Below are 59,039 nucleotides of genomic sequence, written 5' to 3'. Positions count from 1 at the left end.
CGGAGGGCAGACAGTTGGGATTGGACGGTTCGGTGGCCCAGGTTCGCTGGTTGGGAAAGGGGGGCATGAGGTGGTCAGAACTGTTGTCCAGGGTCCAGTTCTTTGTTCAGCTGGACCGGTCCCCAGATATATTGGTGGTCCATTTAGGTGGGAATGATTTGGGTGTGCGCAGGTCTCGGGATTTGATCAGGGACATTAAACTGGACCTGTTGCGTTTGTGGTCCTCTTTCCCGGATTTGGTCCTGGTGTGGTCCGAGATGGTTGCCAGGCAGAAGTGGAGGCAGGCTCGGTCGGTGGTAGCAATTAACAAGGCGAGGATTAAGGTGAATAAGGCGGTGAGTAAGTTCGTGGCCAGGAATGGTGGTTTGGTGGCGCGACACCGGGATTTGGAGGAAGGGGGTGCGGATTTTGTGGCCTCGGATGGTATTCATCTTAATGGGATGGGTATGGATTTGTGGCTTCTTGAGTTGAAGGAGACAGTGGAGAGGGCATTGAGGCTGTGGAGGAACGGGGACAAGTAAGGCGTCACTTGTCCCCGTTGTGGCGGGGTCAGGAGAGGAATCTGGGGAGGCACCAGTGGATGGGCATGGTATGTTGGATGGTGTGGAGGTGGGCTGGGAGCGGTTCCCAGCCAGAAGGTGGAATTCGGGTTGGTGGGCTTCACAAAATGGTGCTCCTGTGCAGGTGAGCTACGGCTAGGAGCAAGTGAAGATCCCATCACCTGTGGTCTGGTAACGGTGCCCCTCAGGTTCTTCTCCTGCGCTAATAGACATCCTAATGTTAGGACAGGTTATATTGTTATGTATGACGTTCATACATCGGTTTACAATGTTGTAATTGATTATTTATGTTATTTAATAAATGGGCTGCTGTGGCCTTTGTTTAACCAACACATGTCTTATGTCATTTATGGGAGGGAATAAGCTAAAATTAAGTTAAAGGTGTTAAATGATAGATGATCTGGTGGGGGTCTTAGCAGCTATAATATCCCCTAGTCAAGAAAGCCCTGGAGGGGACAGAATGGGAACGGAGGGGCCCCATGACAGGGGTATTATGCGGGAAGGTAAGGGTTAAATGTGAGGAGTTTAGAGGAGGGAGTTAGGGAAGCGCGGGCTTTTAGTGAGGGAGTAGGGAGGAGTTAAGGAGGGTATATAGGTGAGGGCATTGATACGGGGGTCACAATCTGCGTGGCTGAAGAAGTGTCCCGCCCGCCCGCCCTTAATTTTGTCACAGTGGCGGGGTCAGGAGAGGAATCTGGGGAGGCACCAGTGGATGGGCATGGTATGTTGGATGGTGTGGAGGTGGGCTGGGAGCGGTTCCCAGCCAGAAGGTGGAATTCGGGTTGGTGGGCTTCACAAAATGGTGCTCCTGTGCAGGTGAGCTACGGCTAGGAGCAAGTGAAGATCCCATCACCTGTGGTCTGGTAACGGTGCCCCTCAGGTTCTTCTCCTGCGCTAATAGACATCCTAATGTTAGGACAGGTTATATTGTTATGTATGACGTTCATACATCGGTTTACAATGTTGTAATTGATTATTTATGTTATTTAATAAATGGGCTGCTGTGGCCTTTGTTTAACCAACACATGTCTTATGTCATTTATGGGAGGGAATAAGCTAAAATTAAGTTAAAGGTGTTAAATGATAGATGATCTGGTGGGGGTCTTAGCAGCTATAATATCCCCTAGTCATGTGTGTTCTCTGCAGCCTGTTGTGCTGTGTGCTGTGCAGCCTGTTGTGCTGTGTGTGCTCTGCAGCCTGTTGTGCTGTGTGTGCTGTGCAGCCTGTTGTGCTGTGTGCGCTCTGCAGCCTGTTGTGCTGTGTGTGCTCTGCAGCCTGTTGTGCTGTGTGCGCTCTGCAGCCTGTTGTGCTGTGTGTTCTCTGCAGCCTGTTGTGCTGTGTGCGCTCTGCAGCCTGTTGTGCTGTGTGTTCTCTGCAGCCTGTTGTGCTGTGTGCGCTGTGCAGCCTGTTGTGCTGTGACAATCCTCCACCTCCCCTGTGGCCAGACCTCAGCAATAACCTCAGTAAATGATGCACAACAGATCCAGGTCTCCTCCATGAATCTCTCCGTCATAGTTGCCCCTGCCTCTCTTCTAGCCTTGCCTTTCACAGGTGCAGTCCGGCCCTGCCTTAGAGCCATTGAATATGAGAGAGGCCGAGACCAGGACCTCTAGGAGCTGCTACACTACACTGACTGAAACAGAAAGTAAATCAATAAGTAGCAGAGACTAACTTTACCCATTAAAGGGCTACTCCCGTAAAAATCTATCCCCGGGGACTGTTGGGACCACCTGCAATCTCCTGCCCGGTGCCCGGATCTCCACATGTAAGAAGCAGCCACCGCCACACTTGCATACCTCCGACTCTTCCATAGAGGTACTGTTTTGTGTTGTGGCCAACATTGCTCTGTGCACAGAATACAATGCTGTCTATGAGGAAGGCAATGTCTGGGCAGTTCTAGCACCAACTGATTAAATCGGCACAGGCGGCTCTCAGAATGTCCTGCTAGAGATTCCACAGTTTGAGCTTTACCTTAGTGGAAGAAAATCAATAAATAATTTTGTAACCCAAAAGTGCCTATGACATTTATGCATGTATTATCTTCATAGTGTAATTTATGATAACATATGCATTAAAGTCAATGTAGTTTTATATATTTACTTTGCATCATGGTATCATCACCATTCACAGACTGACTATAAGCTTTGAACTTAGACCTATGACTCTACTAAGATCTCCTCCCATATCTCATAAATTCTGGAATCCGCTACAGCTTCTGTAAACATCCACAATCCGGCATATGAGTTTTACAGATTCACCTCAACATGTAAGTACTGACAATTTTATACGATATAGGTCAAGTACGTATTCACATAAATGTTCTTCTTTAATTGTTTTCTTGCTCTGTGATATTATCTTGCCATACGACATGACAGCATAGTCTCCTAAAAGTTTCCACTATATAGTATGAGGACAATATAGAACTAACCAAGCACCGTGGCTGATGGCTGGATAAAAAGGTCTGTGAGGGTCCAGATAGGTGATAGGGGTCTCTTGTGGTTCTACCCATATAGAATAGGAATACCAATGACACAAGCAAATAGCCCTATCTATAGGGAGTGGGAGAGGAAAAAAACTGACACCCTTAAAGGGGTATTCTGGCCAAAAACATCTTATCTTCTATCGAAAGGATAGGGGATAAGATGTCTGATCGTGGGGGGGGGGGCCCGCCGCTGGGACCCCCCGCGATCTCCCTGCAGCAGCCCGCATACTATGCGTAACTGCGTCTGAAGTTTCGGAAAACTCCAGGCTTCCGAGACGAGGACGTGACGTCACGCCACGCCCCCTCCATTCATGTCTATGGGAGGGGGCGTAAAAGCCGCAAGGCCTCCCATAGACATGAATGGAGGGGGCGTGGTGTGACGTCACGTCCCCGTCTTGGAAGCCCGGAGGTTTCTGAAACTTCAGACGCAACTAAGCATAGAATGCGGGCTGCTGCAGGGAGATTGCGGGGGGTCCCAGCAACGGGCCTCCCGCGATCAGACATCTTATCCCCTATCCTTTCGATAGAAGATGAGATGTTTTTGGCCGGAGTACCCCTTTAAGTACTCCCAGGGCATAAGTAAATAGACCATATAATGTCTGCTATAACAGCAAAACTATGCAAATACCAATATGAAAGGAAAAAACTCCTGGAAGAAGGACTTGTGTTCGAAAAGGTCGTAGGGGTGGACGTCTCCTGGATGCGCTATTTTACATTGTATTTGTGGGCATCTCTGCTGTTTGCACCTTGTTACTTCATGCACTTTCTAATAGGTTGTTTATTACCTAATATCTACTTGCATTTTTGTATAGTATTGCTTAGATCCACATGCACCGGCGCATATATATCATATATCGTGTGCAACCTGTGTATACCCACCTCATGATATAGCAGCATAGTATGTGGCGTTTGCCAGTGTAGCAGTTAGTATGCACTTTATTCAGGAGAGGTCCTCTGTTTCAGCTGCCATTCCTCTTTGTTTACATGTGTTTTTTTTTTTATCATGTCACCTTATTTTAACAAATAAAGTTGTCATTAATTGTCACAGTAGTCTGTTACAGTTTTTTTCTTTCATATTGGTATTTCCATATAGAATATTGAATAAGTGTCTTATCGTGGTGGGCGGGACCCCCGGGATCACCAGAACGGGCCCTGGTGATCTGAAATTATGGATACTAGATTTATAGGGACAGGATGTTGATCCAGGGATTAATTTTGTCATATTTAGAGTTGAGAAGGAATTTTCCAACTGGTATGGGGCAATTGGCATCAGCCTCAGGGTTAACTGCCTTTCTCTGGATCAGCTTAGTAGGAACAGAAGAGAGATACAAGTTGGACTTGATGGAATTTGGTCTTTTTTCAACCTTTATAAATGTAGCTGAGAACCCTGTGTCAGTTCTTACTGCTGACGCACAATGTATCAAAATATATAACACAAAAAAGTATTTTTTTTATTAAGTTCTATTACAAAATTGTATAACTTTATTAAATGAAATGTATTACACTTTTTTTGTCTTCAAAATAACGCTTTAAAAGTCCAATTAAAACGTAACATCTTCCCAAATGGTAAAAACTACAGCTAACCCGACATAGAACATGCCCTACATAGCTAAGATAGAAAACAAAAAAAGAAGAAGTAGTCAGAGACAGCACAACCAGGTACAATCAAACAGGAGGCAGGGTGAAGGCAGGAAGTAACATAGTCCCAATCGCAGACCGTCAATGTAGATCCAAACCTACAGGATACGGGGATGCAAAGCTATTTTTTCTTAAAGTGTCATTTTAGGTGACTTTTTTAGGTTAAGCTGTGGCACAGTGAGTCCACACCCATGAGGTGTTACAGATTGGATGGTGTATATGTACTAGAAGATTAACAAAATAATAGATAGTATTTATTACAAGTAACACAGTTATAAAATTACAAAATATTGTCCAAATTCACCGGGCCCTTGTGGTTGAACAAAAATAAAATACAATGTGCTGTACACCTCTGGTTGTAAATGATATCTTACAAATAGTAGCTACTCACTAAAATATCGGCATTAGGAACAATAATAAAGTTGTGCAATTGTATCCACAGAGCTACTCGCAATAAACAAGCTCTTCCTGAGGGTCACAGATCTCCACCAGTCAGCCTGTAAATGAATCTCATATGTATCTCATATCTATCTCATAAATATATCATATATATTTTTATATATACATATATATATATATATATATATATATATATATATATATATACACAGTACAGACCAAAAGTTTGGACAAACCTTCTCATTTAAAGAGTTTTCTATATTTTCATGACTATGAAAATTGTAGATTCACACTGAAGGCATCAAAACTATGAAGTAACACAAGTGGAATTATAGACATAACAAGAAAGTGTGAAACAACTGAAAATCTGTCATATTCTAGGTTCTTCAAAGTAGCCACCTTTTGCTTTGATTACTGCTTTGCACACTCTTGGCATTCTCTTGATGAGCTTCAAGAGGTAGTCACCTGAAATGGTCTTCCAACAGTCTTGAAAGAGTTCCCAGAGATGCTTAGCACTTGTTGGCCCTTTTTGCCTTCACTCTGCGGTCCAGCTCACCCCAAACCATCTCGATTGGGTTTAGGTCCGGTGACTGTGGAGGCCAGGTCATCTGGCGCAGCACCCCATCACTCTCCTTCTTGGTCATATAGCCCTTACACAGCCTGGAGGTGTTTGGGGTCATTGTCCTGTTGAAAAATAAATGATGGTCCAACTAAACGCAAACCAGATGGAATAGCATGCCGCTGCAAGATGCTGTGGTAGCCATGATGGTTCAGTATGCCTTCAATTTTTTATAAATCCCCAACAGTGTCACCAGCAAAGCACCCCCACACCATCACACCTCCTCCGCTATGCTTCACGGTGGGAACCAGGCATGTAGAGTCCATCCGTTCACCTTTTCTGCGTTGCACAAAGACACAGTGGTTGGAACCAAAGATCTCAAATTTGGACTCATCAGACCAAAGCACAGATTTCCACTGGTCTAATGTCCTTTTGTGGTGTCCCAGTACCGTATCATATCCGGTACCTTCTATTGTGGGTCCCCTAACCAGAGTCCCTAGGACGTTGGGGTCCCAATTGTCTAGTTCACCCCTAGTCACCTCTTATCCAGATAGTAACTATCCAGTAACCATTTGGGATTTATGTCTATAGGATTGTATAAATGTAAATAAATAGTTAATTACCTTGCCATAGCGTAGCAGGACCTGCGGGTCATGTGATCAGGAGAACTCTATGGTATTTCTGCTTGAGGACCTTTGGAGGTCCCTGTGACGTAGTCAATCCCATCACACTGTGTAACATTGAGTGACAGGTGTTCGGACCAATCAGATTAGCCCCGCCCCCTGCCCATATAAGGGAGCGCCGGCCATCCAGTAAGGATCTCTCTTGTTCTTGTGCAGCCAAGCTGTAAGCATTCCTCTTGTTCCTGGGCAAGCAAACAAGAAGTATCTGCGCTGCTGAGATCTGTGAGTCTAGGCCTGAACCTTGCGGCGGTGGCCGATAACTTCTAATTACTGAGTGCATCAATCCCCACGCACTCTGCAAGATCACCGGACCTTATCTATCCCCTAAATCCGGATGGATCTGCAATAATTACCCTAAATTCAGAGACTTTAGTCTATTTCAATGAATCAGAACGACAGCTCACCTCCTCCTCCCTGCACCTGTGCGCGGGCCTGATCAGCAGCGTCCCTGACCAGATGTATGCACAAAGTAAGAAAAACGGTCCAGCACAGGTTTGCAGGTAAAAAACAGCTTCTTCTTTATTTGGGTCAGTTCGGACAAGACACATAAGCCGACGCATTTCGGACCTACACTCGGTCCTTAGTCATGGTATGCCATGACTAAGGACCGAGTGTAGGTCCGAAACGCGTCGGCTTATGTGTCTTGTCCGAACTGACCCAAATAAAGAAGAAGCTGTTTTTTACCTGCAAACCTGTGCTGGACCGTTTTTCTTACTTAGTCTATTTCAAGGTCCGCAACAATTGTCAGTCATTGAGATCTATAGAGACTGTTGGCCTGAGACTGTCATTGTTCTTTGGATGTACTGCAAGCACTTAAGTAAAGTTTGTTCAAGTACCTTGTGGACCTTCAGTCATTTTATTACATGCACCTATCGTTTCTGGGAAGGGCGGCGATAGGCCCGGAGAATTACCTCAGCATACCAGCCCTGGTGTCACAAACTCTAGGGTTAACATTAACCCCTTACCTACCACAACATTCCAACTACCCTACACCCCCCAGGGCTATGACAAAGCCTTTTTGGCATTGCACGAACAGGATACGGGTGTGCGCCTAATACAGTCGCCATTAGTGAAAGTGTACTCCCCCCCTGAAAAGAACTTTATTCATGTGTTGTAAACCGTGTTGCTGTGTACAGGAACGGTGCTTGCGCTGCACCACACAAGGGGGCCAAGAGAAAAGTAAGGGGGGAGGTGAAAATTCTGTTACAACTAAGATGTGTAAACAGCGCAATGAGTTCATGCTGCGATCCGTTGGTTCGGTCGGCACAGGCGGAGCCGAACTGCTGACGGAAAAGCGCGCAAAGAAAGCCCGCGCTGCGCCACGCCCCGCCCCTGGGCGTGGCCACCAAGTCGCTGTGTCGCAGCCAAAAGGAAACTCAGAGATACAGGAGTCATTTCTGGAGGGACCGGAAGTCGGGGCTGCACCGACAGTGTCCTTCCTGCCCAGCGCCATTTTGAAGAAGCCCACTATAAAAGACAACCTCTTCAGTCTGCACGGAGAGCCGGAGAGTACAGACATGGCGGAGAGCAGCGTACCACGTGGTGAAGTTGGCAAAATGGCGCCGTAGACACGGAAAGCTGTGGCAGTCGCAGCCCAACTTTTTCAAGAGCTTGCTGACTGTCTGCAGCGGTTGTCATTAGACGAAGAGGGGGCCTGCAATCTTCCCCCACTGCCTGATGATGACGACGATTGGCCAGAAACACCTCCAGCGGAAAGCGCAGGGACACCTGGAGGTGCATTACAGGTGAGATTATCTCCTCACCACAGGACCTGGGGCTCGTGGGCCGAGATTCCGTCGGAGGAGTCTGCTGTTAGTACCCCGCCAGAGGTGGCCTATTCTTCCTCCTCCAGCCCTGAGGTCATTCCTCGATCAAGCTTGCCAAGTGCACGACCGTGCTCACCAAAATTACCGCAATGGGTGTTCGGAGATGAGCCGGAGCTGATCGAATACATGCACAGAGTACTTCAACCTTTACCTGGGAAGCCACTCCCACCAATCCCAACTGCAGAAAGGGAAAGGGCCCGTCAAGAAGCCGAGCTGGCTGAATTGATGGAGAAGCTAAAGGCCCGATAAAAAGAACTCTATGCTCCCAAGCACATACATTTGCCTTATGAAGAAAGAGTGCGGTATCAAAAGAATACCAAAGAAATGGAGGCATTGTACATCCGTAAATGGGATCACCCCCGAGAAGGGGAGGAGCCATTAGAAAGAAGAAGAGCAATTGTGGCCAAGTTCGACAAGGTCAGAGGTTTTGGGACACTCCTTGAGTGCCACCACTGGGCAGACCATCCTCATAAACCAGCGAGCAGGGCAAAGGCCATATCTCCATAAGAAGTTCTACACCTTGGAGGTGGGTGAAATTGTGGAGTATACCCCTGTCCAGAGCCTTCATGGAGAATGGGCTGCCGCGGTCACCAGACCAACAGCCCCAACACAGCTTCCGTTCAAATATTTCCCGTCAACGGATTGGGAGTCCGATCCCTTCAACTTGAGGCTGAAAAGGTCTGCTCCTAAAGCCTCCACCAGCGTACCCAAGGAGGAGGAGCTTAAAGAGTCAAGTTCATCATCTTCTATGTACAGCAAAGAGCCAAGTTTTTCCTTTTCTACAGATCGTCAAGAGTCAAGTCCTGCTCAAGTTCAAGCAAGTAAGCCTAAATTGCGGGCACCAAAGACCGTACCTAGGCCCTCTCTGAGCAATGAGAGTTTGCCTCCTGCACAGATTCCAACGTATGTACCAAGGCCCTCTTCTGACATGGAGAGTTTGCCTGCTTCCAGGGTACCAACGAAAGAGTCATGGGTCCATCCTGGTTTGGAGATGGTACTCAAGCCCTATTTCCCCACTGCGATCCTGGCTAGTAAGCCTATAACCCCTTCTCAAGCTGCCTTTCACCACTCCATCCTCACCAATGTGGTGTGGCAAAGCTATGTCAATACTAATCCTGCCCCTGATGTTGGCAGATATAGAGGAACCAAGAGAGGCACTACAACAGTGAAGAAGAACATCTTCTAAAGAGACTCTAAAGTAATGTCATATTGTTTTCCTGTCTAACCATTTTGTTTTACAGCAACCAAGTTCAAGAATGGTGCCTAGCAGGACTGTGCTAAGTTGTTCCAGTTCAAAGTTCAGCAACGTAACCATTAAGCTTGTGCCTGACTATTAAGTCAAGAGACTCCTAGCCTGTAGGAGAATCATCAAGGACTGTACCCGGCTGATTTGTGGTAAGGCCGTGTTTACCTTTCCCTTCCCATGAACTCTTAGTGTAGGTGGACTGCTAATCCTTACACGTCAATTTGTATATTTGCCTTTGGACTCTTAGTGTAGGTGGACTGCTGATCCTTACACGTCTGCTTTATGTATATACCAGCAGCTTCATAAGAACTCTTATGCTAAATGTTGCACTTATCGGGTGAATGCACCTGAAACATGTTGAAGTGTTGATAAATGCATAGTAAATATGTATATGGTTCTGTACACAGGAAGGTGTTCTCGTTTCTGTGTACATAAAAAATAGGTAAGGTTTGTACATAGGAAAATAGTCTAATGTCTATATACACAAAAAGTAAGTTAGAGCTGTACACAGAAACTATCGACGTACTGCACGCATACACTCAACACTAAAAATACAAATAATTCTTGTACATACAAATATATAAAATGCTAAAGGTGTTTAGTAGGTAACTCAACAGGTGACACCCCGGCTTCTCCGTGGTTAGTATTATTGCTGTCGCCCATCGCTAGCACCTGTCTCAACAAAAATAGTAGGGAGGATTCCCCTTAAAATAGTACTTGCACACATAGTACCCTAGATTACTAACTTAAATGTACTAACTCAAGTTTCTCTAGTACATACACCAAGATAAATATATCTCACTTAAGAAGACAATTAGGAATTGTAGCATATTGATACCCAATTCCTGCCACTGTTAGGTACACTTCTTCTTCTCCTACATTGAGTGTGTGAGATGCTCTGCCTGGCCAGTAGGTGCTCTTGCTAATACAGAATTAAACACGTAATTCTAAGAATAACCTAGTTAGGTTGTTTTGAAAGTGCTCTAGGGATAAGTAGCGTGTAGCCAATAGACCCTAGCAGCCACCCTTACTGTGACCTAGCTTCCGGCTAGCCAGTATAACCTTATGTGTACTAACAGGAAACTTATTGTTGGCAAAGAAATAAAATGTGTGAGATAATAAAAGTGTCTAAGTCAGCTTGAAACTAAATGTAAATAGAGCTGTACTAATGTCTAGGTAGTCTCATGTACAGAGAGTTATATTAATGTTCAATTTAGCCTCCAAGAATGTGTAGAGAGCTAATAAAAGTGTCTTAGGAGCTAGCAACTATATGTCAGATAGCTGCCTAATTGTCTAGTAAGCTTTAAAATGTATAATAAGTTTAATAAAGTTGTCTAGGAAGCAAGAGACTAAAGGATAGATAGCTTCTTCAAATGTCTAGATAGCAATCTTGTCTTGATAGCCCCAATGCCAAGATAGATTCTAATTGTCTAGTCCAGATAATAGTAAAAGTATCAAAAGAATGTAAATGTGTTCAATATTTACTTAGGATGTATAGCAAATTTATAGATCATCCTGTTCTAGTCCTAGTCCCTCTGTCTTAGGGGACAGACGTTGAGGTCCACTTATCTTCAGTAAGGGGGTTTGTGGTGTTCCAGTACCGTATCCTATTCGGTACCTTCTATTGGGGGTCCCCATAGCCAGAGTCCCTAGGACGTCGGGTCCCAATTGTCTAGTTCACCCCTAGTCACATCTTATCCAGATAGTAACTATCCAGTAACCATTTGGGATTTATGTCTATAGGATTGTATAAATGTAAATATATAGTTAATTATCTGGCCATAGCATAGCAGGACCTGCGGGTCACGTGGTTAGATGTACTTTATGGTATTTCTGCTTGAGGACCTTTGGAGGTCCCTGTGACGTAGTCACTCCCATCACACTGTGTAACAGTGAGTGACAGGTGTTCGGACCAATCAGATTAGCCCCGCCCCCCTGCCCATATAAGAGAGCGGCGGCCATCTTCTCTGTCTCTTGTTCCTGCGCAGCCAAACAGTAAGGATCTCTCTTGTTCCTGTGCAGCCAAACAGTAAGGATTTCTCTTGTTCCTGTGCAGCCAAGCTGTAAGCAGCTCTCTTGTCCCTGTGCAGCTAAGCTGTAAGCATCCCTATTGTTCCTGGGAAAGCAAAGAAGAAGCATCTGCGCTGCTGAGATCTGTGAGTCTAGGCCTGAACCTTGCGGCGACGGCCGATAACTTCTAATTTATGAGTGCATCAATCCCCACGCACTCTGCAAGATCACCAGACCTTATCTATCCCCTAAATCCGGACGGATCTGCAATAATTACCCTAAATTCAGAGACTTTAGTCTATTTCAAGGTCCGCAACAATTGTCAGTCATTGAGATCTATAGAGACTGTTTGCCTGAGACTGCCATTGTTCTTTGGATGTACTGCAAGCACTTAAGTAAAGTTTGTTCAAGTTCAAGTACCTTGTGGACCTTCAGACATTTTATTACATGCACCTATTTTTCTGGGGGGCGATAGGCCGGAGAATTACCTCAGCATACCAGCCCTCAGCCTGGCGTCACAAACTCTAGGGTTAACATTAACCCCTTACCTACCACAACATCCCAACTACCATACACCCCCCAGGGCTACCACACATTCCTTGTGTTTTTTAGTCCAAACAAGTCTCTTCTGCTTGTTGCCTGTCCTTAGCAGTGGTTTCCTAGCAGATATTCTACCATGAAGGCCCGATTCTCACAGTCTCCTCTTAACAGTTGTTCTAGAGATGTGTCTGCTGCTAGAACTCTGTGTGGCATTGACCTGGTCTCTAATCTGAGCTGCTGTTAACCTGCGATTTCTGAGGCTGGTGACTCGGATGAACTTATCCTCCGCAGCAGAGGTGACTCTTGGTCTTCCTTTCCTGGGGTGGTCCGCATGTGAGCCAGTTTCTTTGTAGCTCTTGATGGTTTTTGCGATTGCACTTGGGGACACTTTCCACCTAGAATACGACAGATTTTCAGTTGTTTCACACTTTTTTGTTATGTCTATAATTCCACATGTGTTGATTCATAGTTTTGATGCCTTCAGTGTGAATCTGCAATTTTCATAGTCATGAAAATAAAGAAAACTCTTTGAATGAGAATGTGTGTCCAAACTTTTTCTCTGTACTGCATATATATATATATATATATATATATATATATATATATATATACTGTATATATCTCACACAAAGTTTTTTTTAAAGTTATCACCACTTAGGTCAGGTTTCCACACAGGTTTTTTTTTAAATCTGCCACTGCAGTTTTCCAGTCTAAGGGTACGTTCACAAGCGCAAACTTTTTAGCGGGTTCTCCCCTGCATATTAGAAAGTGGGCGGGCTCTTCTCGGCTGTCCGCAGCAGATTTTCCGTGGCGGAATTTACGCTGCGGAAAATCCGCCACAGTCCCTACTGACTTCAATGGGGCTTGCGGCGGATTTTCCGCAGTGTACATTCCGCCATGGAAAATCTGCTGCGGAAAGCCGAGAAGAGCCCGCCCACTTTCAAATATGCAGCGGAAAAGCCGCAAAAAAATCAGTTTATGTGAACGTACCCTTAGGGTCTATTCACACGGAATTCCCCCTGAAATGAAAGCCCATACACTTCTATGGGTTTCCGCACTCCAGTTGACACTTCAAAAATCCTGCTATTCCGCAAGAGGGTTTTTCGGAGTGCCGAAACCCATAGAAGTGTATTGGGCTTTCATTTCAGGCGGAATTCTCCACCGGCGGAAATTTCACTGTGTAAATAGACCCTAAGTCAGAAGTAAATCCAGCAGGAAGGAGCAGTGTAAGTCCTTCCTTTATATTTCCCATTCCTTTTGAATACGCTCCTGGCTTTGGCTCCAAAATTGCAGTGAAAAAATCTATGTGGAAACCCAGCCTTAAAAAAACACATGTTAAATTTGAAAAATGGCATTTGGGCATGAAGGTAAAAACAAGTGGGGTCCTTAAGGGGTTAAGTTGAAAATCTTATGAATACTCTATAAATACAAATACTCTATAAACATGTCCCTTTTTACAGCAGAATAGAAATGACCCCCTTCAACCTAATATTTAATAGTTTTGTTTTGCATTAAACTGTAGAATTTAACTCATTTCTGGAACTTTATATTATACATTTATAGGTATGTAAAAAATAGCATTATTGCTCCTCGACTCTATCTCTGTGGCTACGCCCTGCATTTATATGAGCACGTTTACCAAAGTCCAAAGATTCCCACTCAGTCCGTCTTGGATGTTTATTAAAAGAGACAAAGACATTTTCAAGAAATGAAAGAAAAGATGTGCAAGTAATTGTCGGGGAATTCAGTCCTCAATCCCCGTAGGACTGTAGAAAGCTGCACATGAATGTTTTACCAACATCGATGAACTAAAACACGTAAGTGACTTCTAAACTTCTGCAGTAATTTGTGTTATCAAAAGTTATTAGACTTGTACAAGAATAATGAATCCAGACTTTTAGGCTAAGTTCAGATTACGGAATTTCCACCTGCAATTTCGCTTTGAAATTGCAGGCGGAAATTCCGCTTGCTAAAATATATAGTGTAGTGAATGGGTTTCCGTTCACAAATTCACACTGCGGAATTTGTGAAGCGGAATTTGTGAACGGAAAATCTGCTTGGAAATTTCCGCCTGAAGAAAGGCGGTGCTCTTTCTTCAGGCGGAAATCCGCGCGGAACACATTGCAGTCTATTGGAGACTGCAGTGTTCGCGCGGTCCTAGTGCCGACTGATTCAGCCGGTGTTGGCCGCACTCAGAATCTCCGGGCGGAAATTTTCTGCCTGGAGATTCCGTAGTCTGAACCTAGCCTTAAAGTTTACCTTAAAGGAAATCAGTCATCAGTGTCACCTGCACTAACCGGTCGGTATAGACAGTGCAGGTGACACTGATGACAGCCACACTTACCTATCCCGTTCTCCCGTTCTCAAAAATAATGTGTTTTAATCTTGCCATTTCTTTCTTTAGAGTTTTTATCATTACCAGTCATGTGACTTTTTCCTAATGTAATTTTTTTACTTAAAGGGGTACTCCTATCCAGGGGACAAGATGTCTGATCACAGGGGTCCTGCCACTGGGGACCCCAGCAATCTCCCTGCTGCACCCGGCGTTTGTTTAGAGCGTCGTGTGCAGCGCCGGAGGCTCGTGACCTCACGCTCATGCCCACTCGTGGCTCATGGCCACGCCCCCGCAATGCAAGTCTATGGGAGGGGCGTGATTGCAGTCACAAGCCCTCCTGTAGACTTGCATTGAGGGGGTCGTGGCTGGGATGTCCCAAGCGGGGGCGACTGTGACGTCACAAGCCTCCGCCCCACATCGCCAGTTATCCGGCATGGAGCAAAGTTTGCTCTGTGCACCGGATGTCTGGGGTGCTGTAGTCGAGATTGCGGAGGTCCCCAGCGGCGGGACCCCCACGATCAGACATCTTATCCTCCATCCTCTGGATAGGGAATAAGATGTTTAGTGGTGGAGTACCCCTTTAAGTGTTTTTTGCAAGTTTTTACAAAAAAAAAATACTGGTGAAAATGGCTGTTTCCCCTTGGCAGTTTTTTTTTTTTTTTTTTTAAACTACTACTGCAGTTTTCGAGCCAAAGCTAAAGCAGAAGGAGAAGTTTAAGTCATTCCTTTATATTTCCCTGTATTTTTGAATACACTTGCAGTGGCTGTTTTTCTAAAAATACTGTCAAGTAGAAATCCAACATGAGGGGGTGTTTCACAACCATTCACTTCAATAGGTATGGTACTAGAATGAATGCGGTACTACATCTGTTTACACAGAACTCCTAGTAAAGTATTTGAATTAGATTATTTTTGTGGCACAGAAAAGAGGTGCAATCAGAAATTTTCTATTGTACATAAAAATTATTCACAAACATACAGGGGACAAAACAGGTCCATAATGGAAGTCAATGGGTATATCACAGTATACGTTTAGGTATAGTATACATTTAAGCATACTGCTGTGGTATAAATGTGAATAAGCTCTTAGTGTGTGCACTTAAAGGGGTACTCCGGTGGAAAACTTCTGTGATTTTCACCCCACTATTTATTTTTAACAGCATATAAAATGACTATTGTCTCAGATTTTTTCCAGCTTACAATGCGGCAAAGACCTGACATCACTAGTCAGCTGATGACAGGGAGCCTGTCTGCTCCAATGGGTGGAGGGATCGCTTGGTGGGAGAGAGAGATCAATCTGCAACTAATGCAACAGCTGTAGGCACCCTGATTGAAAACCACAGGTTTTTTGAATGTATGCAGCTCATTTATGTTTCAATAGTTGGGGTGGCTGATGTTGGGAGGGAGGAAAATGGAATTGTGCAATTTGTAGGCAAAAGAAGAAAACTCAAACAGGAAATACCAGTTCACAAAAAGCTAGCCACAGTATTATGGTAATCTCACAGCATAGCCATTTAGCCCCAAGACAAGCTGTTCTCCTCTTGAGCCATTCATAAGAAGGTATGATGAGTGATGGATGATGCTCTACTGATTGACCAGGAGTCTGGCTGTGCCTGGAGTGCCTACAGGAATTCTACCGCTTACTCTCAGCATGCCTTACCACAGTGATACTCCTAGGGTTGCACCAGCCATTCGGTGTTGGCAGCCCCTGTGTCTCCACACAGTCACTACCTGGTACAGAATTCCTCCCAACTCTCCTCAGCTACTCCTGTGGGTGAGTTAGGGCTTCACTGTTCCCTGCACATAATTTTAGTTGGTATATGTATATATCAGCTCATCTATTGACTGACAACAAGAAGAGATCTTGAAATCTAGGAATTCATACACAAAGTAAATGAGCTGGGAAAACCCCAGTAAGTAACATTCATATACAGAATTTTTTTTTTTCATTAAGATGGAATAATTAAATTATTCTTTATGTCTTACAGAGTTAACCTCAAGGTGATGTCTGGGACTCAGAACCATAAGATCTTTGTGGCTATTACACTTATAACCATCATTTTTATAAGTTACCTAATTCATCGTCAGTTCATACAGGTACAGTATCTCATTTGTGTCTATAAACCTCAACAATCCCCTTACAACTGTTCCCAGTGAATTCCTCCTTCTCCTCCTATAATCTAGTCTCTAACAGCTGGGGACCCAGAGGAGAAGACCGGGGCACTTTATAACCACCTATGTCTTCTTCACCTGTAGACTTTGAAGTCTACAAAATGCTCTGTGAGGGTTTTGTAGAAAACAGAGGCATATGCAATCCTTTTGACTTTTTTGGGATGATCACATGATTGACTGGTACCCCCTTGGCATGGCATAGCTTCTGAGTCTTACCAGGTTGAGATCGACTCTGCTAACAACTGATGTTATGAGAGGGGATGCTCTTCTACGGATTCCCCAATGTCAGTGGAAGACTTTAAAAATAAACATATGAAAATATAAACTACATGTACCACGTTCACTCAAGACTAGAGATGAGCGAACTTACAGTAAATTCGATTCGTCACGAACTTCTCGGCTCGGCGGTCACTGACTTTTCCAGCATAAATTAGTTCAGCTTTCAGGTGCTCCCGTGGGCTGGAAAAGGTGGATACAGTCCTTTTCCAGCCCACAGGAGCACCTGAAAGCTGAACTAATTTATGCAGGAAAAGTCAGCGACCGCCGAGCCGAGAAGTTCGCGACGAATCAAATTTACTGTAAGTTCGCTCATCTCTACTCAAGACTATACATATAACATATGAAAATGACCAAACAAAATATGGAATGAAAAGGCGACGCAGACTACGTTAGTAGTGTATTTAGCCAAAATGGTGCACAGTAAGAAAGGCCTGGACCCACCCAGACATCCTGTGCACCTAGATGCAGTCAGTTCTCTAGATTCAGTTATTAACCCCTTAAGGACCCTTGACGTATGCGTACGTCATGACATCCTGGTACTTAAGGACCCATGACGTAGGCGTACGTCATGCAGAATTCCTGCCCCTGCCGTGCGCCGGGCGGGGATCGGACCGGGATGCCTGCTGAAATCGTTCAGCAGGCATCCCATGCAAATGCCCAGGGGCCCCCATGTCGGCGATCGCGGCAAATCGCAAGTGAATTCACACTTGCGATTTGCGTGATTCCGGGTCATTACGGGTCTATAGTGACCCGGTGACCAGGAATATAAGGGGGATCGCGGTTGTCTAAGACACCCAGGATCCCCCTGAAGCGATAGGAGTGAGGTGGCATGGGTGCCACCCCTCTTATCCTTGCTATTGGGGGTCTAGACGCGACCAACAATAGCAGATCGGGGGCGGGGGGTTAACTTTCGTTTTCCCCATTCTGCCCACCCACAATAGGCGGGGCAGGACGGGGAAACGACGGGGACCGGCGACGAAGATCCACTTACCAATCCAGGCGGGCGACGGAGGCTGCGGGCGACGGAGATCGGTGGGCGGCGATGACGTGCGGCTGGATCCGACGGAACATCCGGAGGGTACAGTTTGAGACCATTATACAGTGGTCTCTAACTGTAGCCCTCCAGATGTAGCAAAACTACAACTCCCAGCATGCCCAGACAGCTGTTTGGGCATGCTGCAATATGTAGTTTTGCAACAGCTGGAGGGCTACAGTTTGAGACCACTATATAGTGGTCCCTAAACTGTAGCCCTCCAGATCTTGTAAAACTGCAAATCCCAGCATGCCCAACCAGCAAACAGCTGTCTCGGCATGCTGGAAGTTGTAGTTGCGTACCTCCAGCTATTGCATAACTACATCTCCCAGCATGCCCTTTGGCGATCAGTACATGCTGGGAGTTGAAGTTTTGCAACAGCTGGAGGCAGACTGGTTGGAAAATACTGAGTTAGGTAACAGAACCTAACTGAAGGCTTTCCAACCAGTGTGCCTCCAGCTGTTGCAAAAGTACAACTCCCAGCATGCATGGTCTGTCAGTACATCCTGGGAGTTGTAATTTTGAAACAGCTGGAGGTTTGCTCCCCCCATGTGAACATACAGGGTACATTCACACGGGCAGGCTTACAGTAAATTTCCTGCTACAAGTTTGGGCTGCGGCAAATTTTTCACCGCAGCGCAAGCTTCTAGCGAGAAACTCACCGTAACACGCCAGTGCGAATGTACCCTAAAAACACTACACTAACACATAATAAAGAGTAAAACACTACATATACACCCCCTTATACTGTCCCCCCCCCCCCCCCCCAATAAAAATGAAAAACGTATTGTATGGCAGTGTTTCCAAAACAGAGCCTCCAGCTGTTGCAAAACAACAAATCCCAGCATTTCCGGACAGCCACTGACTGTCTAGGCATGCTGGGAATTTAGCAACAGCTGGAGGCACCCTGTTTGGGAATCACTGGCATAGAATACCCCTATGTCCACCCCTATGCAATCCCTAATTTAGTCCTCAAATGCGCATGGAGCTCTCTCACTTCGTAGCCCTGTCGTATTTCAAGGAAACAGTTTAGGGCCACATATGGGGTATCTCCGTACTCGGGAGAAATTGCACTACACATTTTGGGGGGCTTTTTCTCCTTTTACCCCTTATGAAAAGGAAAAGTTGGGGGCTACACCAGCTTGTTAGTGTAAAAAAAATAAAAAAAATTGCCCTATATTTTTTATTTTCACAAGTGTTAAAAGGAAAAAAAGACCCCCAAAATTTGTAACGCAATTTCTCCTGAGTACAGAAATACCCCATATGAGGGCGTAAAATGCTCTGCGGGCGCACATCAAGGCTCAGGATTCAGAGCGCACCATGTACATTTGAGGCCTAAATTGGTGATTTGCACAGGGGTGGACGATTTTACAGCGGTTCTGACATAAAAGCATAAAAATAAATACCTTATTTATCGGGGTATACCACGCACCGGCCTATAACACGCACCCTCATTTTACCAAGGATATTTGGGTAAAAAAATTTTTTACCCAAATATCCATGGTAAAATGAGGGTGCGTGTGTGCGCGTGTATACCCCGATACACCCCCAGGAAAGGCAGGGGGAGAGAGGCCGTCGCTGCCCGTTTCTCTCCCCCTGCCTTTCCTGCTATGCACGGCGCGGCGCACTGACGTCGTGCGCCGCGCCGTGCAGCGCATAGCAACGACGCCGGGGACGCACGCCGGAGGCCTGCAGCAGCGCGGACCCGACCCAGGTAATTATGCCACCGGGGATGGGGGGAGTCAACGGGGCAGCGGTGCCGGCAATGGGTGCCGCTGCCCTTTCTCTTCCCCTGGCTGTCGGCGCCGCTTCTCTCCCCCTGGCTATCGGCGCCGGCAATGGGGCGCCGGCACCGATAGTCAGGGGGACAGAACGGGCAGCGGCGCCGATAGCCAGGGGGAGAGAAGGGCCAACAGCAGCGCTCTAGACCCCAGAAAAAGGCAGGGGGAGAGAAGCGGGCAGCGACGGCCTCTCTCCCCCTGCCTTTCCTGGGGGTGTATCGGTGTATAACACGCACATAGACTTTAGGCTAAAAATTTTAGCCTAAAAAGTGCGTGTTATACGCAGATAAATACGGTACCCACATGTGATCCCATTTTGGAAACTACACCCCTCACATAATGTAATAAGGGGTACAGTGAGCACTTATGCCCCAAAAGGTAATTTTTCATTTGCACAGCCCACTGTTCCAAAGATCTGTCAAATGCCAGTGGGGTGTAAATACTCATTGCACCCCTTATTAAATTCTGTGAGGGGTGTAGTTTCCAAAATAGGGTCACATGTGGTGGGGGTCCACTGTTCTGGCACCACGGGGGGCTTTGTAAATGCACATGGCCCCTGACTTCCATTCCAAACAATTTTTTTTCCCAAAAGCTCAATGGCGCTCCTTCTCTTCTGAGCATTGTAGTGCGCCAGCAGAGCACTTGGCGTCCACACATGGGGTATTTCCATACTCAGAAGAGATGGGGTTTCAAATTTTGAGGGGCATTTTGTCCTATTACCCCTTGTAAAAAAATTTAATTTGAGGGAAAACTAGCATTTTAGTGAAAAAATAATAATTTACACATCCAACTTTCACGTAAAGTCGTCAAACACCTGTAAGGTGTTAAGGCTCACTGGACCCCTTGTTACATGCCTTGAGAGGTGTAGTTTCCAAAATAGTATGCCATGTGTTTTTTTTTTGCTGTCCTGGAACCATAGTGGCTTCCTGAATGGGACATGCCCCCCAAAAACCATTTCAGCAAATTTTGCTTTTCAAAAGCTAAATGTGACTCCTTCTCTTCTGAGCATTGTAGTTTGCCCGCAAAGCATTTAACGTCCTAACATGGGGCATTTCCGTACACAGAAGAGATGGGGTTACAAATTTTGGGGGGCATTTTGTCCTATTATCCCTTGTAAAAAAAAATTTATTTGAGGGAAAACTAGCATTTTAGTGAAAAAAAAAATATTTTTCACATCCAAAGTCGTCAATCACCTGTGGGGTGTTAAGGCTCACTGGACCCCTTGTTACATGCCTTGAGGGGTGCAGTTTCCAAAATAGTATGACATGTGTTTTTCTTTTTTGCTGTTCTGGCACCATAATGGCTTCTGAAATGTGACATGCCCCCCAAAAACCATTTCAGAAAAACTCACTCTCCAAAATCCCACTGTCACTCCTTCCCTTTTGAGCCCTCTACTGTGCCCGCCGAACACTTGACATACACATATGAGGTATTTTCTTACTCTAGAGAAATTGAGTTACACATTTTAGGAAGATTTCTCTCCTTTTACCCCTTGTAAAAATTCAATAACTGGGTCTACAAGAACATGCCAGTGTTAAAAATTAAGATTTTGAATTTTCTCCTGCAATTTGCTGCTATTTCTGTGAAACACCTAAAGGGTTAACAAACCTTTTGAATTTCATTTTGAATACTTTGAGGGGTGCAGTTTTTATAATGGGGTCAATTGTGGGGTATTTCTAATAATAAGGCCCTTCATATCCACTTCAAAACAGAACTGGTCCCTGAAAATTTTTTATTTTGAAAATGTTGTGAAAAATTGGAAAATTGCTGCTATACTTTGAAGCCCTCTGATGTCTTCCAAAAGTAAAAACATGTTAACTTTATGATGGAAACATAAAGTAGACATATTGTATATGTGAATCAATATGTAATTTATTTGGAATATTCATTTTCCTTATAAGCAGAGAGCTTAAAAGTAAAAAAAAAAAAAAAAGCTAAATTTTCAATTTTTTCATCAAATTTTGGAATTTTTCACCAAGAAATGATGCAAGTATCGACAAAATTTTACCACTACCACAAAGTAGAATATGTCACGAAAAAACAATCTCGGTATCAGAATGAAAGGTAAAAGCATCCCAGAGTTATTAATGCTTAAAGTGACAGTGGTCAGATGTGCAAAAAATGGCCGTGTCCTACAGTGAAAATTGGCTGGGTCCTTAAGGGGTTAAAGAAGTACTGTAGTGGAATATAACCTACCTATTTAGTAGTGAATTTACCAAAATTAATTTCTGGCACAACTCTTTAGAATTAGCAATGAGATTTGACCTGGGCAGATACGAGGTCCTCTAGGTTTTAAAAGGTTTTTTCATATGTGGAATGTGATAGACAATACAGATGATGTGTAGCTGTGTAGGGCTAGTTTTTATTATGCTGTTTCTATTGGGAGGTTATATTGTCATTATGACCTATAGTTCCCAAATTTTTTTATTATGTTTCCAAATGAATTGCTGAAAATATAAACAATGCAGTTCTTATCTCTGGGTTCAACTTTTTATCTAGAATTATCTATGAAGCTCATTTATTGACGATAGCAAGTACTTTTTACAATAACAAAATAATACACAGGAATTATACAATATGCAGATCTTATTGGTTATGATTAAGAAACATAAAAAGGTAGATAAACATAATCATAATATATATCTATATATCCATATATCTATATATATCTATATATATATATATATATATATACATATGAATCATCACTCAGATAGAAACATATATATATAGAATATTAGTGATGCATTATAAGCTTATCTTAGTAACTACATACAGTTAAACTACATTTTGCAGAATCAAGTAACTATGTCACAGTACAGTAAAACATTAATTACAAAGGTTAGTTAACTATCATATACATGGTATCACTCTGGAAAATCATCACATCAAATGATATAAAGAATAGGAAAATAACAAATCTCTAGATATTTAAAATGGATTTGACTTTTATAAACACTCTACCTACTTCCAACTAACCACACAAATCTGGTAGGGGCATTTTTAGGTAGAGTACAAGATATATAATCTATGGTACTCGAAATGTGGAGGTACACTTAAAATAAGTTTCCTTGAGGGACTTTTATTTATATTAACCCCTTAAGGACACAGGGTTTTTCCATTTTTCCTTCATCACCTTCTAAAAATCATAACGCTTTCAATTTTGCACATAAAATTCCATATGATGGCATATTTTTTGTGCCACCAATTCTACTTTGCAGTAAAATTAGTCATTTGACCAAAAGATTTACAGCGAAACGGAAAACAAATTCATTGTGCAATGAAATTGAAGAAAAAAATGCAATTTTGTAACTTTTGGGGCTTCTGTTTCTACACAGTGCATTTTTTTGTAAACAATACAACTTTTCTTTATTTTGTAGGTCCATACGGTTGAAATGATACCCTACTTATATAGGTTTCATTTTGTCGTACTTCTGAAAAAAATCATAACTGCATGCAGGAAAATTTATTGGTTAATATTTCTCATTTTCTGACCCCTAAAAATGTTTTATTTTTCCACATATGGGCCAGTATGAGGGCTAATTTTTTGCAACGTGATCTCAAGTTTTTATTGGTACGATTTTTGTATTAATCGGACTTTTTGATCGCTTTTTGTTCCTTTTTTTATGACTTAAAAAGTGACCAAAAATACACTATTTTGGAATTTGGAATTTTTCTGCATATATGCCATTGACTGTGCGGTTTAATTAACGATATATTTTTATAATTTGGACATTTCTGCACGCGGCGATACCACATGTTTATTTTTATTTTTATCTACTCTGTTTTTTTATGGGAAAAGGGGGGTGATTCAAACTTTATTAGGGAAGGTGTTAAATGACCCTATTAATTTAACACTGCACACACTGACCTTTTACACTGATCAGTGTTATAGGCGGTCGATTGCTCAAGCCTCGATCTCAGGCTTGGAGCAATCAATCGCCGATTGGACGCGACGGAGGCAGGTAAGGGGACCTCCGCTCACGTGCTAGCTGATCAGAACATAGTGATTTTATCGCGATGGTCCTGATCAGCCCGACTGAGCTGCCGGTAAGCTTTCCCTTTCATTAAAGGGTTAATAGCGCACTGCACAACGATCGGTGCCGCATGCTATTAGCCCAGGGTCCCGGCTATCATTAGCCGCTGGGACCAACCTGGTATGACGCGAGGTCATGGCATGACCCAGCGTTATATACCGGGATCGGGTGCAGGGCATACAGGTACGCCCTGTATTCTTAAGAGGTTAATTAGCTGGCAAAGGATTAAAAGGGTACTCCACTGGAAAACTTTTTTTTTAAATCAAGTAGGGCCAGAAAGTTAAACAGATATGTAAATTACTTCTATTTAAAAATCTGTCCATTTTAGGATCTAGCGTAGGAGCAAATCCCCATAGCAAATTTATCTTGCCCTGGACAGTTCCTGACATGGACAGAGGTGTCAGCAGAGAGCACTTGTGGTCAGGCAGAAAGGAAATTCCAAAAGAAAAGAACTTCCTCTGTAGTATACATCAGCTGATAAGTACTGGAAGGATTGGGATTTTTTTTACCCCTTCCTGACCCTTGACATACATGACATCTGCCGGTAAGGATCGCACCAAGGTCCATCATTTAACTGGTTAAATACAGTGATCTATACAGATCCCAGCATTTGAACACTAAATGCCGCTATTCTCTGGTGTCTATTGGTCCCATAGCCATTACATCGTGTGGGGGATATGGGTTGCTAGGGAACCCCGAGGTCCTACCTGCTCCTCAAAGACAGACACGGAGCGCTCCCTGTGTGGAATCAATGGTAATACCACAATCATGCAAATCTGATGAGAAACTCGCTCACCTGGTTAGGTTATGCTGGAAAGGCACAACGCTCTGAATAGCAATGGAGTATAGTTGACTGCAGCGGCTTCCCACGCTAACTGGATGAGCGTGAAACAATGGAGAGCAAAGGTGCAAGCAGGGAAAAGGAAGCTTATAGTCGCACTGTCAATGGAGGAGAGAGATCGAAGGTAATGATTAGTGTTGCTCACGAATATTCAAAATGCAAATTTTATAGCACTATGTATTCGCAATTATGAATATTAGTTTTTTTTTTTTTCATAGTACACATCACAGTGATCATCCCTCTCTGCTTCCAGCTTGTGTGGTGTAAAGAAGACTCTAATACTACTGTGTGAGACTTGCATATGCGAATTTTCACATATGCAAATTCTTGAATATGCTAATTTTCGAATATGTACATTTTCGCATATGCTAATTTTGGCATATGCGGAAATAAAACGCAAATACTGTGATTATGGGAATTTAGCAAATATATGACGAATATTCGTCCATATATTCGCGAAATATCGCAAATTCGAATATGGCCTATGCTGCTCAACACTAGTAATGATAACAACATTTATTGTAGAATCATGTGCACGCAACACGTTTCAAAACCATCTGTTTTTTTCATCAGGCGTGATCATACTACAACCTAGCATTGATTTATACAAGGTGTAATCCACACGTCACAAACTGACATAACACATAACGTATAGTGCAATAATAAAGCATGGAAGACATAAGTCCAGACCATGATACAAAAAATCGGTTGCTAATGACAACGAAAGTCCATTGCTGGTGATAACAATAAAAACCTATACAAAAGTGCAGATGAATATACATAAAAACAGATAAGGGGACACAAAACTAAATTAGAATAAATATATATAAAAGGTATATAAAAATACACAAAGTTAGAAAGTAGTTTTTTCTATCGTTTCATTAAGTCCCTGGGGCCACAACGAATTTATGTTAAAAATCAAGAAAGATTCCCTATTAATAAGTCTCTGGTATCTGTTAAGTATCTCTTCAGGAATAGCTTCAATTATTTGAACTGTCAGGCATTGTGGGTCACCCGCATGAATCAAGGTGATGTGTCTCGATACGCTATGTTGCATAAATTTAGTATGGATATTGTACCGATGTTTATTCATCCTGGCTTTCAGTGTCTGTACAAAGAAATCTAAGGAGGAAAAAACATGAGGCCTAAATCAAAATTTGCTGGGTCATGAAGGGGTTAATCAAAGTAATTTACAAATCTATTTAACTTTCTGGCACCAGTTGATTTAATAGAGAATGTTTTCCAGTGGAGTACCCCTTTAAAAGGGTACTGCCGTGGAAAACTTTTTTTTTTTTTTAATCAACTGTTGCCAGAAAGTTAAACAGATTTGTAAATCACTTCTATTAAAAAAATCTTAATCCTTCCAGTACTTTTTAGGGGCTGTATACTAAAGAGAAATCCAAAAAGAAATGCATTTCCTGTGATGTCCTGACCACAGTTCTTTCTGCTGACCTCTGCTGTCTATTTTAGGAACTGGAGAAAATCCCCATAGCAAACATATGCTTCTCTGGACAGTTCCTAAAATGGACAGCAGAGGTCAGCAGAGAGCACTGTCACGCGTTGAGAGTTTTGACAGTTGACATCATTTGAACAGCTATCTGTATAAGTATACAATTTATGTATCGCTTTCTAACTTCCCTTAATGCAGCCAACCCTGAGGGTATATTAGTCATGTATGCATTGATACCTATCTGATCCATACCGGGTGTATATATACTGTATATACTCGAGTATAAGCCGACCCGAGTATAAGCCGAGACCCCTAATTTCAACCCAAAATCCCAGGAAAAGTTATTGACTCGAGTATAAGCCTAGGGTGGGAAATACATCATCCCCCCCTGTCATCATCCAGACCCGTCATTAACATCCTCATCATCATCACCGCCTGTCATCATCCAGACCCTCATCATCATCACCTGTCATCATCCCCTTGTCATCATCCCACACATCCCCCCTTCATCATCCCCTTGTCATCATCCCCACCCCCCTTCATCATCCCCTTGTCATCATCCCCACTCCCCTTCATCATCCCCTTGTCATCATCCCACACCCCCCCCCCTTCATCATCCCCTTGTCATCATCCCCACCCCCCTTCATCATCCCCCCCCCTTCATCATCCTCTTGTCATCATCCCACACCCCCCCTTCATCATCCTCTTCTCATCATCCGCCCTCAGTGGTCTTCAACCTGCGGACCTCCAGAGGTTTCAAAACTACAACTCCCAGCAAGCCCGGGCAGCCATCGGCTGTCCGGGCTTGCTGGGAGTTGTAGTTTTGAAACCTCCGGAGGTCCGCAGGTTGAAGACCACTGCGGCCTTCAACATCATCCAGCCCCCTCTCACCCCCCTTTAGTTCTGAGTACTCACCTCCGCTCGGCGCTGGTCCGGTCCTGCAGGACTGTCCGGTGAGGAGGTGGTCCAGTGGGATAGTGGTTCCGGGCTGCTATCTTCACCGTGGGCGCCTCTTCTCCGCGCTTCCGGCCCGGAATAGAGGCGTTGCCTTGACAATGACGCAGAAGTACGTTGGCAATGAACCTACCTCTGCGTCGTTGTCAAGGCAACGTGACTATTCTGGGGCCGGGCCCGAAGCGCTTAGAAGAGGCCTCCCCGGTGAAGATAGCAGCCCGGAACCACTATCCCACCGGACCACCTCCTCTCCGGACAGTCCTGCAGCACCGGACCAGCGCTGAGCGGAGGTGAGTACTGTACAGAACTAAAGGGGGTGAGAGGGGGCTGGATGATGTTGAAGGCCGCAGTGGTCTTCAACCTGCGGACCTCCGGAGGTTTCAAAACTACAACTCCCAGCAAGCCCGGACAGCCGATGGCTGCCCGGGCTTGCTGGGAGTTGTAGTTTTGAAACCTCTGGAGGTCCGCAGGTTGAAAACCACTGCGGGTGAGGGAGTTCACTCGAGTATAAGCCGAGGGGGGTGTTTTCAGCACGAAAAATCGTGCTGAAAAATTCGGCTTATACTCGAGTATATACGGTAGTTGACATCATAGCCCTTACACTGTTGGTTCCAACCTGCTTGTGTTTTATTTTGCATGATTAGCACTTTGTACACAGTTTGTTGCATGGCTAAGCCCTTTATCTGAAATATGCGGTTGTAATCTATTATCTGTGAGGTTGCCTTACATGTCAGGCATACAGTGCTTATATGCACTTGTTGCACATGTGTTAATGTGCATATAGGTGTTGCTTCTACCGTATTTTTCACCGTATAAGACACACTTTTTCTTCCCCAAAACTGGGGGGGGGGGGGGGGTAGTTGGTCCGTCTTATACGGCGAATACACATTAAATCCCTGTCCTATCAGGTCGGTCCCGGCGGGACCCGTGGCTCATACAGGACATCACTGATCGCGGTGATGCCCTGTATTAACCCTTCAGACGTGGCGATCAAAGCTGACCGCCGGGTCTGAAGGGAAAGTGACACTAACCCGGCAGCACCGGGAGGGACCTTACCTGCCTCCTTGGTGTCTGCTCCGTGCCGGGATCCCCTGCATTTCCAGGCGCTCTCCTTAGTCGTCATCACGTCGTCGGGCATGCCGTCCCATCATCCAATAGGAGCGGCGTGGATGGCGACGTGATGGCGGCGATGGACAGCGAGGATACCAGGCAGCAGAGACATTCAGGAGCGACGGGAACACCTCGGGGACGCGGTGACAGCTATGGAGGGCGACATCCAGGGCAGCGGTGACGGGTCCGGAGCGGGATTGGAGAAGGAACCATCATGGAGTGCATGCTGGCTCTATAAAACTCAGTGCGCGGCTCCTAGTGGACAGAGTGGAAACTGCAGCAAGCGACATATCAGAGCAAGAAGACTAGGAAATGCAGCAGACACATGTCACAGAGAATGTCGCCCAACACTAGTAAGAATCAGAACACATGAAACGCTGGTGGCTCCCAACCAGCAGCCTTACAATATGGAGATATTGTATTCAGAAGGCAGAATTTCAAATGTACATGCAGCTTTAACCCCTTCCCGACCTATGACATACCTGTACGTCATGGGTGGCAAGGTGTTCCCGACCCATGACATACAGGTACGTCATGAACATTTTCACCGCTACTCGCGGCACCCCGCAGCGCCCGGTAAGATGGTGGCTATCACTGATAGCCAGCCATCTTACCGTGCGACCATGGGGGGTTTCATCCCCCACCCCCCCCCAGCGATCGCTGCTATCAGCTGGTCAAATCTGACTAGCTGATAGCAGCGTTTCGCTATGAAAATACTTAGCAGCGCGGTGTGTGAGTCCCGATCACGGGGATCGGGACACACACCGCTCTGCTAAGTGTCCCTGACCCGTCCCCCGGCGTCACTTACCCGTCCATGCGGTGTCCCGATCGGTCCCGGCGGTCCCGGCGTCCTCCATGCGGTCCTGGCTGCGCTGCGTCCCGGAGGTGAGTTTCCGGCAGCAGTTTGGCATCTTCATTGGCAGCAGTGAGATCGCCGTAAAGCGATCTCACTGCTGCCTCTGAGAGTTTCAAAACTGCAACTCCCAGCATGCCCAGACAGCCTTTGGCTTTCTGGGCATGCTGGGAGTTGTAGTTTTGCAACATCTGGAGGTCCACAGTTTGGAGACCACTGTATAATGGTCTCCAATCTGTGCTCTTCCAGATGTTGCAAAACTACAAATCTCAGCATGCTCAGTCTGTCCTGGCATGCTGAGGGTTGTAGTTCTCTAACATCTGGAAGAGTACAGATTGGAGACCATTATACAGTCGTCTCCAAACTGTGGACCTCCAGATGTTGCAAAACTACAACTCCCAGCATGCCCAGACTGCCCAAGCATGCTGGAAGTTGTAGTTCGGCAACATCTGATCCTTCAGATATTGCCGAACTACAACTTCCAGCATGCCTGGGCAGTCTGGGCATGCTGGGAGTTGTAGTTTTGCAACAACTGGAGGCACACTAGTTGGGAAACATTGTCCGTTTCCTACCTCAGTGCCTCCAGCTGTTGCAATTGTTGCAAAACTATAACTCCCAGCATGCACTGACCATGCATGCTGGGAGTTGTAGTTTTGCAACAGCTGGAGGCACACTGGTTTGGAAACACTAAGTTTGGTTGCAAAACACTTGAAAGTTTATTACTTAACTTAGTGTTTCCAAACCAGCGTTCCTCCAGCTGTTGCAAAACTACAACTCCCAGCATGCACGGACAGCCAAAGGGCATGCTCGGAGTTTGCAACAGCTGGATGTTTGCCACCCCCCCCCCCCCCCCCCCCCAATGTGAATGTACAGGGTACACTCACATGGGCGGAAGTTTACAGTGAGTGCTGCAAGTTTGAGATGGCGCAAATTTTGCGCTGCAGCTCAAACTTCCAGCGGCAAACTTGCTGTGAACCTCTGCCCATGTGACTGTACCCTAAAAACACTACACTAACACAAAATAAAAAGTAAAAAACACTACATATACACATACCCCTACACAGCCCCCCTCCCCCCAAAAAATGAAAAACGTCTGGTACGCTACTGTTTTCAAAACGGAGCCTCCAGCTGTTGCAAAATAATAACTCCCAGTATTGCCGGACAGCCATTGACTGTCCAGGCATGCTGGGAGTTTTGCAACAGCTGGAGGCACCCTGTTTGGGAATCATTGGCATAGAATACCCCTATGCAAATCCCTAATTCAGGCCTCAAATGCGCATGGCGCTCTCTCACTTTGGAGCCCTGTCGTATTTCAGGGCAACAGTTTTGGGACACATATGGGGTATCGCCGTACTCGGGAGAAATTGCCTTACAAATTTTGGGGGGCTTTTTCTTCTTTAACCCCTTATGAAAAGGTGAAGTTGGGGTCTACACCAGCATGTTAGTGTAAAAAAATAAATTTTTTACACTGACATGCTGGTGTTTCCCTATACTTTTCATTTTCACAAGAGGTAAAAGGGAAAAAAGACCCCCAAAATTTGTAACGCAATTTCTCCCGACTACGGAGATACCCCATATGTGGGCGCAAAGTGCTCTGGGGGCGCACAACAAGGCCCAGAAGGGAGAGTGCGCCATGTACATTTGAGGCGATTTGCACAGGGGTGGCTGATTGTTACAGCAGTTCTGACAAACGCAAAACAATAAATATCCATATGTGACCCCATTTTGGAAACTACACCCCTCACGGAATTTAATAAGGGGTGCAGTGAGCATTTACACCCCACTGGTGTATGACAGATTTTTGGAACAGTGGTCTGTGAAAATGAAAAATAAAATTTTTGATTTGCACAGTCCACTGTTTCAAATATCTGTCAAACGCCAGTGGGGTGTAAATGCTCACTGCACCCCTTATTAAATTCCATGAGGGGTATAGTTTCCAAAATGGGGTCACATGTGGGGGGGGTCCACTGTTCTGGCACCATAGGGGCTTCCTAAATGGGACATGCCCCCCAAAAACCCTTTCAGAAAAACTCACTCTCCAAAATCCCATTGTCGCTCCTTCCCTTCTGAGCCCTTTACTGCGCCCGCCGAACACTTTACATAGACATATGAGGTATTTCCTTACTCAAGAGAAATTGGGTTACAAATTTTAGGGTGATTTATCTCCTTTTACCCCTTGTAAAAATAAAAAAAATTGGGTCTACAAGAAAATGCGAGTGTAAAAAATGAAGATTTAGAATTTTCTCCTTCACTTTGCTGCTATTCCTGTGAAACACCTAAAGGGTTAAAACACTTACTGAATGTCATTTTGAATACTTTGGGGGGTGCAGTTTTTATAATGGGGTCAATTATGGGGTATTTCTAATATGAAGACCCTTAAAATCCACTTCCAACCTGAACTGGGCCCTGAAAAATTACGATTTTGAAAATCTTGAGAAAAATTGGAAAATTGCTGCGGAACTTTGAAGCCCTCTGGTGTCTTCCAAAAGTAAAAACTTGTCAATTTTTTTATGCAAACACAAAGTAGACATATTGTATATGTGAATCAATATGTAATTTATTTGGAATATCCATTTTCCTTTCAAGCAGAGACTTTCAAAGTTAGAAAAATGCTAAATTTTCAAAATTTTCATGAAATTTTTAGATTTTTTACCAAGAAAGGATACAAATATCAGTGAAATTTTACCAATAACATAAAGTAGAATATGTCATGAAAAAACAATCTCGGAATCAGAATGATAAGTAAAAGCATTCCAAAGTTATTAATGTTTAAAGTGACAGTGGTCAGATTTTCAAAAAATGCCCAGGTCATGAAGGTGAAAATGGGCTGGGTCATGAAGGGGTTAATTTTGTGTACATTATCATAATGTTCTTTGATGTAGTAACATTCACATGACAGCACACATGTAACTTATCAGTTATTAATACAATTCCCTGATTGTTGGAGTATAAAATAACAAGAAATATGCTAATATGTATTTACAATCTGTATTTCTTAGGTTTCTCCTGCAATAGTTTTGTCACCTGAACTGACTCCGAACTCAGAAGTAAAGTCCAGTAGCCGCATTATCCTATCAGAAGATGAACGTCTTATCCTCAACAAGATATCTGGATGGATCCATACAGGGTCCTTTAATGACACAAGATTTGCCTCAAGTGCTAAGAACAGCAAGGCCACTATTCTTAACCCCAGGAAGAAGTACTGCACCGGAGACAAGTTAACTATCCAGATTGATATGTTTGATTATTTGGGTAATAGGAAGACATATGGAGGAGACTTCATAAGATCTAGAATATTCAACCCTACTCTGAATGCCGGAGCCTCGGGAGTGGTTGAAGACTTCAACAATGGAACCTATCATGTCCACTTTACTTTATTTTGGAAAGGCAAAGTCTATATTTCCTTGTTACTTTACCATTCAAGTGAGGCGGCTTCAGCCCTATGGAAAGCCAGGGACAATGACTATGGACTCATATCCTTTATGGGAACATTTGTGAACAGGAACCAGTCCATTAAAAGTGAATGTGGGTTCAAACGTGACTCAGTAGAGGACGTTTGTGAATATAGACCCGTGAAAGGTGATGAATCATTTTACTGCATCAAACAGGACAATTTCCAATGTGGTTCATTAACTTATATGAAGACTTCCAACCGAAATGTCACTTTCCTTAAGAACACAGAGAAGCCGCTAGTTAAAAGGTAAAAGCTTTGCAATTATATATAAATATATATATATATATATATATATATATATATATATATATGTGTGTGTGTGTGTGTGTGTGTGTGTGTTGCTCAAGGCATGTGGATATAGATCATGGCACTCACCCACTGTATCAATAAAAGCATTCCGGTGGAATATGATGAAGCGCATTCACGTGAAACAGCTGTAATTTTGTTTACTCCTGAATGTCCGCACTGAATCGTCCTACCTGTATTGCACTTTATGGACTTTTAAAAAGCTGAAATAAACAACATGCTTTTATTGATACGGTGGGTGAGTGCCATGATCTATAGCTACATGCCTTGCGATATATATATATTCTCATTTTTCTGGATACTACACTGCTCAAAAAATAAAGGGAACACTTAAAGGGGTATTCCAGGACAAAACTTTTTTTTATATATCAACTGGCTCCGGAAAGTTAAACAGATTTGTAAATTACTTCTATTAAAAAATCTTAATCCTTCCAATAGTTATTAGCTTCTGCAGTTGAGTTGTTGTTTTCTGTCTAACTGCTCTCTAATGACTCACGTCCCGGGAGCTGTGCAGTTCCCATGGGGATGTTCTCCCATCATGCACAGCTTTGGGACGTGACATCATCATTGAGCAGTTAGACAGAAAACTTCAGAAGCTAATAACTATTGGAAGGATTAAGATTTTTTAAAAGAAGTAATTTACAAATCTGTTTAACTTTCCGGAGCCAGTTGATACATAGAAAAAGGTTTTGCCTGGAATACCTCTTTAAACAATACAATGTAACTCCAAGCCAATGACACTTCTGCGAAATCACACTGTCCACTCAGGAAGGAACATGGATTGACAATCAATTTCACATGCTGTTGTGCAAATGGAACAGACAACGGGTGGAAATTATAGGCAATTAATTAGCAAGACACCCCCAATAAAAGAGTGGTGGTTACTACAGACCACTTCTCAGTTCATATGCTTCCTGACTGATGTTTTGGTCACTTCTGAATGCTGGCGGTGCTTTCACTCTAGTGGTAGCATGAGACGGAGTCTACAACCCACACAAGTGGCTCAGGTAGTGCAGCTCATCCAGGATGGCACTTCAATGCGAGCTGTGGCAAGAAGGTTTGCTGTGTCTGTCAGCATAGTGTCCAGAGCATGGAGGCGCTACCAGGAGACAGGCCAGTACATCAGGAGACGTGGAGGAGGCCGTAGGAGGGCAACAACCCAACAGCAGAACCGCTACCTCTGCCTTTGTGCAAGGAGGAGCAGGAGGAGCACTGTCAAAGCCCTGCAAAATGACCTCCAGCAGGCCACAAATGTGCATGTGTCCACTATAACGATCAGAAACAGACTCCGTGAGGGTGGTATGAGGGCCCGATGTCCACAGGTGGGGGTTGTGCTAACAGCCCAACACCGTGCATGACAATTGGCATTTTCCAGAGAACACTAAGATTGGCAAATTTGCCACTGGCGCCCTGTGCTCTTCACAGATGAAACCAAGTTCACACTGAGCACATGTGACAGACGTGACAGAGTCTGGAGACACCGAGAACATTCTACTGCCTGCAACATCCTCCAGCATGACCAGTTTGGCGGTGGATCAGTAGGTTGTGGGGTGGCATTTTTTTTTTGGGGGGGGGGGAGGCCGCACAGCCCTCCATGTGCTTGCCAGAGGTAGCCTGACTGCCGTTAGGTACCGTGATGAGATCCTCAGACCCCTTGTGAGACCATATGCTGGTGCGGCTGGCCCTGGGTTCCTCCTAATGCAAGACAATGCTAGACCTCATGTGGCTGGAGTGTGTCAGCAGTTCCTGCAAGAGGAAGGCATTGATGCTATGGACTGGCCCGCCGATTCCCCAGACATGAATCCGATTGAGCACATCTGGGACATCATGTCTCTCTCCATCCACCAACGCCACGTTGCACCACAGACTGTCCAGGAGTTGGCGGATGCTTTAGTCCAGGTCTGGGAGGACATCCCTCAGGAAACCATCCTCCACCTCATCAGGAGCATGCCCAGGTGTTGTAGGGAGGTCATACGGGCACGTGGAGGCCACACACACTACTGAGCCTCATTTTGACTTGTATTAAGGACATTACATAAAGTTGGATCAGCCTGTAGTGGGGTTTCCACTGTGATTTTGAGTGTGACTCCATATCCAGACCTCCATGGGTTGATACATGTGATTTCCATTGATAATTTTTGTGTGATTTTGTTGTCAGCACATTCAACTATGTAAAGATGAAAGTATTTCATACGGTTAGTTCATTCATTCAGATCTAGGATGTGTTATCTTAGTGTTCCCTTTATTTTTTTGAGTTACAGAGGTGCATGTAGCATGGAAAATGACCCAGTGGCCCATGATGACTAGAGATGTGTCCAGGATGACCTATGGCCCTCTTCTTTAGGTGTGGTTAGAACCTGATTAGGAGTTTTCCTCTTTTCACTGTTTCGATATTATAATTATAGGAATAAGAATAATTTCTGAAGATGTCTATACACATTACAGGAAGGTAGGCTGAACCAACTGGATTCAGCATGATCGGAAGAACATTTAATGTATATGAGGGTCTCCACACTCTTCCCTGTTGTCAGATTTTGGGCAAAAAATTATCAGCATGTTGGATTTCAACTATATCTCCCAACTCAATAACAAACTTGTAAAATGGGAAGACTGTATTTTCACTAAAGCTGTAGGTGGGAGGACCACTCATGGCATCTGTGCATGGGTCCACATATGTGTTGATATGGCCCAGCTTTCCTCCCCCTGAGAAAAAATGCAAAAGAAGTTTGGCACCGCCCCTTAAAGCGGTACTCCGCCCTTAGACATCAGATAAGATGTCTGATCGCAGTGCTGCACCCGGCGTTCATTTAAAGCGTCGGGATCAGCGCCGCAGGTTCGTGACCTCACGGCCGTGCCCCGCTTGTGACCTCAAGGCCACGCCCCCTTAATGCAAGTCTATGGGAAGGGCCGAGACGTCATGAGCGGGGTGTGACCACGACCATCTCGAGCCTCCACCCCGCATTGCCAGTCATCCGGCACGGAGTGAAGTTCGCTCCGTACACTGGATGTCTGGGGTGCCGCAGTCGAGATCGCGGGGGTCCCCAGCGGCAGGACCCCTGCGATCAGACATCTTATCCCCTACACTTTGGAACGGGGATAAGATGTCTGGGGGTGGAGTACCCCCTTAAGCACAGTACACATTTTATTGTTGGTAAACCCCCAGATCATGCTGGAAGTACCATTGTGCTCAAAAGTTGGCATAGCCTGGAAAACATCAGGAAATCTTGGCACAGATTTAGAAAATATGACTGATAATGCAGGAATAAATTTATTTTATTTAACTCCCTCCTAACCCATGACAGATCTGACTTTGTCACTGACTTTGGGATGACAGCGGCTCACTTTTGTTTGCTCATTGACAGGTTCAGCTGGCACAAATCTTTTCATGGCAGCACTAATAGCAAAAGAGATGAGGAACACTTTTTGGCATCTAAATAAAAGAAGTACGTACTGTAACACTGAAATGATGTCAGGGTAGCACAGCATACCTTATAGCTATCAGCAAGATCACATGACCCCAGATATCCAATAATTTCTTGTGTTTTTGTGTCATACACCTCCAAGGCCAATAGGACACTGCACAGGGGTGAGTTTAAGAGGCTTATAAAGCCATTATAACTGCCATTTTGAAGAGATAAAGCTGAAAGAGAAATTAAAGGGGTTATCCAGGAAAAACTTTTTTATATCTCAACTGGCTCCAGAAAGTTAAACAAATTTGTAAATTACTTCTATTAAAAAATCCTTCCAGTACTTATGAGCTGCTGACGTTGAGTTGTTCTTTTCTGTCTAAGTGCTCTCTGATGACACCTGTCTCGGGAACCGCACAGTTTAGAAACAAATCCCCATAGGAAACCTCTTCTACTCTGTGCAGTTCCCAAGACAAGCAGAGATGTCAGCAGAGAGCATTGTTGCCAGACAGAAAATAACAACTCAACTTCAACAGCTGATAATTATTGGAAGGATTAAGATTTTTTAATATACGTAATTTACAAATCTGTTTAACTTTCTGGAGCCAGTTGATATATAAAAAAAAAGTTTTTTCCTGGAATACCCCTTTAAAACTAGTGATCGCAGAAAGCCTTTACAAATGCTATAGAATTCAATAGCAAGCTGAGCAAAGCATTAGTCAAACAGTGACATAAATACATATTAATGGCCATTTAAGGACAAGTTACGGGTACGTTTAGGTTTTCTGGGTTTAATCAAACATATAGTATTTCTACCTGGGTTTAACATAACTATGCAGTTTAAAGCGTTAAGATTGAACACGGCATAGTCATCAAAGGACATATGCAAGTTATGTTTCATACAGGACAATGAGGTCACTGGACTCCAATGGCCTCCACAGTCACCAGATCTAAATCCAATAGATCACCGCTGGGATGTGGTGAAATGGGAGATTACAAATATGGACATGCAGCCGACAAATCTGCAGCAACTGCGTGATGCCATTTTGTCCTCATTTGTTCTTTTTTGTTGACTTTCCCAACTCCTGTGAGCAGAATTCCATTTGGGGGTGGTGGGGGATAGGCTCAGTAAGATGGAACATTTCATTTCTCTTTCTGGGTTGTCTTCTGCTGACACACTGGCTACTCTCTTAGTTTCTCTGGTACTCCAGAGAACTGCAACGCACCACGGGTGCACTATGGGGCTTTGTAAACACACATGGCCTTCAATTCCAGACACATTCTCTCTCCAAAATCACAATGGCGCTCCTTCTCTTCTGAGCATTGTAGTGCGTCAGCAGAGCACTTTAAGTCCACACATGGGGAATTTATATAGTCAGAAGAAATGGGGTTACAAATTTTGGGGGGCTTTTTTCCTATTACCCCTTGTGAAAATGAAAAATGTTGGATAACACCAGCATTTAAGTGAAATACATTTTTTTATTTCAAGTCCAAATTTAACGAAAATTCTTCAAACACCTGTGGGGTGTTAAGGCTCACTATACCCCTTGTTACATTCTATGAGGGGTGTAGTTTCCAAAATGGGGTCACATGTGTTTTTTTTTTTTGCGTTTATTTCAGAACCACTGTAAAGATTAGCTATCTCTGTGCAAATCACCTCAAATGTACATTGCACTCTCACTCCTGAGCCTTGTTGTGCGCCCGCAGAGCATTTTACGTCCACATACAGTATGGGGTATTTCTGTACTCAGAAGAAATTGCGTTACAAATTTTGGGGGTCTATTTTTCCTTTTACCTGTTGTGAAAATGAAAAGTATGGGGCAACACCAGCATGTTAGTGTAAAAAAATTCATATTTTTTTACAATAACATGCTGGAGTAGACCCAAACTTTATCTTTTCATAAGGGGTAAAAGGAAAAAAAGACCCCCAAAATTTGTTAGGCAATTTCTCCCGAGTACAGAAATACCCCATATGTGGTCCTAAATTGTTGTCTTGAAATAAGACAGGGCTCCCAAATGAGAGAGTGCCATGCACATTTGAGGCCTAAATTAGGGGTTTGCATGGGTCAGACCCAGAAGCAAGAATTACACTTGCCTCCGATACCAAAAATACCCTACGGCAGTGTTTCCCAAACAGCGTGCCTCCAGGCGGGGGTTCACAGCGAGTTTGCTGCAGGGAGTTTGAGCAATTCCCACGGCATACAGGTACACCCAGGGTCCTTAAGTACCAGGACGTCAGGGCGTACCTGTATGCCCTTGGTACTTAAGGAGTTAAAGGGAACTCTGCTGGAAAACAATTTTTTTTTTTAATCAACTGATGCTAGAAAGTTAAACAGATTTGTGAATTACTTCTATTAAAGAATATGAATCATTCCAGTACTTATCAGATGCTGTATGCTCCACAGGAAGTTCTTTTGTTTTTGAAGTGCCTTACTGTCTGACCACAGTGCTCTCTGCTGACACCTCTGTCCATGTCAGGAACTGTCCAGAGCAGGAGAGGTTTGCTATGGGGATTTGCTACTACTCTGGACAGTTCCTAAAATGGACGGAGGTGTCAGCAGAGAGCACTGTGGTCAGACAGAAAGGAAATTCAAAAAGAAAAGAACTTATAAGTACTGGAAGGATTAAGATTTTTTAATAGAAGTAATTTACAAATCTGTTTAACTTTCTGGCACCAGTTGATTAAAAAATTTTTTTTCCAGCAGAGACCCCCTTTAAAACATTGCAGTCTGCTTGGTTTATGGGGCTATGGGTATTGCAGCACTGCTGAACTAAATCTGGTCTCCTTTGTAGACCTCATTAAATTATGGTGAGAGTTTGGCTGTCCACCAAGAAGATGAGTTTAAGACAACCAAGTGGCAGGTTGGGTCCTAGGTTGATCCATTTAAAGAGGGGGAAAAAATTCAAATGAACTGGCTTCAGAAAGTTATACAAATTTGTAAATTACTCCTATAAAAAAATCTTAATCCTTCCAGTACTTATCAGCTGTTGAATGCTCCAGAGGAAGTTCTTTTCTTTTTTTATTTACTTTCTGTCTGACCACAGTGCTCTCTGCTGACATCACTGTCCATTTAAGAAACTGTCCAGAGTAGGATCAAATCCCCATAGCAAACCTCTCCTGTTCTGGACAGTTCCTGACATGGACAGAGGTGTCAGCAGAGAACACTATGGTCAGACAGAAAGGAAATTCAAAAAGAAAAGAAATTCCTCTATAGAATACAGCAGCTGATAACTACTGGAAGGATTATTCTGTTTAACTTGCTGGCACCAGTTGATTTATAAAAAAAAAAATTTCCAGCGCAGAACCCGTTTAAGTTGTTCTTTTCTGTCTGACCGAAGTGCTCTATGCTGACATCTCTGTCCATGTCAGGAACTGTCCGGAGCAGGAGAGATTTACTATAGGGATTTGCTCCTACTCTGGACAGTTCCTGACATGGACAGAGGTGTCAGCAGAGAGCACTGTGGTCAGATAGAAAAGAACAACTCAACATCTTCTGTAGTATACAGCAGCTGATAAGTACTGGAGGGATTAAGATTTTATTATTGAAATAAATTAACAAATCTGATTAACTTTCTGGAGCCAGGTAATAGGAAAAAATTTGTTTTCCACCGGAGTACCCCTTTAACATTTTGAGACAAGTTAAGTCAAATCAAGTCAAATCACTTTTGTGTTGCACTTGATGTGTAGCATGAAGATCCCTAAGACCTTGTATTGTTCTATAAGCCTGTGTCTCCTTTTAGAAAGATGATTCATAGACCCGCAACTGATCATGCTCAGAGTCAGCCTTAGTATTAGGTTATTGGTGTTGTAGACAGCGCCATGCAGATAAACATTAGGAGCCAGATAAAATTATCCATGCTAATAGACTTATAAAAGTCTTTCAAGCAGCCAATCCGGAGAAGCATAGGATTAAAGGGGTACTCTGGGGAACTAAACCCATAACCCATCCTTTTCTTATCACCAAACTATTTAATTGTCCTTAATTGTCTTCCCCTTTTTGGTTGTCACGTACATGCATGAAGTGAGGGAATTACATCATCCAGTCATCCACTCTGTCTCTGTCCAAATCCTTGTCGGAAAGCAGCCCCCATCCTCTTGAGAGACACAGACCACATGGTTTCTGCCCTGCACTGATGAGTCATGCTCCCTTTAGTGCTGAGAACTGGGAGGTGTGTGTGCAGCCTCAGTCAATCAGACACTGACAGGAGGGTGGGGGCTGGCAGAGCAGAGCTGAAATGATTGATGGGAGATGTAGGCAAGGGGATAGAAGGATGGCAAAGAATATCAAGCAGTTAGAAAAGACAACAGAGGCCACAGGAGCCATGCATATCAAGTAGTATGGTTAACAGGGAACATATCCAGGAAGTGTGGTGTCTTTTGAGCTTTTTGTTTATATATTTACTTCCTTGGAGTACACCTTTAAGATCCCTCTAGGCCTGCCTAAATATAGTAAGTTAATGTTATCCATGGCAGGACTGGCCCTGCTATGGCATGTGCCCCTGGTATTAAATGTTAGCTTGGGATAGTTTTTAATGGAGTATGGTCTGTGCTGTTTTTTTTTGGTACCCCTTTGTCTATTAAAAGAAAACTGTCACATGTTCCCTCCTGCACGAACCACAGGGACACTGATTCATATGATCCCTACCTTGCCCGGATCTGTCCGTCCATTCGCCCCCAATCTTAGTTTTTCTATATATGCAAATGTGGCTGTAACTGGCATGTGGCAGGAGCCTAGTGGCAACTGTGATGTTAGTGCCGCCCGTCCACAATACCACCCGCTTATGAATATTCATCCCCTCTCCCTCCGGCTCTCCCTCTCCCCGCCATTCCTAACTGGTCTTTACTGCGCATGTGCCGCTTCTTGACATGCGCAGCGAAGACCAGTTAGGAGCGGAGGGGAGAGGGAGAGCCGGAGGGAGAGGGGATGAATATTCACCTGCAAACCCCGCCTGTACCGGTTACAGCCACATTAGCATATATAGAAGAACTAAGATTGCGGGCAAATGGCCGGACGGATTCAGGCAAGGTAGGGATCATATGAAACAGTGACCCCTGCACTATCCGTCAGTACCTGTGGTTAGTGCGGGAATGAACATGTGACAGTTTTCCTTTAAGGGTCCAGCTATTAGCCTCATGTGCTGATTGTACTGATTCTGTGCTCTGCTGCTATGTGCTCACTATATCTGTCCAGTCTTTCTGTGGGTTTTTAGCATTTGATTATGGGCATTTTCCTGTTGTATTGTAGAGTTCTCTTTTCTGGCCCAGTAATTGTCAGATCATGGACATACCTTAAAGGGGTACTCCGCTGATCAACTTTTGGAACAAACTTTTCTGAATGCTGGAGCCAGGAGCTTGTGATGTCATAGCCCCGCACCCTCATGATGCCATGCCCCACCCCCTCAATGCAAGTCTATGGGAGGGGGCGTGATGGCTGTCACGCCTCCTCCCATAAACTTGCATTGAGGGGGCGGGGCTGTCACTCCCCCTCCCATAGACTTGCATTAAGGGGGCGGGGCGGTCACTCCCCCTCCCATAGACTTGCATTGAGGGGGTGGGACATGGCATCATGAGTGGGCGGGGCTATGACATCACGAGCTCCTGGCTCCAGCATTCGCAAAAGTTTGTTCCAAAAGTTGAGCACCGGAGTACCCCTTTAAGGTATGTCCATGATGTGGGCTCATGCTCTGCCTTTGTGTTTGCTGCCTCTGTTTTTAAAAATAAAACAAATAAGGAAACCAACAAAGAGTAAAACTTGTCCCGAAAGAAGAAAATTAGATTTTGGCAATGGAAAAGTAAAAAAATGTCTCTTAGAAAGAGGTTAAATATATGCACCACATTTGCTATGCTCCTGTCCCAGGGAACTAGGAACCACAGCAGTCTGCAGTAATCTTTGAAAAAATCTTATGTAAAAGTGTTCAGCATTTCTGTGGCACCCCTGCAGGGGAGATGGAGTATTGCACATTCTCCATTGATATCAATGTAATATCCATGCAATGTTGGGTCCTCCAGAGATGCTGCTTGTAACTGCTTTGGGCTTTAGCTAACACATGAGGGTCTAGAGGAGGCATCTCCATCTATTAAGCCAGAAATATAAAATAAAACTGGGTTTTCTAAGAATGATTATCCCCTATTAGAAATAGATACTCTGTCTATCACTGTCACAATTGTTCAATTTCTATAAACTGTTAGACATGGAACAGCAATAAACAAATATTACTTTTCTAAATAATTTATTGTATTTTTTATGTTTTCTCTTCAGGGAAAATATAGCTGTTAATATTAAAGGAGATTACAAGTACATTGATGTATTAACGTGTAAAAGTAAGTTTTTCTTACAAACTTTTTTCCAGAGTATGGCCCAGATTTATCAAACTGTGTGCGAGAAAAAAATAGAAGGATTTTCCGTCAAGAACCAATCACAGCTCAGCTTCACCTTACCAGATCTTGTTAGCTGAGCTGTGATTGGTCGCTGTGGGAAAATCCCTCCTCTTTTTCTCTCACACAGTTTGATAAATCTGGGCCTATCTTTGAGCCCACACCTAGTTGTCATTTACTTACGGGGTCGGACTGGGGCCAAAAATAGTCCCAGGCATTTTAGACTATACAGCCCATTTTTTTTTTTCTTGGGGGGGGGGGGGGGTTACAACAGTCAGACCCCCCCATTACAATAAACTGGGCTGCATAGTCTAAAATCATCTCGGTTCAAGTTGCTCTCCAGCTGTTGCAAAGCTACAAAGCTACACCTCACATCATGCCTTTAAAGGAAAACTGTCACATGTTTTGTCCCGCGCTATCCACAAGTACCTGTGCAGGAGACGCTGAACAATTTGAGTCCTACCTTGCCCGGATCCGCTGCGCCGTTTGCCCGTTACAGGTCTTTTTCTGTGTATTAAAATTAGCACTTAACTGGCAAAGGCGGGGTTACTGCCTTCAACTGCCACTGTGTTGTAACCGCCGCCCGGCTAATGAATATTCATATATTGCCTTACTATGTTGTCTCATATCGGCAGAGTCTCAAACTGCCTGCACCCTTACTTCAGCGCTGCTCCGGACGAATGAAGCAGCGCTGAAGACCGCTGCCGGGTGTAGTGAGAAATCCAGCACATGCGCAGTAGCGTCCGGAACTCGGCCGATATGAGACAACATAGTAAGGCAATATATGAATATTCATTAGCCGGGCGGCGGTTACAACAAAGTGGCAGTTGAAGGCAGTAACCCCGCCTTTGCCAGTTAAGTGCTAATTTTAATGCACAGAAAAAGACCTGTAACGGGCAAACGGCGCAGCGGATCTGGGCAAGGTAGGACTCAAATTGTTCAGCGTCTCCCGCATTATCCACAGGTACCTGTGGATAGTGCAGGACAAAACATGTGACAGTTTTCCTTTAAAGCTTCAGGCATGATGGGAGTTGAAGTTTTGTAACAGCTGGAGGGCCACAGATCGGGGTACAGTTTCACCTGTTAGGCAGAATACACAAGATGCCAGGTCTTCTTCCATCTACATCTTCCTCTGCAGAGTCTGAGGCCCGGACATCATTGGCTTCTCACTTTGTCAGCAGATCCTCATCCTCTGTATGACAAAAATAATCATTATAATCCTGCCATACATCATGACCCCTAAAAATAATACTACCAGATAATGTTTCTTCTGATTGGCAGAATCACACACCTGCACTTTCTTCCCTCAGACTCCTTAAAGGGGTACTCCGCTGAAAAGATCTTATCCCCTATCCAAAGGATAGGGAATAAGATATCTAATTGCGTGGGTCTAGAACACGGAAGCTTGGAGCTTCCGCATTCGTGACCTCACACCACGCCCCCTCCATTCATGTCTATGGGAGGGGGGGTGTCGGCTAGTACGTAGCCGTCACGCATCCCATAAACATGAATGGAGGGGGCGTGGCAGCTGTGTTCGCCAGTCATTGGGCGCAGAGTGGAGTTCGCTCTGTGTACCGAATGACAGGGGTGCCGCAGCAGAGATTGTGGGGGTCCCCAGCGGTGGGCTCCCCGCGATTAGACACCTTATCCCCTATCCTTTGGATAGGGGATAAGATGTTTTCAATGGAGTACCTCTTTAAGTCCTTCCCCTCATCCTCAGGGCTCCTCCACACTGTGGATATTTAGCCAGCAGAATGTCCGCTTGCAGCAGGCCCCACCGGTGCCATTCGCAGTAGGACCGCATAGTTGTGCGCCATCTCTATAGATGGCAATGCAGTCTGGCAGAATTCTGCCAGCAGAATGGACGATCAACTGAAAAACAAACGTGTTCATTCTCTGGGTGAATGTCCATTCCAACTTCGAAATTCTGCTGCAGCGTTTCTACAATGCACAGAGGGCAGCAGAATCCCATTGAAAACAATTGGACTCTGCTGCAAGCAGATTTCTGCCAGCTTAATGTCTTCAATGTGGATGAGCCTTAAGTCCCCCCAGACCCCTTAGTCCTCTTCCAGACCCATCTTTCCCATCATCCTTCAGATCCCTTAGCCCCCCAGACTCCTCTGCCCCTCCAGACCCCTCAGTCATCCTCCTTTACACTTTCATCGCCCCGACCCCTATGTTCCCTTCTCCCCTCCCCCTGAGCCTCAGTCATTCTCCTTCATACTTTCTTACCCCCCCAGACCCCTCTTCCCCCTTCTCCTCCCCAGACCCCTTTGCTCCCTTCTCCCCCCACACCCTAGTCATCCTTCTTCCAAATTCTGTGTCCCCCTTAGTCGCCCTCTGTCCCCTTCTCTCCCCAGACACTCAGTTATCCTTCTTTCAACTTTTGTATCCTCCCCCACCACTTAGTCCTCCTCCTTCCAACTGTTCTGCCCTCACCTCATACTCCTCTCTCCCCTTCTGCCCTAAACCATCTGCCCTTTCCTTTCACTATTCTTTACCTTATACTGGAGGCTCAGTCTGCAGGCTGCAGCGCCAGCAATTCTCCCTCCTGCTCGGAGCAGAGCAGCCGGGCAGGAACACGTCTGTGTCCTCAGGGGTGTGTCTGCGCATGGATGTCTGCTGTTTTAAAGCAGCAGTGTCTCTGTCCCGGCTAAGTAACGGGAGTTCTTGGGGCAGGGAGCCCGGCCAGGAGCGAGGCCTCCTTCCTCCTTCAGCATGATCTTAGAAGGGGGCCTCACGCATGCTGGGGGCGGGGGGGGGGGGGGGGCTGGTGGTAGTTAGGGGCCGGAAAGAGAGGCAAGGGCTGCATTTGTTTTATTAAAAAAACAAATTTAGTCTGGTGCCCGGCAGATGGGTGGCCGATGGCTAGTTTATCTATTAATGACATGAAGCATCTATGTACTTATATATAAATGAGGTATATGATATCCTGTCTTCTTCATCTCCACAGCTTCAACTTCATCAAACTTAAACACTTGTGCAATTGGAATGGAATCTCCTCTTCCCAGTGGTTTTGTATTACAACAAACCTGGAATCCTGTTTTCTGTAAGATTCCCGTTACCACCCAAGACCAGATGTATGCTTGTTTAAAGAATAAGCAAGTCTATTTTCTTGGAGACTCCACAATGCGACAATGGTTTGAATATTTTCAAAAAGCTCTACCAGGTATGCAGACGCACCACATACAGGCAGACACATGCTTACACTCACAATTAGTGATAAGCAAACTGAACCTGTTAAGTCTGGGTTCAGTACAAACTTTGATAGAGCTTCAGGGGGTTCACGTTTGCCGAACCTGCTAAAATAGCATTAGCCACACACAGATGGAGAAGAAAGAAGGAATACATGACCTATAAATCCTTGCAAACAGATCTCCCAATCAGGAGGCAGTATAGGGGTGATGTCAGGGGTGATTTTTTTATTTGACTATGCTACAGGGGCTGTAAAGTTAGTGTAGTTCATAATATAGTGTCTGTACCTGTGTGTGATGGTGTTCTCACAATTCTTATGGGATTTTCACCCCAATATGTCATGACTGACTGCGGGGACAGGGAGAGTGAGCCCTAAACTGACCCAAAAACACTCTCCCTGCCTACTTGCCAATCCATCCCAAGCGAAGGCTCGACAACTTGGAGCCGGTCCCTGCATGCACTAGTGCAGTGGCGTAAAAACAAATAATATACATAGTCGGTGAAAGGCCAGAACAGAAACGGAAAACTACTAGACAACCAGAAATAGCAAACAGGATACAAATACTAACAGGGCAGAATATAAACAAGCAAACTGATCAGGAACATAGGACACTGTTCACAAACAGATACAAGTACAAAAGAATAAGATCAGATCAGCCAAACAGGATAAAAATATAGAACACTGTTCCCATTAAAATCCCATTAAAATTAGAGTCCCATTAAAATGTCACAGGATGTCTTGTTACAAAAACTCAGAAAACGGATACAAGAAAACAAATAGTGTAAACAGCAACATAGCAGAATGGAAATACAATCCTAAAAACCAACTAATGAAACACAGACTAATATCTACTAAAAAAGATTAATTAAAGGGGTATTCCAGGCCAAAACTTTTTTATATATATCAACTGGCTCTGGAAAGTTAAACAGATTTGTAAATTACGTCTATTAAAAAATCTTAATCCTTCCAATAGTTATTAGCTTCTGCAGTTCAGTTGTTTTCTGTCTAACTGCTCTCTGATGTTTCACATCCCGGGAGCTGTGCAGTTCCTAGGGGGATATTCTCCCATCATGCACAGCTCCCGGGACGTGACAGAAAACTTCAGAAGCTAATAACTATTGGAAGGATTAAGATTTTTTAATAGAAGTAATTTACAAATCTGTTTAACTTTCCGTAGCCAGTTGATATATATATAAAAAAAAGGTTTTGCCTGGAATACCCCTTTAACCATGGCTAAAAACTCAGATCAAATAACACAAGATAAATACAAGGTAAATGCTCAAGCAGACTTGGAAGTGTATAGCACAATAGCCAGCACAGAATGCAGGAGAACTCTGGTTAAATAGATTTCTCATTGGTTCTGAGAATTAACTATTCCCTAACCAGGGATGAATAGCAAACTGCTCAGAACAAACAAGAGTGTGAATACACACCTTAACAGAAAAATACAAAAACAAATAAATGGACATTACACAATATTTATTTTTAACAGCATACAAAATGACTGTTGTCTCAGATTTTCCCACGTTGCAATGCGGCTGAGACCTGACATCACTAGGCAGCTGATGACATGGACTGTCACGGCCCGCGCTTCGGTCGGGCACTCCGGCAGGGAGTGCTCTCTTTTGTCCCCCTCTGTTCTTGGCAGTGCTGGGGTTCGCATTGCGGTACGTGCCCGCATGCAAACCCCAGACTGCCACTCACCTTCCTCTGCCTCCTCCGGCCGTTTCCCTCTGTCCATTGCGGGGCGCGCTCGCTTGTGAACTCTGCTCTGTTCTCCTCCTGCCCGTTCCTGCCACCACGTGCTCCTCCACCTCCTAGGGTGCACGCATGCCGACTCTTCTACATTTAAATGGCCCAGTGCACCAATAATTGGTGCTTAGCAGAACTACTCCCCATTTAGTTCCAGCACTTCCTTCGGCTTGCTGCCGAATCGTTGTGCCTTAGTTGCAAAGAGAAAGCATATATTTGAGTTTTGTCTTGCCGTGTATCTGATCCCTTGCTATAAATACTGACCTTGCTCCTGTGCTGCCTGCCTTCTGACCCACTGCTACATGACCTGACCTTGCTTCATTGCAGCCTGTCCTGACCTCCTGCCTGTCCTGACTACGTCTGTGTCTCATCCTTCCTGTGCCATGTTATACCTCGGCTGCCTGTGGGGATGTGTTATATCAGGGGTAGCGACATGTGTGGCGCCTGCCGCAGCAAGTCCATCCCACCTTGCGGCAGGCTCTGGTGAAAACCAGTGGCACCTTAGACTCCGCTCCCTGGTACGGCCCAAGCCATCTTCCTCAACAGGTCAGTAGATCCACCTAACCACAGCCGTTACAGTAAGATCTGGCCATGGATCCCGCTGGGGTGCCTCTGCGTGATGTCTTGGATGTTTCCATCGTCGTGGCTCAACAGCCACAACAGTTGGCACGTCAGGCTCAACAGTTGAACCAGCTATCAGCCATGAGGCAACAACTTCTTGCCGCTCAGCAGCAACAACAGCAACAGCAGCCGCAACCAGCTCCAGTGTCTCCACCAGTGCCAGCAGCTTTTTCCGGGCCAAAGCTTCATTTATCCTTACCTTCGAAATATGAGGGAGATCCGAAGCTGTGTAGATGCTTCGTGACTCTGTGCTTTATGCATTTGGAGCTCATGGCTGATCAGTTTCCTATGGAGCGAGCTAAAGTGGCCTTTGTGGTCAGTCTACTGTCCGGTAAAGCCCTGGCCTGGGCTACTCCTCTCTAGGATCGTAATGATCCAGTGTCTTCAAACCTGCAGGCCTTTCTCTCAGAATTCCACAATGCCTTTGAAGAACCCGCAAGGGCCTCCTCGGCCGAGACGGCACTTCTGAACCTCTGCCAAGGGAATTCCTCTGTTGGTGACTATGCGGTTCAATTCTTCACTCTTGCCTCTAAACCTGCTTAGGACGATGAGGCATTGTGTGTTACATTTAAAAAAGGACTGTCTTGTAGGATCAAGAATGCTCTCGCTGCTCATGATTCTCTGTCTACCCTGAGTGAGCATATCCATTTGGCCACTTAAATTGATGTGCGTTTTGCTGAGAGGCAGCAAGAACTTCACCTGGAAAGAGAACCTGTCCAAAAACGGGGATTTTCTCGTCTGGTACCCGTGTTTCAATGTCCACCTCTACGTTTCCTTTTCCTCCTGTGAAGAGGCAATGTGGGTGGATCAGTCTCACTTAACGCAGCTGGAAAGATCCCGTCAACGCAATGAGAATTTGTGCCTATATTGTGCTAGTCCGGAGCACTTTCTCAAAGACTGTTCTATAACATCCTGAATGTAGAGGAAACGCTCGCACCTAGGACACGTGGGAGAGGCGTCCCTGGGTGTGAATACTACTTCTCCTTATTTGACCATGTCGGTTCTTGTTTATACTCCTGCTAAGACATCTTTCTCTGCTTCTGCCTTTTTGGTCTCTGGTTCCGCTGGAGATTTTATTGCTGCCTCCCTGGTCCATAAACATCATCATCAAAGATTGAGTTCTATGTGCTTCCTCATTCCTCATTGTACTTCAGAGCTTCTTCTCGGTCTTCTCAGGCTTCAACTTCACACTCCACTTCTCGACTGGAAATCTGGTGAGGTCACCTGCTGGGAACCTTTTTCCCAAAATCACTGTCTTTGGTCTATCAAGCCTAAGTCTGTCTCTTCACCTTCTTCTATGCCAGGCCTGCCTCTTCCATATAAAGATTATACAGACGTATTCTGCGAAAAGCAGGCCTCTTCGACCACATCATCCCTACAACTGTCCTTTTGACTTACAGCCTGGGTCCATGCCTCCCCGTGGAAGAATCTATCCATTGTCTGTTTCTGAGACACAAGCCATGGCAAAATATATCCAAGAGAACCTCCAAAAGGGCTTTATCCGAAAGTCCTCATCTCCTGCCAGAGCTGGAATCTTCTTTGTTGGGAAGAAGGATGGTTCTCTCCGCCCTTGTATAGACTGCAGGGGTCTAAACAAGATTTATCTAAAATTGCTACCCTTTGCCTTTGATTTCTGAACTTTTTGATTGTTTATGGGGAGCCAGAATCTTCTCTAAACTGGATCTGAGGGGAGCATACAATCTTATTTGAATTCATGAAGCTGACGAATGGAAGAAAGCCTTTAACACCCGAGACAGCCATTTTGAGTACGTAGTCATTCCTTTTAGTCTCTGCGACGCCACCGCTGTCTTTCAAGAATTCGTTAATGACATCTTGAGATCTGTTGTACACCTGTGTAGTTGTCTACCTGGATGATATTCAGATTTTCTCTCCCAACTTGTAGGCTCATCATTTCCATGTCCGTCTGGTTCTTTAGCGTCTCCGGGAGACTCATCTGTATGCCAAGGTTGAGAAATGCCTCTTTGAGAGAACAAGTCTTCCATTTCTTGGATACATAGTCTCCCTCCAAGGTCTACAGATCCTGCCAAGCTTTCTGCAGTATTGGGCTGGCCACGCCCTTCTGGTCTACGGACTATTCAACAATTTTTGGGATTTTCCAATTACTACCATCAATTCATTCCACACTTTTCTTCCTTGGTTGGCCCAATTGTGGCCCTCACCAAAAAGAACTGCAACCCAGAAAACTGGTCACCTGAGGCTGAGGAGGCCTTCATTTGGTTAAAAGCTACCTTCGCTTTAGCACCTGTTCTCTCAAGACCTGACCCTGAAAACCCGATCCTTTTGGAGGTAGACGCATCTTTCATAGGAGCTGGCGCAGTTTTAGCTCAGAAAACCTCCAAGGGCAAGAATATGACCTTTTTCTCCAAGTCCTTTTCACCTGCGGAGAGCAATTACTCTATTGGCGATCGGGAACTCCTTGCTAAAGAATGGCATCATCTTTTGGAGGGTCCCACACATACAGTCAGCATCTTTACAGATCACATGAACCTTTTGTATGTTCAGTCAGCTCAACGTTTGAATCCTTGCCAGGCAAGATGGTCGCTCTCCTTCTCCAGATTCAATATTTTTATTCATTTCCACCCTGCCGACAAGAATATTAGAGCCGATGCACTCTCCAGTTCCTCAGATGTGGTTGGACAGGATTCCACTCCTCGTCATATTATTCCACCTGAGTGTTTGGTTCCTGTAGCACCTGCAGTCCTCCAGCAAGCTCCAACTGGAAGATCCTTCGTACCACCTCTATTGAGACGCAGAGTGCTGAGCTGGGATCAATCTTCCTTGGTAGCTGGCCATTCTGGAGTGCGGAAGTCTTTTCAATTAAGCTCTTGGCATTATTGGTGGCTCACCCTCAAATGAGAAATCACAGACTTTGTCAGTTCCTGTGCTTGAGACAAGACTCCTCGGCGGCAGAAACCTGCTGGCCATCTACAGCCTCTTTCTATTCCGGACACTCCTTGGTCGCAAATCGCTATGCATTTTATCACAGATCACCCCTCATCCTACAACAATACAGTCATCTGGGTGGTGGTCGATCAGTTTTCCAAGATGGCTAATTTTATTCCATTACCTGGTTTACCATCTGCTCTGCAACTGGCCAAACACTTCCTTCAGCATATCTTCCGCTTACATGGCCTCCCGTCTCACATTGTCTCGGATCGTGGGGTGAAATTTGTCTCTAAGTTCTGGTGACCTTTATGCTCTCGTCTAAAAATCAAGTTGGATTTTTCATCTTACTATCACCCTCAATCCAATGGGCAAGTCGAGAGAGTAAATCAAGTTGTGGGAGAATTTATTTGTCACTTCATTTTGGCCCAACAGGACGACTGGGTCAATCTTTTACCCTGGGGCGAAATTATCCTAAAATCATAGAGACTCTGAGGCCACAAAGTCTTCTCCATTTTTTGTCATCTACGGTCCTCATCCTCGCCCTCCTCTTCCTCTTCCAGTCAACTCGGGCATACCAGCTGTTGAAGAACTAGTTTGAGATTTCACGTCCATCTGGCAACAGACTCAGCACTCCCTGCTTCAAGCCTCCTCCCATATGAAATTCCAAGCGGATAAGAAAAGAAGACCCCTTCCATCCTTCCCTCCCGGTGATAAGGTCTGGTTATCCTCCAAATTTATCTGTTTCAAGATTCCTAGCTACAAGTTGGGCCATCATTTCCTGGGTCCATTTCAGGTTATACAAAGGATTACTCTGGTCTCCTATAAACTTCATCTGCCTTCTTCTCTTCGCATTCCGAATTCTTTCCATGTCTCCCTTCTCAAGCCAGTTGTGATCAATCGGTTCTCTCAAAATAATTTTGTTTCCACTCCTGTTTCTGGGTCTTCTGATGTCTACGAGGTCAAAGAGATCTTAGCTTCGAAAACTGTAAAAGCGAGACGTTATTTTTTGGTGGACTGGAGAGGATTCGGTCCGGAGGAGAGATCTTGGGAGCCGGAGGAGAATATCGCAGACCGTGACTTACTTCGGAACTTTTTAAGACCCAAAAAGAGGGGGAGACTAAAGGGGGTGGGGTACTGTCACGGCCTGCCCTCCAGTTGGGCACTCCGGCCAGGAGCGCTCTCTCTTGTCCCCCTCTGTTCTTGAGAATGCCGCTGATGTGCCCACATGCAAACCCCGGATTGCAGCTCACCTTATGCTGCCTCCTCCGGCCTTTTCCCTCTGTTCATTGCGGGGCGCGTTCGCTCGCGAGCCCCTCTCTGTTCTCCTCCTGCCCGTTCCTGCTGTCGCATATGTCCCCGCCTCCTAGGGCGCGTGTGCCGACTCTTCTAAATTTAAAGGGCCAGTGCACCAATAATTGGTGCTCAGCAGAAACAGTCCCTATTTAGTTCCTGCACTTCCTGCGGCTCGCAGCCAGATCTTTGTGCCCTAGTAGCCAAGAGAAAGTGTATATTTGTGTCTAATCTTGCCGTGTATCTGATCCCTTGCTACGAATACTGACCTTGCTTCATTGCCGCCTGTCCTGACCTCCTGCCTGTCCTGAGTACATCTGTGTCTCATCCTTCCTGTACCACGTTATACCTCAGCTGCCTGCGTGGACGAGTCGTGTCAGAAGTAGTGACCTGGGTGCCGCCTGCCACAGCAGGTCCATCCCGCTTTGCGGCAAGCTCTAGTGAAAACCAGTGGCACCTTAAACTCCGCTCCCTGGTATGGCCCAAGCCATCTTCCTCAACAGGTCAGTGGATCCACCTAACCACAGCCGACACAGGGACCCTGTCTCCTTCAATGGGTGGAGCAATCCCTTGGTGGGAGAGAGATCAATCTGAAACTAATTGTATTTTCCAACAGCTGAAGGCACCCTGATTGAAAAACACAAGTATTTTGAATGAGTGCAGATCATTTATGTTTCAATGGGTGGGGTGGCTGAAGTGTGGGAGGGAGGAAAAGGGAATTATGGGATTTGTAGGCAAAGAAAAGATTCAAACAGGAAGTACCAGTTCTCAAAAAGCTAGCCACAATGTTATGGTAATCTCACAACACAGCCATTTAGCAATGGCAAAGACAAGTGCAGATCCTTCTTAAGCATGTCCATTACTGTCTGGCAGGTATGTACCAAAATCACCTTATGGTGGATAACCCCTTTAAGCAGCCATTTTAGAGATAGCAGGTTTTAGCTGAAGATCTCTGTGAGGGACAGAAATCTGTGAACAACACAGGTAGGAGAAGGACCACCCCACTGCTGTTTTCAAATGTAGTATACTTAAACACAATAACTGTAAGTAAAACAGAAAAGAGTGTTCTGCCTCTGTCATATCAGTGCAAAACCTGTTTCATAGAAGTTTTTGTTTTGTGGTACACTAATTGTTATAAAAAGCAGTAAATGAAGAGTTTTATATCACATTTGCACACAGTGGCCCTGATTTACTAAGAGTGGAGTGTTTATTCCTAGAAAACAAGTTTCTTTAACAAACACCACATTGGTAAACAGTCCCTTGTTACAAATCACTCCATTTTTTTTATTTTCACTCGTCCTCTTGGCTATCGGTTATTCTGTGAGCCAAACTCATGCTTTTTCAGGAGTGATTATGAAAGTACTCTGAGTAATTTTTGCTTTTTGTCTGGAAAGCGCCCATTTTTTGGTTAGCCACTCCCATTTTCATATATTTTTTTTTTGTTTATTTTTTAAACACTCCGAGTGTTTTCAAAAGTGTAGGTTGTGCGGTGTAAAATGTGGGCGCAGAATTAATTGCACGGATGGTGCGACAAAAATTTAGGCACATAAACCGAGAAAAAAAGTCGGTTGGACTTTAGTAAATCAGGGCCAGTCTGTTTCATTGCAAGTTATGTGTCAGATTTTTGTGGTATACAAATTGCTGTACAAAAGCAGTGTATACAGGGTTTTAAGTCACTTTGGGTCAATGACCCAAAATAGGAAAATATTTTGACGGCTTATAAATCAAAGTCTTTGCTTCTTCACTGTCCAGGAGCAAAACCTGTTGCTACTCCTCAAAATAGATATTTTTTAGATCACTTGTAAAAAGGCACAGCTTCTTCTGATACCTGTGGGTAAAAACACTATTAGGCATCTGCCAACAAAAGGAATCATTTTAGTATATTTCGAGCATAAAAAACCTGATAAGCTGTTAGTTACCACCAAATACCATCCATTTACTCATAGCCATATGTATTTTGCCTTAAAGGGGTACTCTGGTGGAAAACAATTTTTTAAATCAACTCGTGTCAAAAAGTTAGGCAGATTTGTGAATTACTTCTGTTAAAAAATCTACATCCTTCCAGTACTTATCAGCTGCTGTATGTTCCACAGGAAATTCTTTCCAGTCTGACAACAGTGCTCTCTGCTGACACCTCTGCCGTAACAGGAACTGTCCAGAGGGGGAGTAAATCCCCATAGTAAAACCTATCCTGTTCTGGACAGTTCCTGACATGGACAGAGGTGTCAGCAGAGAGCACTGTGGTCAGACAGAAAAAAAATAAAAAAAATAAAAGAACGTCCTGTAGAGCAAACAGCATCTGATAAGTACTGGAAGGATTAAGATTTTTAAATAGAAGTAATTTACAAATATGTTTAAAGGAGTACTCTGACGCAACCTGTTTATGGGGGAAATGAAGCATTAATAAAAGTTATATCACATTATAATATACTCACGTTGTCCATGTCGGCTTCTTCCCGGACTTCTCCTCGCTTTTCCATCTGGCCGGAAGCTGGGTCCTTTGATGACGCTTGACCGCGTCTTCTTCACGATCCGGCGCCATCTTCGCCCGGTGACTCATCGCTCCCATGAGTCACTGCGGGCTGTGCCGGCCTCCCAGCCTGGAGTCGGCTACTCCCCCAAAGTTAATTTATTCTGCGCATGCGCAGTACTACGCAAATAGCGTAGGGCTAATGCTAGGCTCCTATCACTGCCTACGTTAGCCCTACGCTATTTGCGTAGTGCTGCGGCATTCTTGTGACACCGTTAGTGCAGTGTTTCCCAACCAGGGTGCCTCCAGCTGTAGCAAAACTACAACTCCCAGCATGCCCGGACAGTCTTCGGCTGTCCAGGCATACTGGGAGTTGTAGTTTTGCAACAGCTGGAGGCACCCTGGTTGGGAAACACTGCGCTAGTGGGCACATGGATCAGTGGGCTAGTGGGCACATGGATGGGTGGAACATTGGGCTAGTGGGCACATGGAGAGGGCTGATGAGCTGGGAGAGGGAGGAAATAACCACAAGGGAAGGAGCTGTGGGCGTCACTTTATTATAATTTATTATAATTTATAATAATTTATTGTAATTTATTATAATTTCCTGGGGTGGGAGAGAGGAGGGGGAGAGAGCAGCAGCTAACAGGAAGCTGTCGCAAGAAGTCATGGGAAATGTAGTCTTTATGACATGGCTGCTTACTGCTACAGGTGGCAATTACAAGAGAATGGCTGGGCCAAATTTGACAAATGAGGTATCGTTGGAAAGGTCTGTGAAAGAGAGGTAAACTTTTTTTTTAAGTACCAGCGCTCCGGAGTACTCCTTTAACTTTCTGGCACCAGTTGATTTAAAAAAAATGCTTTTCACCAGAGTACCCCTTTAACTTTGACATTAACTGTGCATTAAAAACTGTTAAAAAGTACTTAGATGTACTTCTAGATGACCTAGCAGTGGTATACAGAGTGTTTATGGCTTTTGAACAGTGTTATACATGAGTTTTAGGACTACTGAGAAAGTTCATGTTCGGACGGTACCTGCTGAGCCGAACTTTAAAATGTTCACTCATATGACTCAAGCTTACCCCTAATTCACAACATTTATGGACACGCACGCAGCACATACTTATGTATACAGTATATGCACACAGAGGTCCGAGGAGATGGACTTTTATTGATTAGATATTGATGGCCAGTTCTTATATTAGTCTGGTACATTCACAGGAAATTGAAAATATGGCTCTCATACCATCAGATCAGAGGTTTTTATTGTTAATCAATGTCAACTTCTTCTTTTTCCAACAGAATTAAAGACTTTTATTCTCTCCCGCATGGCAGCAGATACTAAAAACAATATCCTTGTGTTCTTTAAGAAGCACAATTTTCCTTTTATCACAACTCGTCCCCAAGCTGTTAAAGGTAGTTTATACTTGACCGATGAGATCGATCACTTAGCTGGAGGTCCACACCATGTCCTCGCCATCACATTTGGTCAACACTTCCGACCTCTACCAATCCAGCTCTTCATCAGGAGGGTTATGAATATACACAGAGCTGTGGAAAGACTCCTCTTAAGGAGTCCAGATACCAAGGTCATCATCAAGGCTGAGAACACCCGAGAAATCCATATGGATGCCGAGAGATTCAGTGACTTTCATGGCTACATCCAAAACATGATTGTAAAGGAAGTCTTCAAAGATCTTCATGTTGCTTTTGTTGATGCATGGGACATGACAATTGCCTTCAATTCATATCGTGCCCATCCATTAGAATTTATAGTCAGGAACCAGATAAATATGTTTTTGTCATATATATGTTCCTAAAGAGGTGCCCCGCCCCTAGACATCTTATCCCCTCTCCAAAGGAGAGGGGATAAGATGTCTGATCACGAGGGTTCCGCCACTGATTGATCTCCCGGCTGCACCTGGTGTTCGTTTAGAGCGTCAAGTGCAGCGTGGAGGCTCTTTACATCACTGCCACGCCCCCCCAATGCAAGTCTATGAGAGGGGATGTGACGGCCGCCATGCCCCCTCCCATCGACTTGTATTGAGGGGGCATGGCCGTGACGTCACGAGCAAACTTTGCTCCATGCCGGATGACTGGCTATGTGGGGCAGAGGCTTGTGACGTTAGGGTCATGCCCCGCTCGTGATGTCATGGCAATGCCCCCTCATTGCAAGTCTATCATGCCTGAGGAAGCGAATTCTCTGCGAAATGCGTTGCCTTGTGGGTAATAAAATTCCCTTACCATATCCTGGTCTCATCGCCCCCTTTTCATCCCACCGTGTGCTTGGAGGAGGAATCATTGTTCATGTGACTTATATACATGCTCAGCTTTTAGCGCAAGGCCTTGCTTGCCAATCTTGCACCTGTGCCATTCATACAAGTAGCGGCGCATGCATGGTGAGTGTCTAAGGCCAGTGCCCACAACAGTGGATCCTTACTGTATTCTCACCACTATTTGTACCCAAAGCGCAGGGTGAGATTTGCAGATAGGGCTTAGAGTTGGACACTGAGCCCTGAACATCTGTCAAGGAGGGAAAGTGAAGGGGCGAGGGATTAAGGAGGTATACCAGCCTGCAGCGCTTGAGAGGCTTGGGGTGTCTCTTTGATACCTGGCTACGGACAGACTACGCTATAAGTTTTGGAAGCATTGATAGCTTTAACAAATCTTCCATTAATTTAAAGGAGTAGTGTTGTGAAAGACAACTTATCCCCTATCCAAAGCATAGGGGATAAGTTTTAGATCGCGGGGGTCCGACCGTTGGGACCCCCACGATCTTCTGAACGGGGCCCCGGCAGTCTGCTGGAAGGGGGGCGTACCGACCCCCACATGGAGCAGCGACCAACATGCCCCCTCCGTGTATCCAATAGAGATACATTGAGGGGGCGTGGCGGCCGCGGCTTCCTGAGGGGGTCGGAACAGCCGCTTCCGGCAGACTGCTGAGGCCCCATTCAGGAGATCGTGGGGGGTCCCAGTGGTCGGACCCCGACAACCTATAACTTATCCCCTATCCTTTGGATAGAGCATAAGTTATTTTACACTGCACTTCTCCTTTGATTTCACTAACACCTATACAAAAGTGTCTACAGTTTGTGACATGACCCAGGGGTGACAGTTTCCTTTTTATCAGGTTAGATATCATTAAAAGCAGGTTATCTGCAGGAAGCCATTTTTTTGGTGGCACCATCTAAAAGGGATGCTGTCAGGCCCAGGCCTGAATATTAAATCATATATGTGTACTGTATTATCCAGGACATGAGTGAGGGGTCATTCAGACGGTGTATCCTTTGTTTTTGTGTATTGCAGTCAATTGAGGCCTGTCTGCTGTTTTCTTCTTTTTGAAGTCCGGAGTTTTCTTTGAAGTAGCAGGATGTAAGGGGTCTCTGGTCCCATATATGAGATAAGAGATCCCCCCCCCCACACCTGGTGGGACCAGAGGGGAGGGGGGAATGGAGTCCCTCCAAAAAGGAGATATATAATATGTAACAATGCTAGAGTCAGTTGTTAAGATCTGTGCCCCAAGCTGACAAGACCATCCTAAGAGCAGCTGGAGACCCACTCTCATGGACTGCTATAATATCATGCTGTAAGAACTTCATTTTTGCTTTCTGAACTTGCTAAACTCTTTTATATATTTTTGTAGCTGTATGTCATTTGTTTCTGTATTTTTAGATAGTCAGCACTGTGATACCTTTAATCAGATTAAATGTTTAATTAATCAGCTCTGGTATTTGATCTCTAAATATAGGAGCTCACCTTTCTGAAGGCAGCTCGGGTGAAACACGTTTATCTAAGGGTTAATTTGGTGACTTGCTGGGACAAGTAGTGGATACCCAGAGGTCTGGCGACTTTAACCCTTGCACCATCACACTCTCTCTAGCGTCTCAGCTGGACCGATAGGGTGTCATCGTGACAACTGGTGGCAGCGTCGGGACATATTTAGAGATTTTTAGTGCTTGCTGGATTTTACCTGTAGGGAAATCTTAGCACTAAAAAGAAATTGCATACATCTTCTTGTGTGTAAATTCCAAAGACAGAGCTCAGTGCTGGTTTAAAAGACATACCAAAAGAGTGCAAGACAGTTCTGTCCTCCCCATCTCCTGTTTTACCTCCTCTGTCTCATCTCGGAAATATGGAGGCATATCGCAAGCAGTCCAAGCCTGCACTGGAGCTAATGTGCCAAGAAAAGGACATCCCTACTGCAGGAAAGAAAAAGGACCAACTTATTGCTGATCTTGTGGAGTATGATGCCCATGCAGAAGTGCTGAGTGACATGAGACAAAGTCCTACAGCTGGAACTGCCATCCAAGGACTGATATCTCCTGGGGAATACAACATTTCTCCCCATCAGGACAGTACTCCACATGAGGCCTTGGACTCTTATATGCGGACTGCCTTACAACACCTTGGGAATGTGGATGCCAATATGAAACTCCAACTGCTTCTCCAGTACCAAACTGCTGAGAGAGAGG

At 44.7% G+C, this 59,039-nt stretch overlaps 1 protein-coding gene across 1 annotated transcript; it reads left to right on the top strand.

The window, feature by feature from the left end:
* Positions 1-257: 257 nt before the first annotated feature.
* On the top strand, positions 258-56,892 carry LOC130296263 (NXPE family member 4-like). Its single transcript, XM_056547654.1, has 6 exons — positions 258-517; positions 16,267-16,375; positions 31,788-32,488; positions 42,216-42,277; positions 45,285-45,500; positions 55,870-56,892. The coding sequence occupies exons 1-6, from the start codon at positions 258-260 to the stop codon at positions 56,385-56,387; spliced, it is 1,866 nt and encodes a 621-aa protein (XP_056403629.1). The 3' UTR covers positions 56,388-56,892.
* Positions 56,893-59,039: the final 2,147 nt, after the last annotated feature.

The sequence above is a fragment of the Hyla sarda genome, chromosome 12 (genome assembly GCF_029499605.1).
Source record: "Hyla sarda isolate aHylSar1 chromosome 12, aHylSar1.hap1, whole genome shotgun sequence".
Classification (NCBI taxonomy): Eukaryota; Metazoa; Chordata; class Amphibia; order Anura; family Hylidae; genus Hyla; species Hyla sarda.
Note: the sequence above shows the minus strand (reverse complement) of the source record. Positions and strands in the feature narration are given on the sequence as shown.

What these genes read in the sequence shown, in the direction of transcription:
- LOC130296263 (XM_056547654.1), top strand. Translation starts at nt 258, where the DNA reads ATGGTTGCCAGGCAGAAGTGGAGGCAGGCTCGGTCGGTGGTAGCAATT. An exon ending in TTCATCGTCAGTTCATACAG is followed by an intron (nt 16,376 to 31,787) that starts GTACAGTATCTC and finishes TGTATTTCTTAG; the next exon opens with GTTTCTCCTGCAATAGTTTT. An exon ending in TGATGTATTAACGTGTAAAA is followed by an intron (nt 42,278 to 45,284) that starts GTAAGTTTTTCT and finishes TCATCTCCACAG; the next exon opens with CTTCAACTTCATCAAACTTA.